The 72089-nt window shown below is 40.5% G+C and overlaps 2 protein-coding genes across 10 annotated transcripts; one reads left to right on the forward strand and one right to left on the reverse strand.

Moving 5' to 3' along the window:
- Positions 1-11093: 11093 nt before the first annotated feature.
- Positions 11094-27324, reverse strand: atat1 (alpha tubulin acetyltransferase 1). Of its 9 annotated transcripts, none has more exons than XR_013803103.1 (12): positions 26291-27324; positions 24879-24939; positions 24190-24281; positions 23890-23947; positions 20975-21088; positions 19913-20014; positions 18928-18973; positions 18542-18587; positions 17068-17142; positions 15781-15994; positions 12929-13016; positions 11094-11229 (listed from the first exon to the last, which is right to left on the reverse strand). XR_013803103.1 is itself a non-coding variant. In XM_079653109.1 (12 exons), coding segments are annotated over exons 2-12 (822 nt in total). In that variant the 5' UTR covers positions 26293-26341; positions 27138-27324; the 3' UTR covers positions 13363-14399. The 9 variants fall into 9 exon arrangements, 8 of the variants coding, with proteins under 8 accessions (XP_079509231.1, XP_079509232.1, XP_079509229.1 ...); XM_079653109.1 differs by lacking the exons at positions 11094-11229; positions 12929-13016 and adding an exon at positions 13363-14411 and having other exon boundaries at positions 26291-26341; positions 27138-27324; XM_079653105.1 differs by lacking the exon at positions 18542-18587.
- Positions 27325-51826: 24502 nt separating this feature from the next.
- On the forward strand, positions 51827-54404 carry tnfa (tumor necrosis factor a (TNF superfamily, member 2)). Its single transcript, XM_079653752.1, has 4 exons — positions 51827-52116; positions 52235-52262; positions 52665-52721; positions 53302-54404. Exons 1-4 carry the CDS (start codon positions 51955-51957, stop codon positions 53772-53774), a joined length of 720 nt encoding a protein of 239 aa, XP_079509878.1. The 5' UTR covers positions 51827-51954; the 3' UTR covers positions 53775-54404.
- The last annotated feature ends 17685 nt before the right edge of the window (positions 54405-72089 follow it).

The following is a 72089-nucleotide window of genomic DNA, read 5'->3' on the forward strand; positions in this document are numbered from 1 at the left end:
CCTCTGTCTCAGACACTGACTTTAGAACAGCTGCTGGTTCGCTAGTGTTGACAGTCCGGAGTGCATTAACTTCCTGAGCTATGAAGCTACTGGCTATGGTAGCCACTGACTCAACAAAATAATAATTGAGTGTAGTTGCCACATCAGCTGGGCATTGCAGAGTTGTGCCCTCAACCCTCAATTCAATTGGCTTGGCTGTCATAGTGTTTTGATCAGTTAATTATTTTATTTGGCTCCATATAGCTTTTGAGTTGCCCTGAGCATTTTCAATAATTGTGATAAAGAAGTCCGCTTTTGCTTTTCTCAGTTCCCTTGTTGCCTTGTTTCTTAGCCCTGCAAATATATGTCTGTCATGGGACATCATTGATTTTATGGCAGTTTTTAAGGCACTGTCCCGCTGCTTCATTACATTTCTGACATGTCCGTTCATCCAGGGGAGAGTCTGTTTCTTATTTTTATGTTTTATCCTGATTGAAAATTCATTGATTGTGGCCTGTAATTTTCCCGTAAAGTTTTGACTGGTTACTTCTAAATCATTTTCAAGTACTAGATCTTCCCAATCTAAGTTTTGTATAGTATATCTGAAGTCTTCTTGCTTGTTTTTTGGGATGCCAAAGGATTCTTTATTACCTGCATATACGCAGTGAACCGTTTGCCAGTTCGTTTTCTAGATACCAGCACCATATTGTGATCTGACAGCCCTGTTACCATATTGTATGATTTTGTAATCCTTTCAGGTCTATTTGTTAAAATTAGGTCAAGTCAAACATGTATTTAGATAATCCTTAGTTTGTGAATGTTTAATTGTGTATTTAAAGGTCACATGTCATGCTTTTCCGGTTATTACCCGTCCCCTTGTGTGTTATGAAGGTTTTTCTGCATGTAAACAGAGTCAAAACCCTCCAAGTACACCCTGTAGCGAGTAAAACTCTAAAACAGAAAATACCTCCCCAAAACGCCTCGTTGGTGAAACGTCATCATGACGTCATCATCCATTTGATTCTTCCGGGTACGTGCTTACGAAAGCACGTACCCGGAACTAAATGGGCCAATCCGTGGAGCCGTTACGTTACGTCCGCGGAGCCGTTACGTTAAGCCCCCGCTGATTGGTCCAAATTGACCAATCCACACACACATACTCAGAGCATGCAGCCCTGCGGATTTCTGCTCCCTGGCTGCAGGCTGATAACAAGACAGTTTGGATCGCGCGAAATTCTCTCTGCAGACCCATTCTCACAGCGTTTATCAACCTATAAACCTTTTTCTTACTCAATATCAAGCCACACTTATTGTTTTTATTTCGGCTGTGACTTTGTGTGTGTTCAGGTTGAGTTTGGCTGTGTATCGCCAAACAAGGAATTCACGGGGGAGGGGGGGGGGGGGGTAGGAGCTGCAGCGAGCCGTTTAGTGGAGAAAGTGAATACTGCTGAATACACATACTTTACAGAGATGCTGTATGCGAAACCAATGTGAGTTTGGAAAATTGCACAGTATTTTTCTATTTTAGTATACCTCAACAATGGAATTATGATCAGTGGAAATGGCCATGACATGTGACCTTTAAGGTTACGTTTTTTCTTCTAGTTCAGTGAGTTTTGAGTGATGAGACATATACTTTAAGGCAGTGGTTCTCAACTGGTGGGTCGCGACCCAAAAGTGGGTCGCGGACCCGTTTCTAGCTGGTCGCAGATGTGTGAGTAAAAAAAAAAATGTGTAAAAGAAAATTACTTTTTTGTTTTTTTTGGGAGAAAAAGTCAAACTTTTATTTTGAAGGCTCGATTTCCTAACGCTGTGCATGCAGTAGGCCTTGGACTGAAAGTACCAGAGATCATAAGTGGTTTTGAAAACTTCTGTCACGTAGTGATCATCTTCTCAATAAAACATCTTTGCTGATGTTTTTTCGAGTCTTCTGGCCAATCAGAATCAAGATGGTTGCCGGAAGTCCCCACGGAGAATAACTTTGCGGTAGAACTATTCTTTATACACCCATGGGTACAGCTTCAGATAAAAATGAACACATAATGAAATATGACCCCCAGTTTGATGATTGACAGGTCACAGAACAATGGGGTCTATCTACCCTTACCCACAATTTAAAGTATTTCACACAGACTATGTCCTCTTTGCTCTTTTCTCTGTGTGGAGCAGCAAGTTCAGCTGTCAGAACAAAGTGAAAAACAAACAATGGCATAAAATATTATTAATATGTCGTAATCTATCTATTTTCTTCTCAGAGTGAATGGGTAGTTTATATGTTAGTATTTCAAAAAATCTCCTGGGGAGAATCCCCCCACACCCCCCTTCTGGGGTTAGGTTTTCAGCACGTGTGCCTTTTTATGTTATACAGTTCAGCTTTGATTCCATCATCTCATTAAACCTTATTTAAAAGCATTCTTTTGTTCTGTGAAGGGATATATGCACTGTACTTCACTTTCATTAATATTGTATGCTGCAAAGCGTATATATTATTGCAGGATTTTTTGTTGAATAGATTTGAATGGTTCAAAATGTTGGGTCGCGATCTATTGACTAAGGAAAAAGTGGGTCCCGAGGCCTGACCAGTTGAGAACCACTGCTTTAAGGGAATCTGTGGAATCTCAGCTTTCATATGATACGTTTGTGCAGATAGCATGAAGTAAAAAAGATGGCTTTTGCCAGTTATGTGCTAAAGTAGCGTTAGCCCCGTTAGCTGTTAGACTTGTGTTTTGTTTAGTTAAAAATTGTTAATATCGTCAGTTAGCTGAGTTTTTTCCCGTTAAGTGGGTAAGCATCATTAATAGGTTGTTACATTTTAAGAAGTCCTGAGATGCTGTTTCTTGCTAGATGTCCCACCGGCGGGACAATCGGGTTATACAGGTTAACAAGGTGGCTGCTAACGTTAGCTTACAGCTTATTGCAGTGCTGCCGCCATCCTCTCGACTCCAACGCGGGACGATTAAACATAAACGTGCAGCAGGGTTGTCACAGTGTTGTCGCCAATCTTATTGTAAAGTTGCACAGCTTTTTTACTGCGGAATCCAGTTTGTTAATGTTCAGTAGCCAACAGCTATCATAGACTAAACTGCTAACCACTAACGTTTGGCTAACTTGCTAGTTAGCTCTGCTCTATATATTACAAGCTAATATGACTAGCTAATGTCACACTGTGTGAACTAAAATAGTTGTTGTATTACTACACCATACATGCTTGGTCCAAATCTCTGCTAAAATTATTATTTTTAACAAAATTATCATTAAAGTATCTTTTTTTTTTGTATTTGTATCACACTTGGCATAAACTATTTTAGTTCATCTATTAGAACGGGAGAATTAAAATAATGAATTGTGGTAATCAAAAACAATGTATTTAAAGAAAAACTCAGCCATGCATGAAATAACATAGGAAAATAATACCGGTAATTTTTTACCCATGTTGTGCCTTAGAAGTGTAGTGATACAAAGATGATTTTTATTTAAAAAAGTAAGAAAATTAGAATTGGTGTTGATCAAAAACAGGTTAATTGAGTAATTCCTGGAAGTAATTTATTGCAAAGATATTTACAATTTAAATTAATTTGGGTCACTTTTGACACATGTTGGTTGTATGTTGTGTAACAAAGGGTTACCATGACAGCTGTGATGTTCACTCTTTTGACAGAGCACCAGTGGACAGTGAAGACTATGGAACAGAAGATGTGATGGCTTTGTGTGGAAAGCTGGTGAAGCCAGCCAGTGACTCCTCATCAGTCTCTCCAGGCAGCACCCAGCTATTCTTCCATCTTGCAGATGAGAAGACTTTGATCTGTGAGTAATAACTAACTTGTGTCTAACATAATATTGAATGTCAGTGTTTCCCCCTAGGTTTACTGCTGATATATTCTTTAAATCCTCTGGAGCAGAGAGAGGAGCTGTGGATTATTGTTATTGATTAATGCATCAGTGTTTCTTAGGGGCAAAAACGCTAAACTCAACTTAAAATGAAAGCGTTTAGTTTTTTTTTTAAACACCTTGAATTTCAGGGAGGGGGCTCCGTTGGCGGGGCGCAACTCCCCTCCAAGACTATGGTAGGGGAAGCACTGAATGTGGTTTAGTAAAGTATTTAAAAATACCCCACATTGTACATGTACAGGACAATCAGACCTTGTTCAACAAAGATCATCAGACAATTGTTTTGTCTTTGAGGTACAGCCGCAGCAGAGTCTGAGTTTGAAGAAAACCCTAAAATGTTATTTAGTGTTGTTTAATCAATCAATCAATATTTACTGGTCTTGAATTTCCTCACTGGAATACAAAATGCTCAAATCTTATTGTACAGGGACATTATGCAGATCTAATCACCTGAAGATGAAAATATAGATTCAGCAATATGTACCATTTTAAGGAAATAGACTGTTAGCGGTATTGACCGAAGCTCCGCAGCTGTAGCTAAGGGCTGCTAATGAAAACTCAAGTGCTCAATTGGTTGGTTTTTCTTTTTTATTAAGAATTGACCAAGCATATCTTCTAAACTTATGAAATAATGAGAAAAATATGAACGGCTCTTCATAGAGCCACGTCCACACAGCTTTAAAGTTGTAGGAAGCTGAAGCATTGCATTCGTGCCAACGGCTAGTTGTCGTTTCTAAGGTATTAGAAAGTTGGTGTTCTGGAAGTTTTAGCATAGGATCAATGCCCTTGGGATGCTCTCAATAACTGTTTTACAATTTTGTGTGTGTGTGTTTTGTGTAACCCTGCTTCAAAGGTCCATCATACAAGATGTAGGGGATCTATTGGCAGGTGCTGATAATAACATCCATCATTATGGTTTACTAATAGTCATCACTTCACTTCCTCCTCCAGCACCAGGACACAGCAGGAACCTACGCCAGGATCCTGTTTGTGGTATTCAGCTCCGCCTTCAATACCATCATACCGGCTCTGCTGCAGGACAAGTTCTCCCAGCTGCACGTGCCCGACTCCACCTGCAGGTGGATAACAGACTTCCTGTCTGACAGGAAGCAGCACGTGAGGCTGGGGAAACACGTCTCTGACCCCCGGACCATCAGCACCGGTTCCCCTCAAGACTGCGTTCTTTCCCCTCTGCTCTTCTCCCTCTACACCAACAGCTGCACCTCCAGTCACCAGTCTGTCAAGCTCCTGAAGTTCGCAGACGACACCACCCTCATCGGACTCATCTCTGGTGGGGACGAGTCTGCCTACAGGTGGGAGATGGACCATCTGGTGACCTGGTGTAGGGACAAGCACCTGGAGCTCAACGCTCTCAAGATAGTGGAGATGGTTGTGGACTTTAGGAAGAACGCAGCACCACCCATCCCCATCACTCTGTGTGACTCCCCAGTAACTGCTGTGGAGTCTTTCCGCTTCCTGGGCACCATCATCGCCCAGGACCTCAAACGGGAGCAGAACATCTGCTCCCTCACCAAAAAAGCACAGCCGAGGATACTCCATCACCATCTGACACGCTGCAGCCACAGCCAAGGATAAGGGCAGGCTGTAGCGTGTCATCCGTTCTGCAGAGAAGGTGATCGGCTGTAATCTGCCATCCCTCCACGACCTGCACGCCTCCAGAACCCTGAGGCGGGAAGATAGTGGCCGACCCTTCCCACCCTGGACACAAACTGTTCACCCCCCTCCCCTCCGCGCTCCATCAGGACCAAAACATCTCTCCATCAGGACCAACACCTCTCTCCATCAGGACCAAAACCTCTCTCCATCAGGACCAAAACCTCTCTCCATCAGGACCAAAACCTCTCTTCATCAGGACCAGAACCCCTCTCCATCAGGACCAAAACCTCTCTCCATCAGGACCAACACCTCTCTCCATCAGGACCAAAACCTCTCTCCATCAGGACCAAAACCTCTCTCCATCAGGACCAAAACCTCTCTTCATCAGGACCAGAACCCCTCTCCATCAGGACCAAAACCTCTCTTCATCAGGACCAGAACCTCTCTCCATCAGGACCAACACCTCTCTCCATCAGGACCAGAACCTCTCTCCATCAGGACCAAAACCTATCTCCATCAGGACCAAAACCTCTCTCCATCAGGACCAGAACCTCTCGCCACCTCAACAAGGCTCGCCCCCCCCCCCCCTACTGACACTTTACCTCAGCCACAACGCATTCCATTCCATCCATTATGCATTACATAATGGAGATCACAGGATGGTAAATAATGCAATGTTTAAAAATGGCTTACTGCACATATTTTATATTCTATAATTTATTGCATTATATTTCGATGTAAATTACTGCTTTATTTTATTGCTATCTTACTATATTTTTTATTAGTGTTCTTAATATAGTTCACTATCTGTGTACTTTTTTATTTTTTAATTTGTATTTATGCACCATGACACCTAGTCAAATTCCTCGTACGTGTGAACCTACCTGGCAATAAACCCGTTTCTGATTCTGATCTTTTTGTCCTCTAGGTTGCACTGCCACATCTACAGTATGGACAGAGGAAACATGATTGGGCCTCAAGTTTTTTGCAGCCAATATAAATTATCCTACAAACTTGGGATAGGAGGGTGAGTGAACAAGTTATCCATTGGTTGGAACCTACATTGTTAGACGTACTAAATCCTGCACACTGCTCCTTCAAATTGACAATGTGAACATATGTCGCCATTTTGTAATTCCTGTTATTTTCAGTTGAGAATGTTTCAAAGTACTCTTAAAAAATTCAACTAACTTTTTTTTTTTTACTGTTTATAAGTATGATGTTTAAATATGTATTTATTAGTTGCACTATAATTCTACAAATATTTTTATATTTTAAGTTTTCAGAGTAATCGTTTCCTACAAAACATTTTGTGATGTCATTTTATTGAACCTGTTTGATTGGAAAATGTTAGAAAAAAGCTGTAACATAACAGTATTCTAGCTGTAGAACTTTAAAATCTGTATTTATTTTAGTGTTTGATCATACAAATCTAATAAAAAAAATGTAAAAAACTGTTTTTCTCATCAGAACTTTATTTAAGGTATTTGAATGTAACATTTTAAGACAATGGATTTTGAAAAGAGAGGAAAGTGTTTTCCTGTAAAATCTTTAAGGACAATTCCTGTATATTAATTGCTTTTGCACTTTATTTCAGTTAAAGTATTTTTACTTTAATTTTATGTTTTTTGTTTGGCAGCCTGCTGCTGCCAGTTATTTGACCGTTTTTTTTTACGGGTTTTTTGCCCGTAGAAGTTTTAGTGCTGTACTTTTAATAAAGGTTATTGACTGTAAAAAGAGCAGATAAACCTGTAAAATAACAGTGTTTCACTGCTGAACTTTAAGTTATGTCACTTTATTGAAGGTGTTTGACCGTAATAATTTATGATAAAACTGTAAAATAACAGTATTTCAATGCTGAACTTTAAGTTCTGTCACTTTATCGAAGGTGTTTGACCGTAATAATTTAGGATAAAACTGTAAAATAACAGTATTTACATGCTTAACTCTAAAATATGTCCGTAATAAACAAGGGAAGATACCTGTAAAATAACAGTGTTTCTCTGTAAAGGAAATTAATTATATTTACTGTGAATTTAAAGATTTTTCCTATTATTGTAATTAGGATATTTCACTGTAGTTTGAAGGTACATTTTTGGAAGCACCAGCTGCCAGATTTTTACAGTTTTTTTTACAGTGTAGATTGTGTACATTACTTTTCACTTTACTGCTTGTTGCACTCCTGGTTGGAAGCTAAACTGCATTTCGTTGTCTCAGTACCTGTAATATGTACAATAACAATAAAGTTGAATCTAATCTTGAGCAGGAACAAAAGTATTTACTTAGTACATATCTGACATTAACGATTAAACCATGGATTAAACACATTTGTGCATTCTTTATAAAATGCAAACCGAGTCAAGCCGACTCCGGAGGTGGCGGTATGCACCTTAAAGTTGTTTGCAATCCGCCAAAAAAACGAGAGAAGAAGAAGAAGCCGACTCCGAGCTGTCCGACTTCAGGCGAGCTTTTTGAGACCTCCCCAGGCTGCGATCGGCTATTCTCGTCTACTTTCGAGGCAAGCCGCAGCTCGTCTCAAACAAACCTATTGATTAGAGTGCACAAAATAAATAAAATAATTCAGAGAAGAAAAAGAGATATGTTATATATCAAAACCCAGTTAGATTAATATTCATTTGATTGCACACTTCGTTTGTTTGTTTGGATACGTAGCAAATTAACATTTTAAATAGCACTTAATGACTGACTGAATGGAAATGACAATAAATGAAAATGTAAAACGAAAAAAGCGATAATGAAAATGTTTCCAAAAAATGAATAAAATGATTTTTGACCACTTTGTTGTTCAGATATATCACATATTTGCAACTAAATGATACATGAATTGAAACAAAAGACGGTATAAACTGAGGAGTGACTCCCGTGAGGTTCATGTATTTTCTTCACTCCGTTGGGAAACTGCTCTCATGTCAAGAAGCATCAGATCAGTGCATGCGCTGCATCGTCCAATCAGTGAGCGATACACAGTAAGGGGCTGGGCGAGTGTCTTAGGATTTCATCGGAGGATGGTCTGATGGTTCCTCGGTTATCGCTCCTCCATTATCGCTCCTTGCTCCTCCGGCAAAAATAAGGCCATTGGGACGCTATTCAAGATGGCGCAGACAAATCAACTTCGGGTGAGACCAAGACCGAGGAGCGAGGAAATGAAAAATAAGAGAAGTGAGAAGGGCCCATAGCCAGCCATTGGAAATGAATGGTGAAAAAAAAACGTAGGGTTCCTACAATTTCAGAGGCGTTATGTAGAAATACTACGTCCCAAGTTGTGGACCAACGTAGTTATTACACGTTTTTTTATGAGACTGGGTTGGATCTCCTCCTCCTTCCTATTGAGAAGGACATTCCTGTTATCCACAGTGAAGTAATAGACTAGTACAGGGACATGGCCCCCAGAAGGTTGCTGCTGTAATGGAGGAAGGAGAGACAACAAGTGAAGACACGAAAACATATTTAACAACTTCCAAGTGCAAAGAAAGATACAAGATATAAAGAAACTTAGTGACAAAAGAAGTTAATAAAATATTTGATTTCAGATTTCAAGACATTTTAAAAATAAATTCAGTAAATTTGCAGTATTTTTGCATGTTCTTAATACATATTTTTGCACCGTTTTTTCAGCATTTTTGATGTGTTTTGTCCAATTAAATTAAGTAAATGAGTAGGAGAGGAGAGCAGAATGCACTAAGTGTAATTGTTGTAACTAAACTTAGCCCTACTTGTAGTTTGGAGTGTAGGTTGGTTTGCGTATTTATGTAGACAACAGCCTTTTTCAGTTTTGTGTGAAGAGTTTTGTTGATTTTGAAGTGTTATTTATTTTAATACCACAAAAATCATTCAAAGGACTTAATGTTGTGCTAAAATAAACAAATTATTATAGCAATTTTAACTAGTAGCATAGAAAACGTGCACATTGTGGCATAGTTTCCTTTGTTGTTGTCTGCTCTTGTGCGTAGTGAATACTAAAGAAGAACATTGTAACTGATTATTTTGTAGAATTATGTTGAGTATAAACAATTGCGTGAGTGTGAGGGTATTACAATTAATTGGTCGGTAAGGCAGAGATGTGCAACTATATTTAACTTTTAGTTTTTATTTTTTTTTTATAAATTATTATGGGATGTGCCCTTTTTCTCACTTGAGCCCCTGCCCCCCAAAATGTCTTTGCACGTCCCTGCAGGTAACTTGAAAACATAAAGGCCCTCTCTGGAGTTCGGTTTGTCCATTCTGAGCTACTGTAGGAACAAGGTGGATCCTAGACAAATAATCACCGGACTATTAGTGTCAGGTGAAGCCTATGGTTGCACCGGCTAAAATAGTTCCAACATAATCATAGGATACAACTTAGAGCCTATAGTAGAGTATGTAAAAGTCCTCCATCAAAAAGTTTGTATGGCAAATGGTTTGGAAGGATGAAGAAAAGCAAGCACAGGAGATTCCTGAGACCATTTGAACAGGAATCATGCCTGCACTGCTACAGAAAGCAGGTAACAAGAGTAACAAGGCTAAACCCAACATCCACAAAGCTATCAGACCAACATGCCAAGTATATGGCGTAGTGGACTTTGCCCCTGACAGCCCATGCAGCACAGTCTGTGTATAAATGTCCCTTATAGGCTCATGTGTGACTTTAAGCATGTTTCTGTCTTTGTGCGTACACACAGATTTAGAGATTAACCCACATATTATTCACATGGCCCCTGGAGAGTACAAGTGAGTGTGGTACTGCTAAGAATGCTGGGAATGTGATTTGTTAAAAGGTCCCATATCATGGCCATTTCGACCATTTTACCGGCATATTTTTCATTATGATTCTACTTGTGATAGTCGGACATGAACACCTGTGCAGCCCATGTATTGATTCCATCCGATAGCTGCTATAATACAAAACAAAACTTCTGCCTGCTCCCCACAATGATCAATAACAGGGAACGGATAGTCAAAGTAAGGTACAAATAAACAGAATCACACGAAGCCTGGTTAGTGTTGCCTGACTTTATAAAGTTTGTTTTTTTAATAAGTGTGTGGTTGCGTTCTAGTCACTTTGCTCAGCACTACTGCTTGTTACAACTTTTATTTGCCGTACTCGCCATAAACTGTTGCTCAGGTTGAACATGGAAAAAGAGAAATGTCCAACGAGGCGTTCTGGGGCAGCATAGACAGGTCTTCTCTGTGTTAGAGTTTTACTCGCTACAGGGTGTACTTTGAGGCTTTGTGACTCTGCAGACCGTTTACATGCAGAAAAACCTTCACAACACATGATTCCCCTTCAACATGCTGCTCTGTTATGGCTTTATATCAACACTTCCAATTCATTTGGATGGTTCTGTCTCATGGCTGTTGTAGTAACACCTCCATATTTGGCCCATAGCATGTTTAGTAAACTACTACAGGGCAACATTTTTTGCAACATCTTTCAGATATAATAACCCCTCTTATGGGAGCGTGTCCCCGTGTTCACCAGGGCCAGGTGCTCCGGTGCCCCTGCTTCACCCACTGCGCGCTGTGGCAGCTCTCTCCTGCAGTGCACCACCAACCCCCCCTACCCCCCCCCGGCTCTCCCTCTCCAACAGGCATCTCTGGTTGAACAGCATCCCTCATGGTGCACGCTGCAGACTGTCCAACCCCCGGAGCTCCTCTTCAGTTCCACCCAGCTGGGTCCCTCTGTACACGGAGGAGGTGAGGGGCTTCTTGGATGCAAACAGAGGTGGGAGTGAGAGAGGCTTGGACCTGGGTGGGGGGGCAGGAGAGGACAAGATCAGTAGAAGGGAGGGTTAGGATGAAGGTGTAACTCTATGTGCAGCTGAAGAAAACCCAACAAGACTTCCTAGCTTAGCATAGTATAGCATAGCAGAGCATCATAGCATAATAGATTAGCATAGTGTAGCTTAGCATAGCTGGTTGGTTGGTCTGCCCCTCCCATAGGGAGTGTGAAGCTGACAATTGAGCGGCCCAGACCAAGCAAGGAGGCAGAGGCAGAACGTCCAAAAATATAACCCGGTGTGGGCATTTATTACCTCATAAACATATGACACAACGATTCACAGCCTCAATCCTGCCGAACATGTGCACACCGTTACCAACCACAGGGATCTCACACCACACTACCAGCCTCCCAACAGACAGGGAAACAGAGCCTAAATACACACTCACACTAATCAGCAATTAGACAGGTGGGGGGGGGGGCACCAAGTGCACACAATCAACAGCCACATACATGGGGAAACTCTTTTTAACATAAAACCAGCAAACAGAGACAGACAAACTAAACACAGACAGATGCACAAACTACATACATTTCTCCACCAACAAAGCTACACAATCCGTAACGGAGGCCGAGATCTATGGCCCCAGAGATCACCTCCGTTACAGGGAGTGTATAACCACAAGAAATGATTCATATCCGTTTTCTCTCATTAAAGTCTTGGCTACTTAAACTGTTTGGGTTAAGTCGGATGAACTCACATTATAAATGGCCTTTGGGGAAATATCAGGAACACTTCCACATCTGCTGGGCGGGCCCTTACTGAGCTCACAGTCTGATCCTGGCTCCAGAGGTTTCTAATAGTCATACTACTATTTACTTGTATTTATTTCCTCAGTTGCTTGACCACATATTTATGTCAGTTGAAGGTTGGAGCTTTCTTATCCCGGCTGCACATAAGAGGAAGATGCACATGTATCATCCTGAGATGATCATGAGGCTGATACATTAATAGCTTTGCCAAACCTGTCTGTTTGAAAAATGTAAAGTTAAATTAGAGCTATTTCACAATCTATGGGACAAAGACAACAAGAACCGAGACATTGACCCAAAGTTATTTCTCTTCAGGTTGCCCAAAAGTAAAGCTGATTTGGTTCAACATGAGGATTTGTTTTTCAAAATAAAAGTAGTCAAAGTAAAGTCTGTCATCTCCCTTGATTCTTCTTTGTTGGGTGAAGACGCCATGTGATGAACACAATCATGCAACAATGATCATAATCACCTCAATAGATATACTGTATGATTCTGAAATGGGCCTTTAGGTCAAGCAAGTACTTTTACTTTTGGTACTTTAAATATATTTTGATCCCAACACTTTTGTACTTTAACCCAAGTAAGATTTAAATGCAGGACTTTAAGTTGTCACAGAGTACTTTTACAGTTCAATATTGCTACTTTTACTTCCACGCATATGACAGTAAAATCTTGAATTTGAACCTTTGAAGAGTGGGCAGAAACATTGATCATAAACAGGTGATCTACATTTTGCTTAAAATCCATGGAGAAAAATCTCTAATTCGGATCTATTCAATAACATTGTTTTACATGATAAGTACTAGTGGGTTCTTTCAGAAAGTTTTTTACATTGTTACCATCTAAAATGTAAATCATATTTAATGTGGCCGGTATAACGTGAGTGTAAAAAGGTTCCTCACTGAAGCTCACCTGGGGAAGGTCTGTGCAGCCGTCCAGCTGCTCTGCTGTTCAGGGGCCCCCTGTATGGGCTGCAGTTGGCCCCCCCCTACCCTGCTCGCTGCAGGAGACATCCCAAACATACGGAGCAAGTCGACGGGAGGAAGGAGGACAAGAAGGGATGGCAGTGCAAGTCAAAGAAAAGTTAGGGAGACAACAGAAAGAAAAAAAGGAGGAGAATAAATGAAAAAATGACATAATAAAATAAATAAAAAGTAATGACAAATGATGGCAAACATAAATCAAACTCAAAGAAGCCACATAAGGGGAAACAAATAAGTGTGTGTGTGTGTGTGTGTGTGTGTGTGTGTGTGTGTGTGTGTGTGTGTGTGTGTGTGTGTGTGTGTGTGTGTGTGTGTGTGTGTGTGTGTGTGTGTGTGTGATAAAACACAGTCTGACATTACGAGATTGGTTGACAGTTTTATGGGTTCATATAAAAGGCGGGCAGATAAGACAGAGCCATGGTGTTCCTCTGCTGGGAACATGAGGACTATATTCTTAAAAGTCAAATGTCCTCCTTACAACAGATATCCCCCCCCCCTCACTCTCCAGGAGTGCCTTCACACACACATCCTGGTTCTGTGATGAGAGAAATGTGGAGGTAAAGTAACCGTGGGAACCTGCTGCATAGAACACATCCACGGCAGTCGGATGGAACCTGAACACTGTTTGGATCATGTATACGGGGACATCAACCACCAGTTTTTTTATGTTCTATGCAAATCTGATTTCGCAAATAGAGCGGTGCAGGAATGAGTCCTAAAACCTGGAAATTAGTCAGCCTTTTACCACTTTTTCATTGTAGTAGTTCGAAGGCTGAAATTAAGTCTGTGGTTAACACAAACTGAAGAGACTTTCACGTTTAGTTCTACAAAATAAAATATGTCAGTAAATTCTCCACTCATGAATGCTCGAAGCCTCTGTGTGTCATAAAAACAGTGAAGCGTCTAAATAGGTCTACCAAACATCAACACGCCGACGATTAGCCGCCTTTAGCTTAGCGACGGTGATGCACAGCCATGTGACGGTGATGTAGTTAGGTTTTAGCCTACAGTTAGCTTACTTCTGGTGATTGCATTTACGACTAAAACATTACAAAGTGGTGTTAAAATGTGAAGATTATCCTGCTAAACAAAACATGTAAGTTTCATGAACGTTTTTGCCATTTTCTGCAATGTACTGAAATCCAATGGAAAGATCCCAGAGCTTTTGGTTGAGGGAGCTCTTGTGATGCTACTCTTCCGGGTCAGGCTACAAATCTGTCATCACTGCACCACTCTATTTGACCATATTGTAAGACTGAAAAACAAGAGACTGGTGCCCGTGTAAAGGCACTCCGCGTCTCACACACTGTCTATCAGAAATTGAGCTAAAAGAAGCCAAACGTTTAAAGGGAAGAGGCACAGTGCCAGGCCGAGGAGGTCAATGCAAGCCCTGATGAGGTCTATTGAGTGAACTAAGGAGCAGAAGAGGACGATGACAGTGAAAAAAATGTATGTCAAATGAGTAAAAGAAGATACATGTGTTGAAATGGGAGAATGAAAAAGTGAAGGGAACGAGAAAGAGAGAGGAAGAGACAGAGTTTAGAACACTAGGCTGAACAGATAAAGGAGAGAGGACACAATCAGTAGCGTCGCTCTGACAGACAGGACCCTCTTCATTCTACTTCTGCTTTGTTAATTAAACAAGCTCATTTACATGAAGTGTGCTAAATACTTTATATAGGATTTCAACATTAAGTCATAAGCAGCAATGCAGCAAGGTATATAGGGAAGAGGATTAGGGCCACTTGAATTGTTTTTTAGATCCAAACAAAAGTGAGTTTTTATTAGCTCTGAGATTAAAGCCAGAATTCTGAGAAAAAGTCAGAATTCTGAGCTTAAAGTCAGTATTCTGAAATTAAATTCAAAATTCAGGGAAAAAAGTCAAATAAAAGTCAACATTTTTCCGAATTTTACTCCAACCAGAATGAAAAAAACGAAAGGAAAATTGTCAGACCTCAAAAAGTGGCCCAACCCCTCTTCTGCAGGTTTATCAGTCATCAATCACACCCCTCCTCAGAAACTAGAGCACACTAACAAGAGTGGAACAAGAGTGGAACTTCTGTTAGTTGCATTTGTCACTCATTTATCATCAAAAGCACCTTGATGAGTTTCCCTGCACACTAGTGCCCTAGTTTCTCAGGGGCACTAATGTTCAACCACTAATGTTCTGGTTAATATTAGTGGTTGAGCTTAAAGGAGGACTCACCTGGTAACCTTCAAACATACAATTATGTTTTTCTGAAATGAACAGGTATTCCAAAACTATGAATATTGAGTAATCTTCTTTTAGTTCATTAATGTAAATGGGATCATTTTGGCTAAACCCGTAGTATTTAATACATTCCACGCGAGTCGGAAGTTCATCTATAGTGGGGCTCCAGTGAAAATGTGTGTTTGTGAAGTAGTGAAAATACGACTTTACTGCACAAGCTTTGTGTGAGACTTTGTAAACAGATGTTTACATATAGTACAATAACTTCAATCAATTACAACACTTGTCAGGTTTAGTATTCTTTGGATGCTGCAGGGACCTCACACAGCTTTAATCTCACAAACTGCAGGTTCCTGATGCTGCTTTCAGTAACTGTTCTATCTGTGTCAACTCATCTGCCTGCATCAGTGTTCCTGTGCATGGGGAAACACACTTTAGTGATTGCATTTCCATTCACAGAGCCAAGCAGACTCTCATGTGTAAAATGTGCATGTACATGCTCCAGGTCCAGACTAGGGTAGTGTGTGTGTAACTGTGTCAGTGTCAGAGGGATGGTGTGTGTGTCCTACCTGCTGCGTCTTTCCCTGCAGCGCTCGAGGAGGGGGGACTGGGGGCTCTGCTCCCTGCTGCGCCCAAGGGCAGGAACTGGTGCGGCCTGGGAGCGGGGCCTGCTGGGGGAGGATCCCCCGCTCAGGGAGGAGGAGCACTGGGAGGATACCGACCGCTGCGGGGAGTGAGGCGGAGCAAACGGCCAGGGGCGAGCCCGCTGCTCCTGATGGACCACTGCAGGGGAGAGGAAGTACTGATGAGCAAACTGTAAAGACTGAATTGTGTGGTGTTTCACATTTCACAAGTGTCCCTTTATTTAATTTCAATCAAGGTTAATCATCTAAAAACACCTCTCATTGTCAATGTGTTTTTAATGTCATTTCTGCTTGTTCCACTTCCCTGATATTTTACTTGTACACAGAAAAAAAATATTTTTAGATTGACTGTTTAGGAGAGCTGTCAAATCTTGCAAGAGCTTTTGTTATGCAGATATAGTGAACTAGTTTATCTCTATTTGGCATAATAGGAGCAGAGGCAGAGCCTAAATATAAAACAGCACTATTCCTGTCTCATGGTAGAAGGCTAATTAATTATACATAACCTCACCAAATACTATGTAGTGTTTTGATGTTTCTATTTTAAGTATCAATTACAAATTCCGACCACTATATATATTAAAGGGTTATGTCTCGGCAGGATTTGGAAAAACTTGATGTCCAGGCATTTACCTTAAGTAGACTGGACGAAAGTGTCTTTAGGGGTCTTTGACTTGAATGCTTTACTCTCATCTGCTACATTATGAACCATCCTGAACTCTCAGGTCTTCTGGAACGGTTCTTTGTCCTGTCAGAACTAAACGTGGAGAAGCAGTTATTTTGCTCCATGTATCTGGAACAAACCAGAAAGCTGCAGGTCTGCTGCTACGCTCACTGATGACATCCAGGCTGAAGACTTTTCTTTTTGCTGCTGCTTTTAATTAAATCAAATAACTGTTCTTACACTGCACTGTAAATTTAACTTTTCTATTTTATAGCTGAATTATTCTATTTAGCTTTTTTTTAATGTTATTTTCTTAGCTTTTAATGATTGTTTTTAAAAGTCATTTGATAATTTGTTTCTGTTGAACGATATCTTAATGCTTTTTGCTCTTTTTTATTTGTTGTAAAGCACTTTAAATTGCATCGTGTTGTGCTTAATAAATTATCTTGCTTGCCTAGCTAACACATCATTATGATTTGTTCTCAGCTGTTAGTCTGGCTCAGAACAGTTTTCATACTCCTGACAGAGTCACATGTCTGTCTGTTTACCTTCTCTCTCCATTAAAGAGTAGGGCTTGATCTCTCCGTCCGGCTTTCTTAGGGGAACCTTTCTCAGCTGGGCCACTGTGGAGGAGAACACATTTAGAGTGGGGACAAACACAGAACATGACTGCTCACACTACATACTGTCCTTCACAAGCTTCATTTGAACAGTATTTCCTCTGCCAGTACTGTACAACTACTTCTCAGTGAAGGCTGGAACACACTTCACATATTGGTCTTGAGAGCATTTCAAACTCAGAGCAGACATGTGAGCATGTGCAACATTTCTAGCAGAACTTGAAACAGGACAGACCGTCCCTGACAGTATCCTTCAAAACTTCCACAAATTGTAATACCTTATCTAGTCATGTGAAACAGTTGTTCTTGTGCCATGTTATCATATCAGTCTAGGATAACCTGAACATATATTTTGAAATGTAGTTAGTAAAAGTGTAGGAGTGTTTGACACCATTAATGATAAGCTGACACTCAGGTTCAACCCTCACCCAATAACTAGAATAATCCACAATCTAAGAGCACACATCAATTAGCATAATCATCATGGTTTATTTGGATAAGAGTAAATACACCATCATGTCAAGCGATGAAGCAAGTAAGTCTTGCCAACACGTGTGTTGATGTATTCATGGTCAGTGCACAGCTACATGCAGACAGTATTTCTGGTGAAAAAAAGGACACTAACTCTCCTCTCTTTCAGGAGTGTTGTAACTGTGGCCTCCTTTAGAGGGGCCCTGTTATGCTAATGTTCAGGGTCATATTAGAATGTTGTGTCTCTACTGGGACATGTCTCTCTATTCGCCCTTTATTTTTCTCATACTGCTGCAGCACCTCTTTTCACCCTCTGTCTGAAACCAGAGCCCAGTCTGCTCTGATTGGTTAGCTGATTGGCTCTGTTATGAAAGGTCAACCTCTTGTAGGGTCCCAGCCCTATCACGTACAATGTGTTTGAGCGTTAGGCAATAGAAACACGAGTGTAACAGTGATGGCATTATGTTACAGAAGTAAACAAGGGCACTCTTCTCCCCCCCCCCCCATGGAGGCAGGGGGGGGGGGGAGAAACTCCCTCTGGAGGGAACACAGGGATTGTAGCCTTTGCAGACCATTCACATGCACAGAAACCTATACAACACACTACAGGAAAATAGGGCCTCTTTAACAATATGACAGACATGAAGAGGCATTGCAGGGTCAGGAAACAGGCAGGTCCTCCTGTCAGTGAGAGATATGTGAGGGAGGGGGGGTGAGGTGGATCTACAGGTTGAGGCATCAAATGTAACATATACTATACCTGTAAGTGTAGAAAAATAAGAGTGACGGGAATAAGGGAGTGAAAACCGGCTGAGAAATTATGAGGAAAACAAGAAGACCCAGACAAAATCAAACATATCATATGGGACAAAGAAGGAGGACAAGATGCTGGGGACACATGAGAAAAGAAAAGAGATTTAGAAGTCCTTACAAAAAGCTGAACATCCCCTGATCCGGCAGAGGAGAGGAGGGTGAGCCTGAGAGAGTTTGATGAAACAAAAGATGTTGGAGCTCTGCTCTTTTTTACTCTTACACACTCTATGATGAGGAGAATTGTACATAGAAATGTGCAACAAAAAAGAAAAAAGTGATGTCAAAAGCAAGAATTCACTTTACACTGTAGCATGCAAAATATGTGATGTAACTGAACTTGAAAATATGTTTTCACAAAAGCATTTGGGTGTTACGGCTTTACGCAGATTTGCTGAGAAATGAGGAGGCATATTCAGGGTTGAGAAATACATTCCCAGAATCATCAGAGGTTAAATCACATAACCCATTTCCGCAACTAAAAGCAAAACATTGGGAAAAACGTACCTGCTATGTTGACGAAGAAGCCCTCAAACACCACAAAGTTATTGGCCTGGACAGAATAAAGTGATAAACAACATAACTGTTAAAGTAAGAAAGAATCCAATCAATGGGGTTAGCTTTTTCACAATGAAACAAACGGTGATACAAACGTTGAAGGGCGTGTACAATTGACTGAGCAGCATTATCAAGGCAAGCTACTGAATCAGGAAAGCCATTAGAAAAGGGGGTTCAGTCTTGACCTTTGGGAACAGCTAACGCATTTAAGAATAATCTCTGCTTCCTAGCTTATGGATTTTTGAACTGCATGTCGCTGTATGCATTCATCCTGCTGAGGTGTCATGAAGTAGAACAGGTGGTTGGCACTCTGGGCCAACATGTAAACAGTGTGATCCACACTCACATAAGCTAGTACAAACACTGACAGAACTAACAGAAGCATTTAGGTGTGAAACATCTGGTCCGACAGCTTGACCCTTGTCCTTTAATATGAATGATATCCAGGATTGTCCTTACATCTTCTTACATGTTGATTATGTGTGTATCTGACGCATTGGAATAAAAGCTGTAGCTATTCAATCTGACTCCCTATTTTTCACAATCTACTTGATTCAAAAAGTACTGATCACCTTAAAGAATGTATATGATAAGATTAGACTAGAATAGAATAGATTTAACTTTATGGTCCTTAAATAAGTCATACCTAATGTGGTGAATGTTTAACTGGTAGATGTGACTTCTAACACTACAGCAGTGGTTCTCAAACTTTTTCTGTCAGGCCTCTGCGCCCTCCACTTTGAGAGACACTGCACTACAGTAAGGTGATAATGATTGTACTATAGAGAAGTCTAGAGTTGAGCTTTTTCACTGTCAAATTATCCTTTACAAGTACAGAGACACTAGCGGTTTCTACTGGAATAAGCCTGATGAGTGACATCTGATAAAGCCTCACACATACATATATAGCGACAGTGTGAAGGACAGACTGTACCTGAGGGACACTGGGCGTCAGGTAGTAATGCTTTGCCAGGAAGGACAGGAACTTGGGCGACGGCCTGTCGTAAGCCATCAGGACGGGCTCTAACTTCTTGTGCTGCGGTACAGAAACAGAAAGAGACTAATAAACATCACACAGCTATGAACTGTGATCATCATCTCTACTGGCAGATATATTAATACATATTTTCCGGTTCTCTCAAAAAAGAGAGTTCCAAGTTCCATTCAGTGTTGTTTGTGAAAATGCACGCATTTCTCATCGCTCTCTGTTCTCCTAGTTTTACTGAAGATCCCACATGTGGCTACAGGTTAAAGAATTACTACTGGCAGAACATTTTGCCTTTCTGTGTGGTTACTTGTGCTTTTAGATGTGTTACGTCAACAAGGCAACGCACTAGTTTGTTTGAGGCATACTAGGATTGAAGGTATGGTAGTGTTAAAGCCAGTTTTAGTTTTTTGTGAAAAGGTCCTAATATTGTCACAGTGGTGACCTCTGTAGTCAAGGGACTATAAAAGACTACAATTCCCACAGTGCCAGTCTTTAATAGTCACAGATATGGGAAGAGGCCGTGAAGACACCGTTTTTAACTGTTCATTTATATGACGTATATCATGATAGAAAGAAAGATGAGTTGTGCCTCTTTTGTATTAGTTTGACCTCTGTAAAGGCCTATTTGGTTTGTTAAATGGCTGTGGAAAGAATTTGATTTGATTTTGATTTACCAAGAGTTGCATAGCCTCTCGAGTATTTTAGTCACACATCATCAGAAGCCAAAAGTCATCAAAAGTGTAAGTAAAACAACAAAATTGAGAGATAAAATGTTAGAAATGTCTGTTTAAAAGCTTTAAAAGGCATCTAAGTGGTTTAAGGAAACAAAGGAAGGAAGCCACAACAGGCAGTACTTCCACCATGAAGGAATAATGGAACCTGTATTTCATAACATTTCTCTTAGTAAGCCCACAGACTACTCATGTTTTGATCTCAAGAACCTAGAGAGGTGAATGTCATAACGTCTTCCACTAAATCTGCTTTCAAGTCATTTGGAAGGAGTTTCACCTGCAGCATGAAATCAAAGAGCTCCCTCCCGTAGCCATATCGCTGCAAGTTCTCTGCTATGTAGAAATCCAGAATACACAGTGGCTCCGCCTCCACGTGTGAACCCTGTCGGTCCTGTGGAGGAAACACAACCAGCACAGCTCAGAAAGCAAGTTTAAAGGACCCATGTCATGGCCATTTCCACTGATCATAATTCCATTGTTGAGGTATACTAAAATAGAAAAATACTGTGCAATTTTCCAAACTCACATTGGTTTCGCATACAGCATCTCTGTAAAGTATGTGTATTCACTAAGGGTGGGCGGATCGATCCCAAAATATCGATACTTCCGATATTACGTTACGTTTCAAAATATCGATACTAGAGCCAATAGGATTGATACTTTTTTCCCCGTCTCCTCTACTCGTCAATTTCTTCAAAAAAACTATGTGCAGACGAACACTAGTATATGCTCTTTTCTTCTCTCTCCACTGCTGTCCTCCGCTCCTCGAGGCTAGCGCACGCGCTCCCTGCCTGAACGCCGATTATCAAACTGACTGACAGCAGCCGGCAGGACAGCAGCAGCCGGCAGGACAGCAGCAGCCGGCAGGACAGCAGCAGCCGGCAGGACAGCAGCAGCCGGCAGGACAGCAGCAGCCGGCAGGACAGCAGCAGCCATGATGGCTGAGAGAAAGAGCAGCGTTGTGTGGAGCAACTTCACAACTGGCAATTAAAACTTAGCGAACTGTGATGTGTGCAAGAAGACAGCTCGCTACTCTGGCCACTTTGTATTGTTATTTTTCATGTTTGCACTTTAAATTTGCAAAAGTAAAACGTTTATTTGTCTATAAAAACTGTCCGGTCTGTATTCATGAAAATGAATTCAGATTTAGTCTATTTATGATGATTTCAGCTCAAAAATCATGTCATTTTGGGGAGGTATTTTCTGTGTTAGAGTTTTACTCGCTACAGGGTGTACTTTAAGGGTTTTGACTCTGCACACCGTTTACATGCAGAAAAACCTCCATAACACACAAGGGGATGGGTAATAACCGGAAAAGCATGATATGGGACCTTTAAATAGATATCAAATCAGGGAAGCATGTGAAACTAGAGAATGCAATTCCTGAAGAAATTGCTAGTGGGAATGCTTTATGCTGAAAAGCTGATGCTAAACTGCTACGCTGAAATGTAATGTTTAAGGAGAAAGTGAAGAATTTAGATTGAAATGATACATGAACACTGGGGGCTTGAATGTGTGATGAGAGAAGAAAAGAAAGTAAAAAGGCTTGGAAAAGCAGCAGAATATTTGAACTGCAAACTTCTGAACTAACTTGATGGCGAATGATCTGTCGCCATGGCAACGGCATTTGACGACACCCCATAATACGCTTAGATGCGTTGATGGCTGCATCGTTATCAAAGCTGTGAAGTTTTGGTGCTGTTTGGAGTATTTTCACTGAAGTTATTTGAAAACCGTGTTTCAAGGTGAGCATTGTGTTGCCACGGCAACAGCATTTGAAGAAATCTCAAAACTGTCCCGTAGATGTCTTCACGGCTGGACTGTTAGCACACATGTGAAGTTTGAGCACTTTTTGAACATTTTCATAGGAGTTATAGCAACATCATGTTTTATGGCGAGGGATGCGTTTCCATGGAAACGGCTTATGGTGAGATCTCAGATTTGGCGTAGAGCTGTTGAGGCATGGACCGGTGATATACAAGTGAAAATTGGGGTACGATTGGAGCGTGTCGATTGGATTTACAGCGAAATCCTGTTTCATGGCGAATTGCATTTGAAGAAATCTCAAAACTGTCCCGTAGATGTCTTCACGGCTGGACTGTTAGCACACTGCTATCTGAAGTCTGCTGCTCTGAGCATGTCAGTTGGAGTGATGACATCATCGTGTTCCATTACACAGGTGTTTATATTTGAGCTAACGAGGCGTCCAGAGATCAAAGGTTTCCATTGTTCTGAATGAGAGATAAACCTCTTACATGTGAACGTTTTGTGGAAGAACAGTAACAGATATCTGTGAAATTTCAAAACGTGAAGCATGTCAAGGAAGTTGAGTATCTGAAGTGTAATTTTTGTGTAGTTTCCGGTTAATAATGTGGCCTTTTTGGCAGTTTAACTAAAGGTCTGCCCGGCTGCTACCATGAGGAAATATCTGTCTGAAATTACAATGGGGTTTAATGGAGGAATGTTGAATGTTTTTGTCACTTCATGCCTTCAAGAGGCATTTTGTTTAATTATTTTTGCTTAATTATTTGTCATTTTTCAAGCTACGAGATGTTTTCCTACATTTGTCATTAAACATTATGTCTCAGGAATGTAGGGTTTGGGAATTATGGCAGTTTAAAAAAGATATATGAAGGCAAATTTCAAGATTTTCTACCCTCTAGCTGTGACATCACGCACTCTACTTAATGTTAAAATCTGAAGAAAACCTCTAAAACAAGGTCTGAACAATGTTTAATATCTCTAAAAGTAAGAATCAGATTTAAAAGTTGTTTTACAAGAATAATCTCAGAAAGATGTGTAACATTTTAAAGTTAGAATGAGGTTTCTGAGTGAAAGTATGAATGAACAGTTAGCAGTTGAAGTCGCATGAAGATTTGTTGAACTGGAAGAATTTCTCCATTGACTTCAATGGTTAAAAATGTGATGTATTATGGGATGTATCTCTGGAATTATGAAAGTTATGAATGAGTAATAGCCATCGATTCCCGACCGAGCTGAACGTTTTGATGTTTGAACGGAGTTTCTGCGATGTTCAATGCGGAAGGAGAAGCGCGGCAAAATAAGTCGGCGGAATAATAAACTTTTCGTCCGTAGAATAACAGTTAGTTGGAATGCTGTTAACAGCATTCCCACTAAATGATTGCCCAACTGAGGAGCCAGAAGATAATTCAAGACAAAAAAGGTACTCACAAGAAGAAATAACTTTTTGTAGCCAACCTTGAGAAACCCCACGACAACACCACGGCCTCTGTGTGTGGGGAAGGAGGGTTAGGGGGGGAATGGGATACAAGAGGGTGTAGTGAGTAAGACTCTGTGCTCTAATTAACTTTTTACTGCTGCAATAAACATAAACACAGTACGCTCACATCTAAACACAACAGTACATGCACTGTGACCACAGTATGACTCAGTACTGAAGCTATTAAAGGTCCAGCTGATGAATACAGCTCAGTCAGTGTGTGTGTAATGAGAGGAGAGTGTGACATGTACCCGTTGCTCTCTCCGTCCTTCAGCAGGTACAGCTGGTGCTTCTGGGACTGCAGCTTGGAGGCACTGGTTATAGAGGCCGGGAGCTGCTGGGCCTGAGGAGAGAAAGGACACTGTTACGTTTATCATCAGTACTATCACAAAGGATGTGGAAACTAGTACTAACATGAGGTTTGAGTTTTGCAAAGGATAATATTCCAGCCCTCTGTCTGTACAAGACATGTCTAAATGATATGTCAGTACACTAGTGGGTGTACATACGCGCAATAGGCCTGTGTATTGTGTGTTTGAACCGACTTCATTCAAATGATAGAGTGTGTTGTTGTTGTGATGATGATAGATGTTGGATCACAGAGTATTGGGTTAACCAGATCAGTGATGCTGTTGCCCTACTCATTAGCAAACTGCATTGAGAACCATTAGGCCCTAATGGTTCTCTAGCAGTTAGCCTCTGGGTCTTTTACGTGGAGTAAGCATTTAAAAAAAAAAAAAATGTTAAGGGGTAATTTGTCTTTTGATGTCAAAAGACAAATAGTGATAAATGTTAGGAAAAGTACGATATAAATATTTAAAGAAAGTTAAAAGTGCTTATAAGTATTAAAAGTGTACTACAACTATTTTCAAAATTCTAAATAAGTCAGTTTTATTTAGATTCTAACCCCAACAAACAAATCATACAAACAGAGACTCACCTTTGCTGAGGCTCTCCCAAGCTCATCGATAACTGTTTCTATGTTTGCCTGAAGATGTGGCCTGCAACATGAATAATAAGCATAATAATAATCAGTGGTGGAAGAAGTATTCAAATTATTATATTGTCAAAATACTTTGTTACGAGTAAAAGTCCTGCATTCAAATCTTACTTGCATAAAAGTACATCATCATAAAAGTATTATCTCCAAAATGTAATTAAAATATAAAACGTAAAAGTAATCATTGTGCAGAAAAGAGCGTGTGTATATAATGATATCTATATATGTGACATTTCTAGAAAATATTGTTGCATCAAGTAGCATTTCACTGTTTAAGTTCTGATTGACTTTTAGTCAAACATTTAAATAATTAGACTCTTTTGTGACTTAAAGGTCCCATGTCAGGGCCATTTCTACTGATGATTCCATTGTTGAGGTCTACTAGAATAGATTTATATTGTTCAATTTTCCAAACTCACATTGGTTTCTCATAAAGCATCTAGTCTGTATAGTATGTGTATTCACTCTCTGTCCTACACGCCTTGTTGGAGCTCCTGCCGCCCCCTCCCTGTGAGCCCAGTGTGCTCTGATGTGTGTTTATGTGTTACAATGGCATTTATTAGCAACCAGCAAGGACAACTTTGAGGCTTGAGGAGCGGACAGTGTGAGCTGGATTACTGGTGTCGTTTCCTGGTTGCTGCGTTGGGTCTGCGAGACAGCGAGACACCTCGGAACTCAGCCTGAACTCAGCCTGAACTCAGCCAGAGCACACAAACAGAGTGTGTGTGTGTGTGTGTGAGGAGCTCCACGGATTGGTCCATTTGGACCTGGGTATCGTTACGCCACTATAACCAGGAAGAAACAAATGGAAAAAGAGAAATGTCCAACGAGACGTTCTGGGGCAGCATAGACAGGTCTTTTCTGTGTTAGAGTTTTACTCGCTACAGGGTGTACTTTGAGGGTTTGTGACTCTGGAGGCCGTTTACATGCAGAAACACCTTCATAACACACAAGGGGATGGGTAATAACCGGAAAAGCATGACATGGGACCTTTAATGAGTTTATCCACTATTTTAATTTTTAGAGTTGCATTTTGTTAAAAGTGTTAACAATAAAGGTAGGGAAATAATTTCCTTTCAAATGTAGTAGAGTAGTAGTACAAAGTAGCATGCAATGGAAATACTCAAGTACCTCAAAGTTACTTATTACTTCCCATCTCTGCTGATACTTCACCCCCAACAACATCCTGAATACCAAGTGACACACACTCTGAAATGAAGTAGCTTCATCCATATTATCCAGTTGTTCTTCTACAGCTGCACAGGCACATGTAGTACTGTGTTGGTGACTGCACTAGCATTAATACAATGTGACAGTTCCCAGCCTGAAGAGAAAAGGATGTTCCGACTTACATTCCTGCTGTTTTACGTCCTGCAACAAGGGTCTGGTCCAAGATGGAGAACCTCTCGGGAAATAAGTGGTTGATATCAAAAGGAAACTCCATTATATCTCACAGATACCTGGACCGTTATATCCAGGTTAGCAGAGGAAACAATAGCAGCAGGAGGGCAGCAGGTGCTTTGCTAGCTAGCGAGCTAACCAACTAAACGGGCTGTATGCTATCTCACAAAGATAATTCGTTAATGCAAAAACAACAGTAAGCTAGCTGCTAGCATTCCGAAGAGAATAGCATTACAACTCAGCATTGTCTGAATGTGAGGGGCTGTAAATGATGAGAGTAGTGAGAACAGGCACCGGCTATTCACAGTCACTGCAGCTCCATTGTGTCTGTGGTCGAGTCCCTCCCTGGCAACATCAACCGTAATGTGTGGAAAAGACAGTGGAGAAAGTCTGCATTGACTACTGCGTCAATAAACGTTTTGAAAAATATCCCAAAAACAATTTAAGGCAAAAATGAGTACACATGTTGGGAAAAAATGATATAGTTACTTAGTCAACCTCTATCCCAATAGTATTTTTACCATAATGTTTAGCAAACCTGTTTTTCCAGTTTTACGGTAAAATTCATGAACAGAGAAACTGCTCGGAGATATCAGGGGAGGACTGTCTTCAATTCAATTCAATTCAAATAGCTTTATTACTTAGCATGACCATCATGACATTACGTTCCGTGGAACATTACGGGACATAATTCACTGTGTTATAGACAGAGTGTGTTGCGCCACGGACCTGTTAGGTAGCGCACCTGTGTTTTGTTACCCTTCCAGCTTGAGTAGCATGTTATGAAGTTGTTCCTACCTTTCTGTGTAAACTAATGGAACATAAAGTGTGGAGTTCCATACTCAACACGCCGCCTCCGACTCCCATTCATCGGCTCTACAACATACAGAATTACGAAAGCTTTGTACAATTGTGACATATATTTAAGCAATAGCTCACGACAGGCCGTGGTATATGCTCATTATATCACAGCTAAGGGGCGTGGTTCGGCCCGACGCGAAGCGGAGGGTCGACAACCCCCTTAGCTGTGTTATAATGAGCATATATCACGGCCTGAAGTGAGCTATTGCTTTTATAAAACGGTTACCAAGTGTGGCAATATGAAAGAAAAATACACACTCTAATTAAATAGTTTTTATTAGTAAATAATGATGTTCAAAATAAAATAGTCCCTCCGTTGCCTTCTGCACAAAACATAGTGCAAGGTGGTTGCTATGCAACAACACTTACAGCAAGCGAACATATTAGACAGAGAGCGTTGATCCATTATTTGGCTGTTTATTTACATGAATGTGTATGTTGCTGTTTATTGTGCAGCCACTGAAATACTGTCCAGCATCAGTAGCATGGCTTACGTGGTCACTTGTATAGGTTGAGGTTGTTCGAGGCTGTTGCTTGGCGTGGCGAGAATATTGCTCCACTTTCTCCTGTCCCCGAGATTGGGCTTCCAGTAGCTCTGGAGAGAGCTTTCGCACCTGTGGCCACTAACGGTCATAATTTCTCTGCTTTGTTTCAAGACCCGCATCAGAAAGCTTTTGAATGGTGCTACTTTTCCAGTTGGTCTACCTGCTCTTCACGGAGCTCTGCATGTCGTAGTTTAGGTGCTTTTTTTTCTGGAGATAGGAACTGCTCAATCCACTCCTACATACTATAGTAAGACCCCCCCGGAGGTCGAAGTTAATCTTAAATGTTTCCATTTTATGCTTTGTAAGTTTGTTTCGTAACGGAAGAAATTTAAATATATTTATAAAACTGACAAGTCAAATCAAGCAATCTGATTGGTCGATAGCGTTTTTGCGGACCTCTTTGATTACAGATTTGAAAACATCGTTGCTTGCTTTAAAAGTAGCACAATTCATTATGTTAAACCTTCAAAAGTATCTAGATATCCCTGCCCTAATGCCAAAGGAACTGCACACTGAATATGTTTTGCCGTTTGATGTCTATGTCTGGACCGCTGCGTCAAAAAGGAGGGCTTCTGCCCAGCTTCTGCCCCGTTACTTCTCCGCTGCTTTCTTGTTCCAGTATGAAAACAGTTTGCTTTTCAGCCCAACGGTATACTGTTTTTCTCAGACGCGGAGGGATACTGACTTGTTGTGAAAAGTAACTTACAATTCTACCCGTGGTATACGCTCAGTATATCACGGCTAAGAACCAATCAGATTGCTTGATTTGACTTGTCCGTTTTATAAATATATATATACAGTGGGGGGAAAAAGTATTTAGTCAGCCACCAATTTTGCAACTTCTCCCACTTAAAAAGATGAGAGAGGCCTGTAATTTTCATCCTAGGTATACTTCAACTATGAGAGACAGAATGGGGGGAAAGAATCCAGGAAGTCACATTATAGGATTTTTAATGAATTAATTGGTAAATTCCTCGGTAAAATAAGTATTTGATCACCTACAAACAAACAAGATTTCTGGCTCTCACAGACCTGTAACTTCTTCTTTAAGAGCCTCCTCTGTCCTCCACTTGTTAACTGTATTAATGGCACCTGTTTGAACTCGTTATCAGTATAAAAGACACCTGTCCACAACCTCAAACAGTCACACTCCAAACTCCACTATGGCCAAGACCAAAGAGCTGTCAAAGGACACCAGAAACAAAATTGTAGACCTGCACCAGGCTGGGAAGACTGAATCTGCCATAGGTAAGCAGCTTGGTGTGAAGAAATCAACTGTGGGAGCAATTATTAGAAAATGGAAGACACACAAGACCACTGATAATCTCCCTCGATCTGGGGCTCCACGCAAGATCTCACCCCTTGGGGTCAAAATGATCACAAGAACGGTGAGCAAAAATCTCAGAACCACACGGGGGGACCTAGTCAATGACCTGCAGAGAGCTGGGACCAAAGTAACAAAGGCTTCCATCAGTAACACACTACGCTGCCAGGGACTCAAATCCAGCAGTGCCAGACGTGTCCCCCTGCTTAAGCCAGTACATGTCCAGGCCCGTCTGAAGTTTGCTAGAGAGCATTTAGATGATCCAGAAGAGGATTGGGAGAATGTCATATGGTCAGATGAAACCAAAATAGAACTTTTTGGTAAAAACTCAACTTGACGTGTTTGGAGGAGAAAGAATGCTGAGTTGCATCCAAAGAACACCTTTTTGGTGGGGCTGTTTTTCTGCAAAGGGACCAGGACGACTGATCCATGTAAAGGAAAGAATGAATGGGGCCATGTATCGTGAGATTTTGAGTGACAACCTCCTTCCATCAGCAAGGGCATTGAAGATGAAACGTGGCTGGGTCTTTCAGCATGACAATGATCCCAAACACACCGCCCAGGAAACGAAGGAGTGGCTTCGTAAGAAGCATTTCAAGGTCCTGGAGTGGCCTAGCCAGTCTCCAGATCTCAACCCCATAGAAAATCTTTGGAGGGAGTTGAAAGTCTGTGTTGCCCAGCAACAGCCCCAAAACATCACTGCTCTAGAGGAGATCTGCATGGAGGAATGGGCCAAAATACCAGCAACAGTGTTTGAAAACCTTGTGAAGACTTACAGAAAACGTTTGACCTCTGTCATTGCCAACAAAGGGTATATAACAAAGTATTGAGATTAACTTTTGTTATTGACCAAATACTTATTTTCCACCATAATTTGCAAATAAATTCTTTAAAAATCAGAAAATGTGATTTTCTTGATTTTTTTTCTCATTTTGTCTCTCATAGTTGAGGTATACCTAGGATGAAAATTAGAGGCCTCTCTCATCTTTTTAAGTGGGAGAACTTGCACAATTGGTGGCTGACTAAATACTTGTTTGCCCCACTGTATATATATATATATATATATATATATATATATATAATTCATAAACATTTTTGAACAAATGCAAGACAACATGTTTTCTTTACAAGGAATATAAGGGAAAATGTATTAAAGAAAATAATAACAATGCTGATAATCAATTCATAATACATTAATAATAAAAAGCCGTGAGAGAGTTTGATTCTCTCAGGCACTTGTGCAAATAAGCAGCCCCATTGTTGACAGAGTCACATGTATAGCAATAAACTGGTCATGACGACGAGGTCTTCTTTAGCCTTAACTGGCGTGGTTTATTTTCATCTTTGCATTGCACCACTTGACCTGCTCTCCATGAAAGCTAGAGAGAGAGAGAGAGATAGAAGGGGAGGGAACAATCCCTTATATCTGATACCTGACGTCAGCTACAATAGCTGCGCCTCCTTACGCCTATAGCGCCCTCTTACTGTGGAACAGTTATAGTGCAGTTACATGCAGACATATTAATACTTACACTTAACACCCATCACAGTGACTAGGCTACTACTACTACTACTACTACTACTACTACTACTACTACTACTACTACTACTACTACTACTACTACTAGTGTACTACTACTACTACTACTGTACTACTACTACTACTACTACTACTACTACTACTACTACTACTACTACTACTACTACTACTACTACTACTACTAGTCTACTACTACTACTACTACTGCTACTACTAGCCTACTACTACTACTTCTACTACTACTACTACTACTACTACTACTACTACTAGCCTACTACTACTACTACTACTACTACTACTACTACTAGTCTACTACTACTACTACTACTACTACTACTACTACTACTACTACTAACCTACTACTACTACTTCTACTACTACTACTACTACTACTACTACTACTACTACTACTAGCCTACTACTACTACTACTACTACTACTACTACTACTACTACTAGTCTACTACTACTACTACTACTACTACTACTACTACTACTACTACTAACCTACTACTACTACTTCTACTACTACTACTACTACTACTACTACTACTAGCCTACTATTACTACTACTACTACTACTACTACTACTACTACTACTAGTACTACTACTACTACTACTGCTACTACTAGCCTACTACTACTACTTCTACTACTACTACTACTACTACTACTACTACTACTACTAGCATACTACTACTACTACTACTACTACTACTACTACTACTACTACTACTACTAGTCTACTACTACTACTACTACTACTACTACTACTGCTAGCCTACTACTACTACTACTACTACTACTACTACTACTACTACTACTACTACTACTACTACTACTACTACTAGTCTACTACTACTACTACTACTACTACTACTACTACTGCTAGCCTACTACTACTACTACTACTATTACTACTACTACTATTTCTTCAGGAAGTTTAACAGATGGCATAGATGGCTCATCATGTACAGTTACTGTAATGTGTGCAATGTCCAGCAGATGGCACTCTCTGTTTGTCTAACAGTTTTTCTTTTGTTGGACATTTATTCCATTAACAATGTTTTACTTTTATGATTATCTTTGAATGTTTCAGATATATTGTTGTTCATAACACATGTATTATGTATACATATTATATTATACATTGATAGATATGATTTTAATAGGAGAAGAAAAGGACACAAGTGGTAATTCCTTTAGTTGATAATTACAACAAATAAAATTCACGGAGTCAGATTTTGAAATATTAAAGGACCCTTAATAAATACTGAAATAGAGGAACTGTATTTATTGTGTTTCTTCACGTGTTTACTAAGATTCTTACTGTACCACCTCCTCTTCGACTGTTTTAGAAGGTTTGCTTGCAGCACCAAATTAAGAGAAATATAGTATGTATATACTGTAACATATGAACAAGAATAACAGTGATGCAATAATGCAGAGTGGCAATATGTTGAGTAAATATTGAATATAGAATGTAACAGCTTTTACAGTATATTACACTGTTCTTGATGGGTCAGTTTGGACATTCTATGGTTGATTATTTCTGTAAAGCAGAAATAGGGACAGAAAGCAGCCCTGTTACAATGTCAGCTTTGGCCAAAAAACACATTTGTTTTACGGTAACTCCATCGGAAAACACTATGGAACATTCTGCTTTTACCATGTATGTATATATTTTTCTGTCAATTTATTGAACATGTCAGAAACAAAACATACAACAATAATAATAATATATATATATTCTTTTTTTCCCTTCTTTTTCTCACTCATAATAATTATAATAAGTACAACAAAATTATGATAAAAAAAATAATAATAATAATAATTCTCAAATAGTCTCTGTCATGTTCAACAGGGGCAAGAAGCTTTTCTGGTCCTACCCCCTCTAGAATACATTTTCCTTATAAATAACATATTAGGTCATCGTCATCAGCGACATGTTTGTCTTGATAATTTCTTTGTTTGTTTTTTACTAAACAATCAGAAATAAATTACTTTTAAAATTAGAAGAAATAACAAATGGGATTTTACAGGTCCTGTTCATAACCATTCATGATTTGGCTCCTAAACAATACTTTCAGTTTAGATAGACTTGTACAATATTTCAGTGCATCGTTATTCCACAGACTAACACCTTTTGATGAGATGCAATGGAGTTTGGCATTTGTTCGTACGGGTGGTTTTATGAAAATGCAGTTTCCTCTCAACATGTGCATGCTTTCTCTCCGTGTGAAAAGTCCATGGATATTATGAGGTAAGTGTTGATTTGCGGCTTTGAACATCATTTGAATAGTTTTATAGTCAACCAGGTCTTGTAGTTTTAGTGTTTTTAGTTTGATTTATTTGTTGGTTATGTGTACGTAGTTTTATGTATAATTCGTATGGCTCTTTTTTGCAGGATGAAGATACAGTAGGATGTGTATTTGTTTTATATGTGTTTCCCCAAACTTCCAAACAATACATCATGTATGGAAGTATGAAGTATATCACATTTGATTACCATGTCTATAATTTGATAATTTGTGCATTTCCTTTCGCATTGGTGACTTAAATTTGAAGTGGGACTAAATGATGCTCTATGTGAGTTGCGAGGAACAGGAATCGGCTTTTTATATTGTCACTGCATCTCAAACATATACATATAAACCGTCATGTGTTCCAACAGGCTCAGCCTTTGTTCTTTTTCTTGATGTAGCTTTAGTTTTCAGGGATCTAAAGTCAAAGCTGTTGTCGAGAGTAATAATGGGTCAAATATATGTGTAATGTATGTCAAACTCAGAGGTATTAACAATCCACACACTCCTATACTTCACAGGGATTTTACGCTTCTGTTAGAACGTAGTTTTGTTTTTGTGACCCACATATTCTGGTCTCATGACCTCATTTTAAGCAACCGTGAGCTGTTCATTTAAAAACTCATTAAATAACTTAAGTTTATTTAATAAATAACAAATTGTGTTGAGGGGGTTTGACCTCATAAATTCCTAAAAGTGTGGTTTTGATCCTGTTGTCTGAGAGCGTATTGGAGCATCAACTGGCTTAACAAATATTGACTATTCAATTAATATTCATCCAGTGTTAAAAAATAATGAAACTTATAAAGGTCTAGGACAATGAGTTTAGTTTTTAGTATAAGTATAGTAACTGGAGTAACTGTAGGTTTTAGAGGAAAGTAATTTTGATACTTTAAAAGTGTGGAAGGTAATTTTGGAGAAACCAGCTCGAGTGCGCTAGAATTTGAAAATACAGAACCGTAAAAGATCTGCCACTTCCTTAGAGAGTCCCTCCTCCAACACACACGAACGTGCACATGACCAATGAGGGCACGAGATAAGTTTGTGCACAGATGGAAGGCTGACAGGCAGGTAGGCCATCCAGTTACTTTAGCCGGGCCGGCTAAAATGATTGGTCGTGCTTTTTACAGTTCCACGGCTTCCACAGATGACATTTCTTTATGGATTTTTTGTCAAAGCACTTAAGATATTCATTGCTATCGGGATGTTAAGAGCATTCCATGGAATATAACAAAAAGTGTATCTCGAGCAAGTTTCTCAAACATACCTACCCCCAGTGGCGTTTTTATATGTAGCCTACAAAAGTGGTGGGGCACAAAAAACGTATTTGTCTATATATAAGCTTCTGCAGTGAGGTTCATGGCTGGTGAGGCACTGGCACTGACTCTTCAGGTCTACAAATATTAGATTTTGACCTAAATCAAAATATAATATTATTTTCAAAAGCTTTTTTTGTCTGATGCTTCGATTAATTTTAAACAGGCAGTTCAACCAAAGGATACCCAAATGTAATTTTATCATTTAAATATTGAATTGTTCTCTCTGAGTAAGATCCCATTTTCAATAAAATGGCGGTCTTACCTTGACTTGAAGATGAAGTCCATTTGCCTATCCTTCTGGACAAAAATCTCTATTACTTTTTTGTAAAAGTCCTCCTTATCTTATTGTAGTTTCAAAAGTCTATCATAAATCTAATCGATAGATTTTTTTATTCGAAAATTATAAAAGTAGGGTAGACATGTGGATATTATCTGGCTGGACAAAACGTGCATTTATCTAACAGGTACGTTTCCCACAGATCTTATTTTGAGCTATTTTCTAAAATCCTATGGAGAAATCTCATTGCTTTTTTGTGGAGGGAACCCATGCGCAGCTTACTTCCGGGTTTTAGGACGCGCCTCTCGTCTCCTCTTCACACACCAAACTTTTCGCAGCACACATACTTACAGCCAATCAGCTCTGAATGATGTGAGATGACGTATGGTGGGGATGGCAGCTCAGTGCCCCTATGGTCATTATTTTTTTGCCACACACATTAAATAGGAAAATACTCTGAGCATGCGCAGTGTAGTTTTTACAGTCACCGTTCACAGTGAGAGGGAGGGGCATGATCGGGTTTTGTCCTTTTGTCCCTCATGGTTCTAAACAGCTCAATAGGCACACACTGTAGACACTAATTAGAAGAACATAGACTAAAACAGCAATGTACAGACGAATCAGAAGATTAAACATGATCTTAAAATATATTTTTATATATTTAGCATTTTTTTGTAATCATTATTTTTAATATGTTCTGCTGACACTAGGTGGGGCTGTGCCCCATCTGCCCTAATGACCAGTCGCCACTGCCTACCCCACCTTTAAGTACTTTTTATATAGTAAATATATATACAGTATATATATATATATATATATATATTGATTCTGTGGGATGATGAGAAACAGAATTTCGATTACACAACGAGAGGAATTGACAATAAAGTTGACTTTGACTTTGAGTTAGCATTCCATCTTAATCTTCTTAATACAATAATCTAGTGAGTTTATGAATATGGGTCAAACTGTTATTTAATGAACCCCTCCTCTGTGAAGGTGGAAAATGCTTGTGTGTTGCAACTTACAAATAGGAACACATATTCTGCATACGCACAGCTCGTTGGTTTACTTTAGAATTGAGTCAGGAAACCACAACACCACAGGTTTCACGTAGGTTCTTTACCTGGTTGCAACCTCGTCTACAAAGCTCTACTTCCTCCCCCCCCTCCATCCCTCCATCCGGAGCCTCCACCAGCCTCGCCCGGGCAGGTAGAAAGTTGCGAGGGAATCCTGCGTTGCCTCATTCTCCAACCACTGTTGCATAACTCTGGTGTTTCCTTCACATCACATTATCTCACATGCTAACTGGTCCACCATGTGACTGACAGAGTCTTCTCTAATGGTTTGTATTCTTACTTCCTTTTTAAAAAAAGGTCAGCAGGTTTACTGCTTCATTTTGGATCAGTTGACTTTCCTCATTACAGAAAAATAAAAAGACATGTAGACATTAGAGGTGGAAGAGGTACTCAAATCCTTAACTTAAATATTTACAAGTAAAAGTTCTGAATTCAAAATGTCACCTAAATCAAAGTACAGAAGTATTATCAGCTAAATGTATTCAATGTATCAAAAGTAAAAGTACCCATTATGCACAATGGCTCTTTTGAAAGTATTATATTGTTTTAGAATATTTTATGATTGTGTTTTTATGGCTAACATATACATGTAAGAGCTTTTTAAATGATGACAATGTTAAGCCAATTTCAGTTTTTAAATAATAATATTTTTATTTTTTAAATTAATAATCCGAATGTGCGAAGTAATACAAAACATACAATATATCCATACAAAATGTAGTGGAGTAAAAGTATAAGGTAGTATTTTGAGTACCTGAATTGACAGTACTTATGGAAATGTGCTTATTTACATTCCACCACTGGTCGACACACTGTTGATCAGGGCCAGCTCAGGTCATAGTTTTGGCTAATCTTCTTAGCTAAATTGAAATTAAATGTTATTGCTACAGCATTAAATGATATTCTTGACAATGGTATTTTTTTAAAGTTGTGTCAAGATTAAGTGTTGTTTTACCCATCCTGTTTCAACATGACAGTGCCTTGTGCACAAAGCCAGGTAAATACACAATTCAGAATAAAATAGGATAAGAATTGGACTGCACTGAGCCATGAGCCCATATAAACAGGGCCGGCCCTTGGAATAGACAGGCCGTTTCTCAATCTCGAGGAAACTGGCTTCCGAGCCAATATTTCAAGGATGCTACGTCATCGAGTGGCGCCGAAGGACTGTTCCAATCTCCAGCATACTTGGAATTCCACAGAGGCCGCGTCCTTGGTTTGGGGGTAATTTCGAGGCTGCACATGGGTAGACTTTGCGTCCTTAAAATCCCCACAATGCTTTGCGCACGGACCAATTTCCCCAAATCTGTGGCGGAAAATGTAAGGCGGGGCCTCTCATATGACGCACACCTGCACACTTGCTAGCCTGTTCCGCTCTTCGTTTTCCGAATGCCAGGAGGGATTCTTGCCTTGCTTCTGAAGCAAGTAACTCGGAAGACATGTGCTACCAAGCAAGCATCCTCGCGATTGAGAAACGGCCACAGTATAGGTGATTGGTAAGGGCGCATCAATCTATGGGGATCGCCGGGAAAAAAAAAGAAGTTAGAAATGAAAAAAAAAAAAAAGATTTTCATTTCTAACTTTTTTTTTTTTTTCGGTACCCCCCATTGCGTTGCTTTTTTTCATAACAACGCAATTTCCCGATTTTGGATCAACAAAGTAAATCTTATTCTCTTACACTAACAGAACAACGCCTATATTGCGTACAGCGCCCATAAACTATGGCGCCCCCCCCCCCCCCCAAAATCAAGTTGAACCGCCCCAGCCCCAGTAAAAACCAGAGGTTTATGTGAAATAGTTCTTTTTTTTAAATAATGGTTTTAGTGTGCAATTATAGGTTTTAATTTTGTATTTCTGTTCAAATAAATCAAACTCCCAAAAAACGTATACAGCTTTTATTAACATTGGAATTTACTGTGTAAGCGGCCGCGTGGGGGAGAGCTTTAGAGAGCTCTCTCCTGACAGACTGAGAGGCTCTGATAACCTCAGCTCAGTGAGGTAAAGGCACACCTTTATATGATCATTATAGTTATAAAATAATAAGAGAATAGATTTTCATCTATTCTCTTATAGTATAAAATACTATATGACAGTAAAAAGAAGTTGTTATTAATAAACAAGAATACAGTTTGAAAGGGGAGTGATTAGTAAAATATCCATAAAGACAAAGTAAATCTGTTTACAGTTCTGTTTCATATGGGTGTTGAGAGATGTATCCATAGATCTCCTAATGTTGCTCTCAAAGTCCACCAGATTGATGCTTTCAACTTTAATATTTAAAAAGAATCTTCCCGGAACCCCCTAGAGGAGGTTAGGTCCATCCCACACTTAAATCATGTTCACATGGATAGGAAACTAAATGCATTTGCACACATCTTGTGTCCATATCTTTCTGTTTTGGTGGTCATGCCACACCGTGCACGTGCATGCATGGACGAGTCATAGTGAGTGTCTGCATTTGGGGGGGCGCCAGCTAAAATCTTGCCTAGGGCAGCAAATTGGTCAGGGCCGGCCCTGCATATAAATATACAGTATACCATAATTCTAAGAATAACCCTTAAGGAGTGTAAAGAACAACACACACTGAGTAACACACTTACAGAGAAGTGTGTGAGTAACATTTAATCGAACAAAATATTAACCAACATTAATCACATCAGATGATGATTCACCCTTCATCTGGCCAATTCCATATTTGTTATTTATCTGATATCATCAAAATATGAAATATAAGCAGGGCCGTCCCTGGCCAACATGAGGCCCCACGCAAAGTTATGGGATGAGGCCCTCTGTTTCGCGAGCGTCGAGGGAGGGGGGGGGGGGGGTGCTAGTGGAGCGCCACACTAATTGCGCTGCATAAGTGCATAAGTGCATAGATGCGCCTCTTGAGGCCCCCTCCGCAAGGTGAGGCCCCATGCAGCCTGCATGATTGGCATGTAGGGAGGGACGACCCTGAATATAAGGTAAAAACATATTGTATTTGCTTTTTAATTACCAAGTAACATACCAACAGATACTAAAGGACAATAAAAGAAAGGTTTACAGGCTTGTGGAGTAATGGATTACATGTTTACATATACGCAAACAGGATTTAAAACAAATTAACGGTATTCCCTTACAGTTATAGAAGAAGAATTGTGTCAGATTACTGTGACATTTCTACAAATGAAGATTACTAGCAGGATTACAATGTTAGTAAAACTAAACAGGTCATATAGTGTTTGTTTTAAAGGAGGATGTTATCTCTATACGCCTACTGCCTGAATCTGCTTCATGGTTTTCACTTTCTTTGCTTCATTTGTTCTGTGTTTAATTCAGCAGGTGAACCTGTATGTTCATAGAATAGTGTGTGTGAGCTTAACTGTGTGTGTTAAACTAAAACAGAGCATTTACATTCACTAAAACCTAACACTCCACAGGGAAGAAAAAAAACCCAAAAAGCAGAATAGGATTTATAATGGTTTCTTCTTTGTAAGGTCACATTGTTCTGTTCTGTCTTACATAATACACAGAAGTAAAAAACATCTTATTGATATTTATTGTCTCTTTTATAAATGTATATTGCATTTGATATTGAAGTAATCTTAAAGTAACATAAAGTGATCAAGTTACATTAGGTGTATTCTGATAGTCAGATTAGGTAGCTTTCTGATTAGCCTTTTTACGAGTAACTAATTGTAACGGAATACATTTTTAAAGTAGCCCTCTAGCCCAGCCTCTACACACCTTTTCCGTTCTCCATTGAAGATGTATAGATATTAAATAGAGAAAATGTAAAAGGTAATTGTCTGAAATGAAAACCAAATAAGAGAGAGAATTTTCTGCCACTGATAGAAGTGGTTCCTCCGAGATACAAACTAAAAAGGCAAACTGCAAAAAAAGTGATAAACACAATCAATGCAGGATTTATTGTGGTTGTTTGCAATAAATACACAAAAACACTAAAGATAAAGTAATGGTGAACTATATATATTGCTTTGGCTAACTAATCAGTTGTCATGACCAAATATAATTTGTATAAATACTCCAAAACATTCGCGGCAGTCATCTAGGATCTTCTTGAACTGACTTCAGACTTCTGGAGCTATTTTAAATTAAGAACATTTTGAGTATTGAGAAATGTAGATGTTTTCCTGAGAGTATGAGTAAGTGTGAATGTGGAGGGTTTTTTACATGCATCTTTCTCGTGTGAAGTTCAAAACGGTCGCCACCCATAGCGACACAATCACACGTTCAACTCGCAGACTTTACTCACACATATGACACTTACACACAGTACGACTGGTCCTGAAGTGTACAGACATTATCTATTTGTATTACTGATAACAGTCATTTTAGTGATATTTAGTGAAATTGTTCTCACTATTCAGGGGGTAAAAACTGAAAAACCAAGAAGGAATCAAATAAGATGGGGGTTTCCCTCTGCTGTCCTCAAACAACCTCTGATATCTTCACACAATCATCCTCCTACATCCTTCCTCCACACATGCACCCTTCTTGTGGTTGACATTGTTGTATTGTATTTCCCCCTATTCTAGTTATTGTAATCCTACTAGTATTCCCCAATTTCTTTTAAATGTATCAGTAATCTGTTTACGTCTTTTTTTTAATGTAATGTACAGGTACCTTTTTTTTGTATTCTGATAAAGTAATCCCATTCCATGTAATCAGTTTCTCCCCAAGCATAGTAATTCACTGCTTGTTTACTATAGAATGTAAGAAAAGCTGCAGGTGTTTGAGGCATTATGGCCATATCTGACACATTGTGAGACTGACCATAGGCTGGATTTGAGTTATTACCTTTAAGAAGGTAAGCTAAAGGGAAAGCCATGAGTGAAAACAGGGCCTTTTTTCCTATAGGCGTACTATGCAGATGCATGGGGCCCCCGCGGCCACTAAGGGGCCTCCAAAATGAAAGCTCAGGTTCAGCCTCAATATATTTGGGGAGAATTAAAATTAGCCGTCTTTATTTGTTAGTGATAGGAATTATGTCTTCTTGAAGGGAGCCGGATCTTATGGCTCCGTTCCTTTGCGAGAGCCGTTCAAAAGAGCCGTTCAAAAGAGCCGTTTTATTATCAAGGGGGTGGGGTTAATAGGTTTGTCTGCAAAATATACCTTTTATAATTCAATCGAATGTAGCCCTGTTTTGACTAATGATTTATATGTGTACACATATATCACTTAAATTATTCAATACATCCTTTGTACTGAAGTATTCAAAAGTAAAAATTATAAAGTTTTCATTGCATTTGACACTTGTAACTCTCTGATTGTAGAACACGCAAAAAAAAAAAAAGCAGATAGCAGCACCTAACTGACAATAAATCTTTGTTGAGCCTAAAAATAATCATAAATAAATAACATAATGAAAATAAATATATTGCAATGCTCAAAACAGCAGCATCCAACAGTCTCTAATCCTTGGATATTACATGTCACTGCATGCATGCATGCACGGAGCACCCGTAGCGCGGAGATCATCATATCATTCTGTCTTGTATTAGGCTATTTAACAACAACAAAACGGCTCGTTCACGGGCGCGAGCCGGCTCCCGTCGTTCACTTAAAAGAGCTGGCTCTTTGAGCCGACTCGTTCGCGACCGACATATCACTATTATTTGTAGACAACCAAGCCCCCTCCTGTGTTCTGTGAAGCATTATATGCTTTAAAATCAAATGTAGGATATAAACACAACTAAACTGCAATGATAGCAAAGCTGAGGCTTGTGTTTTGGGGTAATAAAGTCAAAATCATCGTTAGGCTGTCACTCAATGAGTGACTTCTGAGGAAGATGAAAAATGTAAATTAAACATTGTTGAGAAAATGCTGCATCTCTTGCATTTATTGACGAAGAGGAGCCTTATCGTTAACCTTTTTAATATCATTTTTTGTAAGTTTTAATTGCTTGGTTTTCGTGAAATTAGCCTGTTTTTCTCCTAAAGTGTAACAGATTGATGCTTCTCCACGGATCATCTTAAAGGCTTCGGAATCCCTCCATTGTAGTTTGAAAAAATAGGGCCCCAAAAAAGCTAGAGAAGATAGAGAACTGGATACAGTATTGGAGGTTGGACCCCTTTTAATCCTAAAGTTGCTCTTGGCGCATAAAGCCAAAATGGCCTGACTCGAGAGCAAAGGTACTCGTATCTGGGCAAAGAGAGCATGGCTACTTTCCTTTTCCATAAGCCCAACCTCCAATCCGACATGTACTCTCTCAGCTCAGTCAAATAATTGGAGGCGAAATAACTCTGGATTCAGCTTTATGCACATTTTAAAACGTTTAAGCCCTATTAATTTAAATAAGGGCTATTCAAGTGTTCGTACTGGGTAGTTGACTTGATTACAAAACATGTATCTGCTGATTTACAGATGTCTCTTTCACAATGTAAGTCAATGGGAAAAAGTCCTTTTGGGCCCAAAGACGTCACGGACTGACACAGAAGTTGTACCACCATTTGGCCATTATCAACATTTGCTTCTTCCCGAGGGCTTGGAAAAAAGCCCCCAGAAAAATGTCACACAGACAAACCAAAAACCAAGACTATCTCCAGGTTATGACCTCGTTTATGTGTGAGGTAAAAGCCAAACTGAAAGTAGTTTACATTTGAAATGCAGTGTTGGAGCAACTTGTATTTCATTAGAGAAAAGAGAAAGTAAAAATACGTTTTTGTTTAACTGCAGTGATCTTCCAACTCAGTCTCTCTGCATTTCGTGTTATATTCACAAAATCTATTGATTCGTGTTCACCAACACGATATCCCCATTTTTTTCGTGTCACACAGAACGATTTCAAAAGCAATGTAAATAATAACAAATTAGAAGGAAAAAGAGATTAAAAAATACAGATTTCAGTATTCTGACACAGAACGATTTTAGAAGCAATTTATTTATATTGCTAGTATGTTTCGTGCCTGCACCAAATAATAACAAATTAGAACGAAAAAGATATTTTAAAAAATACAGATGTCAGTATTCTGAGGATCTGAGCCCCATTTATTGTCCTCGTGGACGGCAAAAAAACTCTGACATTATACTATTTAAAATAAAAGGGTTAGGGTTAAGCTTAGGGTAAGATATTGAGTAAGAAAATGTTTTTATGAACCACACAGCTTCCAGTCTTCCAAGACCCGACCGGAGAAAAAGACGTGGTGCAGGCACGAAAAATACTACCAATAGAAATACATTGCTTTTAAAATCGTTCTGTGTGACACGAAAAAAAGGGGGAAATCGTGTTGGTGAACACGAATCAATAGATTAAATTAATTTCGTGACTATAACACTAAATGCCGAGAGACTGGGTTGGATCTTCATATGAGGACACAAAGCAGGTCCCCATTCTGATGTCCAATGTAATCACTTTTTTGTTATCGACAATAGGAAAATCATGCCGAGTCAATGCAGCGTTTGTTGTGATAGCAGCCAAGTTTTGACATTTTCTCTGAAGCTCTCTCTTTCTTCACACAACTACTGTCTCCTTTTGTGTTTTCAACAGAGTGCAACACACATGCCTTCAAGGAAATACTGTCTGGAAGAGGGAACACAAGGCCCAGGCCAGATAAGATACAATAATCCTCCAGGCTGTTCTCAGCCAGCAGCGAGGTGTCGTTCCAGTTGGTGCTGCCTGAAAATCCTTATTTCTTCAGTTTAATAACTTATTAAATATTTGTATGACTTATTAAACTGTCAACCATTTAGAATCCTACATCGCACACATATATCACCTGCTTTCAAAAACAAAACGAATATGTATGCTGCTCCGCTCGGAAGTAAATGAAACTCTGACACTGGCGGTCTTATTCACTGTTTCTGGTCATTTATGAAGCTAAAGTGCAGCAACTGGTCTGATATTGTGAAAGAACTAGAGGCTAGGCTATTTAATGTGGTGACCTTTGCCACTACGAAAAATGTTCTGATGTTTTGGACCAAATAAATTGTGGAATAATCCTGTAATGGAGTGTATCCCTAACAAATACATCTCATGGACTTACTTGGACTACATTGGACCCAAACTTTCATCTTCCAGACTGCGAGGGTTTCATCCTTCAGCCTATTGCTTCTATCTACTTATTTTTTCCTGTCAACTTGTTACCTTTTTAAACATTCATCTGTATTTGTTATTAATTTTGAATAATTATTGTCATTTCAATTTCTTTATGCCGTTGCCTTTCTCCCACAGGTACAGAATGGAAGAGGTTGGGGATCGTAGTAGGATTTATTTCTTACTCCTACCTATGGAACTTACTTGTCATGTCATGTCTGAGCTGTTGCGTTCTGTGTTGTATTTGAATAAAAGAATAAAGATATTCAACCAAAGGTTTCTTGGTTAAACACTGACAGACTTTCTGGCCTCAACTCTGCTGGCACCTGCCTCTACAACAGAGGCTCTGAACATCCCAATCTACCCCATGCAGGAAAGATCGTCTGTCAGGGTATGCAATGTTTAAGAGTACATATTCTGCTCATTTTCAGGATATGTAGTGTCTCTACTGGGACATGTCTCCATGGAGACATGTCCAGTCTGTGAAAAATAAAGAGCTTTTTGAACATTAAAGCATGTTTTAATGTTCAAAAAGCTCTTTATTTTTCTCATACTGCCTGTGCTGCAGCACCTCTTTTCACCTTCTGTCTGAAACCAGAGCCCAGTCTGCTCTGATTGGTTAGCTGGCTGGCTCTGTTGTGATTGTTCAACCGCTTAGAGATGTCCCGCCCCTTGGCCTATCACGTAGAATGTGTACATGCACACAAACCTATGGAACCCACTACAGGAAAGAGAACAACCAAAAAGCTTAACAGGGCCGCGTTAAAGGTTGGGTAGGTCATTTTGGAGAAACCAGCTCGAGTGCGCTAGAATTTGAAAATACACAGCCGGAAGAAATCTGCCACTTCCTTACAGAGCCCCTCCTCCAACACACACGAACGCGCACATGACCAATGAGGGCACGAGATAAGTTTGTGCACAGATGGAAGGCTGACAGGCAGGTAGGTCATCCAGTTATTTTAGCCGGGCCGGTTCAGATGATTGGTCGTGCTTTTTACAGTACTACGGCTTCCACAGATGACATTTCTTTATGAATTTTTTGTCAAAGCACTTAAGATATTCATTTCTATAGGGATGTTAAGAGCATTCCATGGAATATAACAAAAAGTGTATCTCGAGTCGGTTTCTCAAACTTACCTACCCCACCTTTAATGTTTTAAACTAATAAACATATACATTCAGTATCAAATGGTGCTATTCCTTTTCTTTCCAGATTCCTTTTTTTGATGAAATTACTGAAGTGGAGCTCTTCAGTGGTCAGAGAAGCAGACCATAGTTTTAGCCCACATCCTTTATATGTGAATGTTCTCAGAGGAACATATATTTTTTAAATATAGATTAATCAAATTCAGTTTTTAGTGACACATATTTGCCCATACAGCTGCTTCCTGATCATGGAACCCCTCAGACGTGGCCACTCTCCGTAATGAAAATATCTCTCGTTTGTACATTTGAGGCGCCCTCCCTTCATTTTGCCCTGACTCTACAGATTTAAGAGGAAATACTGATAAAAAAAAACAAAATAAATTTGACTTTAAGATAAAACTGACCAAATGAGGTTGTTATGCGTGAGAGCAGATGGTGTTGGCACCAAATCTTTGCGGGTAGCTGAAGATATGCGAGAGATATAGAGATCTGTGCTCTCATCTAGTAAAGAGGAAACTGAGTGATGGGCCAACCTACAAAAGGACTCTGTGTTTTCCTTTGTGGCTTTGGGGAGAGTATCAAGTTTTTTTATAGATAAAGGGAATTTGTCTCCTGTGATAGATTTAGAAACAGAAACAGAATCAAGAGTGATGTTCTGCCACAGTGGGGATTCTTTTAAATACAAAAATGCAAAACTTAAGTTTATGAAAATGAAAGTGGGCTGTAGACCAAATAAAGAGGAGGGAAAATTCTCTTTCTCACTTCCTTCCCTCGTTGGAAAAGTAATTCTCTCTTTGTTAGAGTGAAAGTCAACGTTAGTGTACAGATGTCTGTGGTCAGCTATAAGTTTCCCTTTCTTTATTTTAAACATTTATTTTTAAAACCATCAGTAAATGTGAAAAAATACTCTAGCTAGTGTGTATGAGTGGATTTCTTTGTTCGATTAGATGTGAAGCTGCTTTGCACTCAGGTTGGGTGAGAATACAGTTATTGGAGTAAAGAAAAATATAAGATTACAGTTAAACAGACTAATATATCTTCTCGCTGAAACTCAAGTTAGAAATGACAGGAGGAGAAGAGAAAAGTTTACAGTAAAGGTTTCATTTCCCAAAAAAGCCTGTGGCTGCAACTCGAAAAGTCAAACAAAAATAGAACACAACACAAGCCCCCAGCTTCGGGGGTCGTTCCATGGCCAAACACGTCCTGCTGAGGACCCAGCCCACTGAGACCAGAACCAGGTTAACATCACGCCTTTATTATCTGACATATGCCTTGATTCTGTTTAGCTGTCTGGTCTCCCCTCTCTCTCTCATTTCCACAAGCCGCTGGGGGGCCCACGGGATCTCATGGGATCTCACGGGATCACACGGGATCTCATGGGCCCCAAGCTGACACCCCTCAGATACCAATGAGTGATCAGGGTATGGGCATCCTTTATGCAGGGGGGAGGGGGGGGAATGAAGCAGGGCGTGGTTCCGGTAAAAGGCCACCGCAGGAGGTAGTAACCCAGGGCGCTGATCCCCAAAATATGACTAGTGACTCTTTCATGCCCCACTAGTAGTTCAACTTTTCACTGAGCCAGCTTACTGATCATTTACAGTAGAGGGTGGCGGACTACCTTGAATTCCAGGGAAAACACAGAGCCTGTTCAAGGCGTTGGTATGCAAAACAAAAGAGAGAGAAACGTTAAGGGTGAAGAGTAGTGGCTCCCCAGAGTTGTTTAACCTTCTAAAGTTTACCTTTTATGCAAAATGCACTTTTTTATGTCCTTTATAATATGTGTCCCCGGAGTGACAGGAGACTCACAAAGTGTCAGAAAATAAAACCCTCTCTTTTTCCTCCATATACCCACATCTCTAAAAACGGGGGAGGTCAACGGAGCTGATCCAGATTTGCTGCGGTCCTGACGACATTACTGAGATGTGGGCTGGCTTTACACCCACAGCCCTATCAGAAACGTTGCTGTATCAGATACAATATCCGACGTGTTTTAGCCATAATATGTTCTTTGTTTACATTAGCAAGCATCGCTAACACTCAGAGCTAACCTGTACTGGAGAGAGTATGTGTTAAGAAGCCAGATATAAAAGGCACTCACCTTGTAGTAAACCCGCAAGAGAAAAAGCGTTTGAGTTCCATACTGTTTCAGAAATAATCCTTGAAGTGGTTTGGAACATAATATGGCATTTAATCAGGTCAGCATTTTGCTGAGAATCTGTGTAGAATTATCTTGCTCTTTTTAAATGTGTACTTTGTAAGCTACGGACCCAGAATCAGCAGTTCTCTAACAGGGCTGAAATAGAGGGATATGAGGCATGCTACAATGGGTGATCTGTTTGGTATTTTGAGCAAAACACTTCATAGCAGTGGTTGCGTTAGACTTTTTTGTTGTCCGGCGTAACATCTCCGTCATAATCCATTATTACCTGTCATTTTATTTGTCATATTTTAATGATGAGATGAGACATATTTATTATTTATGTTTGGGTACTGAGCAGCAAATGTTCATTCATGAACAGAGACACTGACCGTGTGGTCACTTTTCATGTCAACACGAACATGAATGATTTATTTGTTCCTGCACTGACAGCACAGCAGAGGGGGGCAGAGGCCGCTAAAAACACGGCGACCATTGTGCCTAAACAGGCAAATATGAACAAGACCATCGTTTTAAATGAGACAATTACAATCAAAATATGAACAAAACATTTACAAGAACAACTCAATTGACCTGCTGTATCCTAGCCTGAACGCTGATTTCTGCATCGTCGTGCACCCTCGGACAAATCCGTTACTCATCTTAGCTTTTCTACAGATGTCGCAGAACATTTTGCCATCTTCCCTCCTCAGCCACTTAAACTCTTGCTCCCACTGAACCCGGTACTCCCGCTTCATCTCCTTGCCACTTGCTTGCCCCTCTGCCGCTGGCTGAACGTTGTCAGTTTTAGTCTTACTGGCTTGTCCTTCATCCTCCACCGCATCAACCCCTCTTTATTCACCTCGTTTATCCACACCATCACAATTACTGGGCTTATTAAAAAAGGTTTGGACGATCAGCTGCCGTGACATTTTGCGATTGCTAAAGCCGGTTCAACATCGAGGTAATCAACGAGGTCAAAAACAAGACTAGACAATAGCTACTTAATAATATACACACACTCACCACCAACTGGACAGGGGTGTGAATGACTAAATAATAGTTACACACTACAGTAGAGTACAGTAGATCGCCCTCAGTCTACCTGGCCACTAAGGATGTATTATAATGTGGGCCGCTGGTGGACATTTTGGCGCTGTTCCGAGTTGTGTTATAATCTGTCAAAATGACGGACTGCTTTCAGATCTTTCCGTCATTGTTAGAAAAAATCCGTCATTGACGGAAAATATTTGGTTAACACGACCTCTGCTTCATAGATATTGTTGAGATTTGATGGGATATATGTCCTCACTTGTATGTGCTACTGTACTGTTCCATGTGATGTGCAATGTTGTGCTTGTGCCACAGTGAGGCGCAAGGACAAGGGGTATAGGATGCATGCCTGCCTCCTATAGGCTAATCACAGCTCTTGATTGCCACGTGTGTGTGGAACCAGTTCATTCCAGTGGAAGCTGTCCCCGTGAGAGTGATGCGTGAAGCCCTTATAATAAAATATGCCAGGCTTGGCTAAATGGATTACATCTCCGTGTTTTTCTCCGAATGCAACGTTAAGCTGCAGAACTAAGCGTAACTTAACAGATATGTTTTTTATACAGTATATCTGAGGCCTATAATATATGCCTGAAGTTATTAGTTAGTATAATAGGAAACCTTTAAAGCTGACATTGCTCCATCCCGTGGACTGGTTCTGAACCTTCGTGTCAGATCGGTCAACAGACTGGTCAGCTGAGAAACTGATGTAATAAACCGTATGTTGTAGCCACACAGCCCCATAAACTCTTGGGCACCAGGTAGGCGGAAATAGCAGTGGTCTACTTTACCTGGAGCCCCACTTGCTCTTTTCCCAAGTGGTACCCCAGATACTGTACCTCCCTCTGCCCAATTGCACACTTCTTCAAGTTGGCTGTGAGTCCCACCCTCCTCAGGGACTCGAGCACGGCCCCCACCTTGTCCCCATGTCTCACTGTGGATAATGATGCCATCAAAGTAGGCAGCAGTATTGGGACGCACTGTGAGTTGCTGCAAGATGGATTGGGTTCGAAACGGGTTTAGCTTTTTGCACGTAAAGTATGGGAGTGAAAAAGTACAACGTTTGTTTCTAAAATGTGGTGGAGTAAAATGATATAGTAACAGAAATGTATTGAAATAACCAGTAGCGCTACTGCATTTAAAATGATGGAACGAACACATTTATGCATGTAGTACATTAAGAATGCCCTCATTGATAGTTGATTATAAGAATGTTTCATGATACATTTTACCTACGTTACGACACAACATAAATCGACTAATCTGTCAGGTGTCTTTCTATCACGCGGTGAATTTATCTTTCCATAATCTGAAAAGATATCCCAATTGGGTGCCGTGGGCCAATAATTAAGCTGTGGCCCCCCCATACCCTTGTTGTTGGGTTATTCCTGTCAGTACTAATAACATTGACAGTAATTGAGACTTTGCAAGAAATACAAGTCACATGATCAAAGAGGTTTTAAACAAACTGCAAAGTCTAGCTTATTTTTAGAAACAAAGGCTAACATTGAAATATAAAATAAACATGTACAATTGTGCCCTATTGATCTTGCTGTAGTTATCAGTTTCCCTATGCAATGTGGTATTATGAGACATTAGTTCTGTCTGTCTGTAGTCAGTTTCAGATATTATTAGAATGACGCAGCTTCGTCTTATCTGGTCTACCATCAGTGCTCTCAATCAGTCTCATACCGTGGTCATGGTCGATATGAAGCTTGTGATACAAGCACATACACTCACGAAATACACAAATACTGCGATCATGCGCAACTTTATCTTCATACACTGTTACGATTTAAATTGAAACACATTTTCTTCTGGCATTATCTTTCCCATGAGTGTTCCTGGCTTGGAAAAAACAGCTTTCAATGAAACATGTGGACAGATAGAACCAGGGCCAGGGATCTACTTTCTGCCAACAGATTACCATTTTTGATCCATTTGAAACCAAAAAGAGATACACACTTGATTCGATACCTTTTGGGGGTGTATTTGCATGGTTTAAGAAGTCAATCCAACTTCACACTGAGGGGATATTGTGGATGTCTGGGTTTAATAGTTTTGCTCAAGCTAATCCTAACCCTAACTCTCTACAGACCCTAACCCTACACTTCCACAATTTCTAACCTGCAGTTATTATCTCAATCTGACCAATCCAGCTGACGTTAGATGGATCTGAGAGTGTTTCTGAGTAACCCCCCCCCCCCCCCCCCTCCCACACACACATACTGCTAATGGACATCGAACAACCACACTCACACTTACTCATCTGCACCATTGCTGCTAGTTGTGGTAAACCTCATGACTTACCCCTATCTCTGTGGGAAAGATGGATGTGTTAGAAATTAATTTTCCTCCTTGGATTGGCCTTTATCATATCATATCCTAAGTCGTCTATGTCGAGGAGTGAGGGGGGATTGAGTGTTACTGACTGATCCTTTCAGGTGATCTTAAGTCCTCTGTTAACTTCAAAATAAATGTGCCTATAGCTTTATAAAAGGTATTTTTTTATATAAATATATTCCTTTAATATTAGGGTTAGGACCAGGGATATAATTGTTGACAGTGTGCTGTATTTCTTTTTTTTCACAAGGACCTTACCTCTATCTCTGCGGGGAAAGGGTTAAATTGTTGAAAAAGCAATATTGGTTTAAAGAAATACACACTATATTCTCTCCATTTATATGGAAGGAGAAAGGCTACTAATATTAACCACAAAAAGTTGACTAATGCCAAAGAGTAAGAGGGGATTTAGGTTAACCTGACCAAATGTATACAATGCCAGATTCCTCATAGTATGGATTCTAGGAGCGAAGACTCAAAAAGCAAACTGTGATTGGCTGGATGATAATTACAGATAATAACAAATCTATTTTTCCACCATCATCATACTATTGTCCCACAAGGACCTTGATGCCAGTCGGTTCCCTGAATACATGGTACTATAAATACTATCATCTCTTGTTATGGCATAATGGGAAAGTCGTTTTTAAAGTGCTCAGAAAGAATCTGACATTTTAAAGATCTACAACTCCAGTATAGCTACAATGTGAGCATTTAGGGGGGAAAAGATTCTGCAATCACAGTTTTTGTCAGCTATATATAGTTCTTTAATATCAATAAAATGTAACAATGTATCCAAAAGTTGATATGGGAAGGGCAGAGTAATACATGTTCCTTCTTTAACATTGCACTGTATTTGTTTTTTGACGAACCCATGACTATTAAAAGTTGTATTACAACCATGTCTATATTTAAACAAAAGGGAAGTGACACAATGCAACTTAGATATTCACAATGATACTTCTGTTAAAGTTGTGTACATCCTGCTATAGTGCAATATCCTTTATTAATATTCCGACCCATTTTTGGCAATTCTGGCACAAACCGCAGATATCTTGATGAATAACAGAATGATGTGTCTTTGGCTCTTTTACCCTGCACCTCAACACCGTTTCCATATATCTGACCCACATAGAGATGACCAGCACACCACAACATGCGTAAACACTCTGCATCCGATGTGGTATGATCGGCGTAAATGTACATTTTAAATGTAACATAGTAATCTTTGTAGGTGATTTTCATGTTTTTCTGTAGTTTTTGTAATTGTCTGGCATAACAAGTGTTCTGCCAGACAATTAGTGTACTTGAGAGCATGGCTTAATATGTGTGTATCCCTGTCTGTGTGTGAGTATCTGTAGACACGTGGGTGTGTGTGCACTGAGATGTGAAAGAGGTATCTACAGGTATTAGTGTTTATGTGCTAATGGGATAAAGCAGTCATATTGATGCTTTGTGTGTAGGAGTGTGTTACATCTTCCCTAGCTCTGGGTCTCTCTTCCTCATTCAGAAATCTCCACTCAGTCACAAACTGTGACATCACTGGAGTTTCCCTGTAGCCTTTTAAAAGGAGCCAACGGACCAGAGCAACAGTAGAAAGCAAGAACACTCTCGATAAGGTTTCTAAGAGCTCAGTTTGACTTGAAAAGCTTTACAACAATGGAAGGTGAATGCAAAGTAATGCTGGAAGCAACAGTGGAACCAGGATCCAGGAGCCAATCGGTGAAGCCGTGGTCGAAGCTCACCACGGCACTGATGGTGTTCACACTCTGCCTCGCTTCTACTGCCGCCGCCGTGCTGCTCTTCAACAGGCAGTCCAAGGTGGGTGCACATGGATTCTATTAAATTCTGATTTAATGAAGTGCTGGATGTCTCTGACAGAAACTCACCATCACCCAACAGTTCCCTAACAGTCTCTCTATCCTTCCTCTTGAAACAGGGCCCAGGACAAGATGAAAACACTTTTGGTGAGTTCCCTTAATTCTCTCAAAAGTTCAATACTAGAAGATGTCATAGATAGCAGCATAATAGATAGCAAATATATGTTTCTGTTTTTCTAGTAGATTGGTCTGTTATACTATCTAGTACTCACATTTATTCAGCATTTTTTTAATTGTATATTTGATAGATACTATTGATATATATATTTGTTCATGTTGTTATGCATATATTTAATGTTTATCTTTTAATCTATTCTATATATATTTTATTCCATTATTAACCTCAAAATTGTTAACATAACAACTGAAATAAGCTGCTCTCATAGTTTTTCTTTAGCTGCTGGTTAAACTAAAGGACATTTGAATCTTGTTGAGACCCTTATTCTGAAAGTAAAACGTTTCTAAACCTCTGTGTTTTCCTTTTTCCAGATCTCCGCCATGCATTGAGGCAACTTCCAAACGAGAAAGCGGCCATTCATTTAGTCGGTAAATGTTTTTGAATTTATATGAATCCTTTTCAAAATAATCATCTTTGTGTAGAATGTTTACTTTTGGTTTTCTTAGTCAAGTTGTATCACCATTGGCCTTTGATGCACAAGGGTTAGAATTTGTGGTTCTAAAGAAAGTTCTAGGGCATCTGGATCAAACTCTAGAACTTATTCAGAAGGTTCTTGAGAACTTTGAGAAGCTTCTGGGGGATATGGGAAAGTTATTGGGTTTCTTGAAGTTGAATGGTCTTTTTCAGGAAGTTTCTTTAAAGGTCTCATGTCATGCTTTTCCGGTTATTACCAGTCCCCTTGTATGTTATGAAGGTTTTTATGCATGTAAACGGCCTGCAGAGTCAAAACCCCTCAAAGTCTTGTTTTTTTCGGACTGTATGTAGTCGGACTCACGAGCAAAACAAGGTTTTCATGTGAATTAATAAAATTAATCAAAATAAGGCTTATTAAGTATTCTGAGTTTTCTCAAAGACACATTTCCTGTTCCTATTTTTGATCCTGTGTCCTTGTTATAAGATATTTCAAACCTTTGACGTATCCATCACAATCTCTTCATACTTCATTAGGACATCACAACTCTTCCAGGAAGAACTCCATTGAATGGAAGGACGATGGTGACCAGACCCACACTCAAGGAGGGCTGAAACTCAAAAGAAATGAAATTTTGATTCCTCGACATGGCCTCTACTTCGTATACAGCCAAGCGTCTTTCCACGTCAACTGCCTCAGCAGCGATGCTGAAGAAGGCCTCCCGCAGCCCCTGGTCCACCTGAGTCACATCGTGCAGCGCTGGTCAGACACTTTTGGGAAAGACGACGAGGATTCCTACCAGACCATCCTGCACTCTCTCCGCACCGCCTGCCAAATGAAACCAAGCAGTGATCCAGATGAGGAGGGGCGGTGGTACTCCACTGTGAACGTGGGGGCTGTGTTCAACCTCAGGAAAGGGGACCGACTTAGGACGTTGACGGAAGAGAAGACTTTGCCCGATCTGGAAGATGGAAACGGGGACACTTTCTTCGGAATGTTTCAATTGTGAGGTGTGGCCTGAGGGCAGCTAGGGAGCATATGAATGTATGCTGGAGACTCTGGTCTTGATGGGGCCTCCACTGTGAGGCTGAGCCCACTGCCTCACCCCAATCCAAGTCCACTGTTCAATGTGCAAAGGTCTACACTGCACTAAACAGACTTTTAGAAAATACTTTACTTCCAAACCGTTAGCAAGTCCTTTGTCAGAAAACCGAGCTGTGTTACTGTAGCAGTAAACACAATAGCTGTAATGTTGAACCATAGATATCTATGGGGCTGTCATGTTATGTACTATGTACCTGTCTTAATGCCAGTACCTTTTGCTGTACTGCAATGCTCTGTTGCGTATTTATTGTGTCACTACAAGCTGACAGAAGAAGATTTTAACTGTATTTATTTAACATAACAATATTTATTTATTTATTATTATTATCTTTATTACTCTATTTATGTATTTATTTATTTGTTTATGTGTTCATTTACAACAGTATTCGTGCTGTATGTTATACATTATTTATTGCATTATTTATTGAAACCGATTGGATCCGCTGTTTGTCAATAACATTTATTGGCATTGCATACAGTGCATAGTGCCCGTGGTGCTGTACAAATGTTTTAATAAAAAGTATTTTTGAAATGACACATCTGTCTATGAGTGTTGGGTTTTGCTGTTTAAGAATGTGGAACTGAAAAAAACTGAACCAAAGTGAGCTGCTAAGTGCACAGTCAGGAGGAAGTAGCAGCAGCAGGGTTGACGGGGTTAAAGAACCACAATGCACTTTGATCTGTCCAGGCTGTAACTTGTTTCCCTAAAAACAAACATCAGTTTGATTATGAACATTTGAAACAAGTCTACAGGGGGTAAGTGTTTAAAGCCATAGGGTTATGTCTACAGGGGGTACGTGTTTGAAGCCACTGTTATCATATCATGAAACTGAAAGTTCAAACAAATATAAACTTCATGGAGTACCCAGCCTCCCACTTCCCTACCTTGCACAGATTTAACAGGTCACAAGCTTCCTCATTTCCTGGGGTTGTTTGATTTACAACATTCTTGAACTTATCGGAAAACATCATGATTGAAGGTCAGGCGGAGGTGGGTTTCTCCCACTCAGGGGTAGATTAATTACTTGCATTCATGAAAGCTATGGAATAAAGCAGGGGTGTCAAACTCATTTTAGTTCAGGGGCCACATGCAGCCGAATTTGATCTCAAGTGGGCCGGATCAGTACAATCACAGCATAAGAACCTATAGATAACCACAACTCCAAATGGTTCCCTTTGTTTTAGAGCAAAAAGGTGCTTTCTGAAAATGTTCACATTTTTAACAAACTATCTGTTTACAAAACATTATGAAAAATCTGAAATTTGTTTAGAAAAATAAGTGCAATTTCAACAGTATTATGCCTCAGTCTATTATTTCCACATGTGCATTACAACGTACAGATCACATGTGTGTCTACAAACATATCTAGACACAGGTATCTGGAACTGAACAATATAGTGTTTACTTGTGATCAAAACAACTTGTCCAGATCTAGAAATTATTTTACATGAATTTCCACATCTGTGTAGTAATCCTGAAAGTTAACTTATAACTTGTACATGTATAAAATGTATGCGGAGATATTACAGAGATATTACATAAAAGTTGGGAAAATTGCAGTTATTGTCTTCTCTGTCATTTTTACACTTGACCAAATCCTTAGGTTGATTCCTGTGTGCATTGACACCCCTGGAATAAAATGACCTTATCCCAATCATGAGGCAGCTCTACCACCTCAAGCACAAAGCTAAAGATGGCTGCTGTCATGTCACCACCAGTGACTGTGGTCAATTATAACTTGGTATCACAGAAAATACCATGAGTCGCCGTGCAGTGGGAACGTTTCCATCGGAGTAACAGTTCCTCAACAGCTTCACTGAGTGGGAGGGAGGAGGGGAAGTCCCTGTAGTCTGGTATCCACCCCCCCCCCCCCCCCCCGCTTCCTGCTGCACCAGCCTACAGAGCAGCACGCACGCACGCACGTACGCACGCACGCACGCACGCACGCACACACACACACACACACACACACACACACACACACACACACACACACACACACACAGCGTAAAGCAGGGGGGGATCTCCAAATCATTATTTTGTTTCCCTTTTTTAGTATTCCAAATATGTATTTAATATTTGTAGTTTTGCTATATATTTTTAGGCCTTTTGTTGGTGTGTGTGTGTGTGTGTGTGTGTGTGTGTGTGTGTGTGTGTGTGTGTGTGTGTGTGTGTATGTGTGTGTGTGTGTGTGTGTGTGTGTGTGTGTGTGTGTGTGTGTGTGTGTGTTTGTGTGTGTGTGTGTGTGTGTGTGTGTGTGTGTGTGTGTGGGTCTCAAATGCTAAGACATTACAACAAAGATGACAATGGAGACTGTTGAAAAGAGATACAAAAATATGAACATGAATAACCACCCCCAAACCCCACTTCCATAGAAAGACTGGCTGAAAGAGACACTAATCCACTACCACTCTTGTGTAGTTGTTGTTAGTGATGACTCTTTATTATCATTGTCTTTGTGTTTGTTCTGCACTATCTATGTAAGTGGCGCAGAAAGGAGTCCTCGAACCCAGAAAGGAGTTAGCATTTTACAACTTGAACTTTCAGTTTCTTTTAACTGAGGCTCCGGCTCAAGGCCCCCTGGAGCCCGGGGCCATTGTTCCCGTGAGGCCCGATCAGTAATCCTCTATGATTTGGCAGAGGTTGCTTTTTAAAGATGGACGTGATAAGGGATTGGATGTTGAATTAAAGGCTGCTGGGACATGGCACTCTAGCTTTATAAACCTTTACAGACTCAAACAGCTCTATGTGAAGCCCACTGATGAATATTCAATATTTACTGTGTTGAAGTGTGAACATGACAATTCAATGTTTTAATTAGTGTTGTGAGATTAGTTATTTCTTAAATTAGTAGTTTGGCTTATGATACTAAATGTCCTTATCTGCCCCGATCCACATTTTCCCTTTGTGTTTGTTAATCCTTTCATTCAGGAATCAGGTAATGTCACTTCCCTCCAGGCTTGTTTCATCTCAGATGATATACAGGTTTCTTTTATCCCCTCCTTCCTGCCATCGCACAGACTTGTTTCAGCCAAATGACTGTGGTCTGTTAATCAAGGCAATTAAAGATAGATAAGATCTTCTCTTGTCATCTCGTTGTTATTAATAACTTGTATACAGACTTTATTTGACTATTGAAGTAGATGTTTATTACTTAATGTATAATGTATAGGTGTGAGAGTTCCTTTCTGCCAACAGGAGCGATGTATGGTGACAGGCAATACCAACAATAATAGATTTGACAGGTCATAGATAAGCACAGTTCATAGTATATTTGTGGAGGTATATAGAGCCTATATTGAACATTGCCTTTTTGTGAGAGATATTGTGAATGAGGGTAACAATAATGATATAATGGGTCATTAAAAATCTAAACATGTTTGCTCCTGTGTGGTTGTTCCTCCTGTCCTTATTGAGTCTGTTTTCCAACCAACCTTGACCCACCTTTAATCAGGACCTGTTGATTTAAAAGAGGGCGAAGTTCCTCCCTGCTTTTTCCCAGAATCCCCTTGCAGCTCCTGAGTCTGATCATGAGCCTTAAGCGCTTTGAGCATCAGGAAAAGCACTTTATAAATGTAATGTATTGTTATTATGTCAGCTAGGACCTATACCCCCCTCTGCAGGCAACTAGGAAGAATTGTGAAGCTAAACTTCAACCTCCTTAGGGATTGTGTAAGCAATTTCTGTCAATGCAAACAATGCAGCCAAACCACGAGCAGAAGAAAAAAAAACAGTGTTGTTGATACTAAAAATGAAACTTACTTTATTTCAATTCCTCAAAGTTCCCCCCAAAACTAACCCTCTAGTGGCTTTAGAATCCGTGTATCTACCGACCATTTGTTTTTCTTTATTCAACAAGTAAACGGAAGAGCGTCTGAAAGGCATTTTTGTCATCATTGTTAGGAGATTTAAACTATACAGCGATTCTGCACTGCGGTCAACTCAGCTGTCTCTTGCGTTTGTTTTTTCAGAAATCAGCAGCTCTACATTTTTTGTCCTGCTTTGAACATCGATACAAATATTTGTTACCATAAGTTTTTAATAAAACTGATACTGTTGGACTCCGTAGCCTACTAGTTTGACTGCTACCAGAAATAAAATGAAGTACTTTTACTGTGTACTTTGTGAGTAATCCTCTGTTAGAGTCCCCTCCATAGTATACATAATGCATGTTTTCTGCTATCTTTGATGAATGATAAAAATAAAATGTTACCATTAGTTCTTAATGATATTGATACTGTTTGACTTTGTATTAGTTAGCCTACTACTAACGATACATTGAAATACTTTTACTGTGTACTTTTTGAGTAATCCTCTGTCAATGTCCCGTCCTGAGTACAAGAATGTATGTTTCTCTGCTATTTTGAATCAGCACTAAAAAAAACTTTCTTCCTGAGACTGATATTGTTGGACAGAGGATATGTTGGACATGATATCAGCAATACTTCCAGTCAGTACTCCAGCAGCAGCATTTTACACCGTGGAAAGTTTTTAGAGACTTTGGCCTTCAGCAAAATGACAAACCTTTGTGACTCTTGTTGGCCTCGCCCTCTTTTGGCAATGCTGTCTTTTAAATATGATTATTTCTCTGCTCCTATAGTTCATTCCTCGCAGATTCTTCCATTAGTCCCATTCAACAAATTCAAACAATTCAACAAAATGTGTTTTTGTGAGTGAAGGCCAGAGCTAAACTATAGATTGTTTGATTGTGTAATAAGGGAAGCTGTGGCTCAGTGGGTTAGTGCGCTGATCTTCGAATCAGAGGATAGCAAGTTCAAATCCCACAGCAGTCAGCATGTCGTTGTGTCCCTGAGACACTTCACCCCGAAGTGCTCCTGTGGGGATTGCCCACAGTATTGAGTATTAAAGTTAACAGATATTGTTCTAAACTGTATTAAAGTAAACATGTATTATTTTAAACTGTATTGAAGTGAGCATGTACTATTTGGGACTGTTTTCAAGTAATCCTATATAACCTTGTCACTTACACAACATTTGCATGTTGAACTGCTGGATATCTTCCCCAGCCTCAAGGACACACAATAAAATAAATGGATTCATAATTAAAAAAAAAAAACTAAAATATATAAATTAATAATGTTGTGTGCATGTTTACTTTTGAAATGATTTCTCAAAAAAGAAATTCTAAATTATAGTAAATTGTAAAAAAGGTTTAGTCAATATAGGCTACGTTTCTCTTCCTAAAATTGAACGTAAACTATATCAAACACCACATGCATGGCAATTACAATTTTTGCCCGCTATTTAAATTGACTTTGGTTGAAGTTAACAATATTCATATTATATAGATATATAGATATATAGCATATCATTGATGCAGTCTTGCTGAACACTTTTAAAATAAAATACTGCAAATTAAGAATATTTGTAATGTTCTGCACAGTATTTAAGTTGAAAACATGTGGCAACTTTATTAATAGAGCAGGTGAAAATATTTGTTGAAGGATAAATTCTTCATGGGCTTCAATGGCTCTCTCGATAAAGGGCGTTTTATGGTTGCTTGTATTATCCTCAGATAGTGGTTTGTTTAAATAAATAGTGATATTTGAATAAATATTGCAAAAAAGGGCTCCAAAAAATGGCATATATACTGTATATATATCCTGGCCGGCTTAACCAGTCTGTATTTCTTCAAGCACCACAAGATTCATAGTTTATAAAGTACAATTCTGGGCCATTGATTGTGTCATTTCTCCGAACACATACAGTAAAAATGCCTGTTTTGAAGCCTTAAAACGGTGCAGGAAAAGGACTTTACATTGCATTATACTTAAAGACAGGACTATTGAGTTAAGAGAAGAGAAAAAAGGAAAGAACATGTTATAATGGGTGATGTAACATTAATGACAGACATAATATGAGGTCCTTGGCACTCAGACTTTAGAGGGTTAATTTTTTGATCATGGGGCATAACCCTTACAGCATCAGGACAATATCATATGGAGTCAGACACTGGAATTGTGCTGGAGGCGTTGACTGGGACTGATGGATGGATGAGGCTGATGAGACTGAAGAATCTGCGAGGTAGGAACTAGCAGCAGAGAAATAATCATATATTAAAAGACAGCAGCATCATAAGAGGGCAACCATGTGACAGACCAGCTATCCAGGCCAGACTCTAAAGACTTTCCAAGGTGTAAAATGATGCTGCCGGAGTACTGACTGGAAGTATTGCTGACATAATGTCTACCATATCCTCTTAAAATACTCTGCCCAATATTATCAGTCTCAGGAAGAAAGTTTTTTTTTAATGCTTATTAAAAGAAAAACATGCATTCTTGTACTCAGGAGGGGACATTGACAGAGTATTCCTCAAAAAATACACAGTAAAAGTACTTCAATGTATTATAGGCTAACTAATAAAAAGTCAAACAGTATCAATTTCATTAAGAACTAATGGTAACATTGTATTTTTATCACTCATCAAAGATAGCAGAAAAACATGCATTACGTATTATGGAGGGGACTTTGACAGAGGATTACTCACAAAGTACACAGTAAAATTACTTCATTTCATTTCTGGTTGGAGTCAAACTAGTACCGAGTCCAAGAGTGTCAGTTTTATTAAGAACTTGTGGTAAAGAATATTTGTATCACTCATTGAATATAGCAGGAAAAAAAATGAAGAGCAGCTGATTTGAAAAAACAAACTCGAGAGGCGGCTGAGTTGACCGCAGTGCAGAACCGCTGTATAGTTTAAATCTCCTAACAATGATGTCCATTTTAGACAAAGGCTTATTTTATTTACAGCCCTTAATAACATTAGTTTTCTGGGCTCAAAATGTGTCTTGGCCGTTTTCGTTGTGATCGCTAAATTCACCTTGTTTATAATATTGTAACGTTCCACAATAGGAGTCGGAAACAGGCCTCAAGTTATTGGGTGTAATAACTCCTTTGATAGCATACAGATATAGGTTCATAGGTCACAGGTTACAGGTCGCAGTTTCAACATCACTCAGTACTCCACTCCCTAGGCCCTGTCTCAGGTCGACTATTTTAATTTCCTCGGTCCTCGGTCCTTGGTCCTCGGTCTCACCAGAAGTTGATTTGTCTGCGCCATCTTGAGTACCGTCCCATGGCTCTTATTTCTGCCGGAGGACCGAGGATTGAGGAGCGAGGAGCGATAATGGAGGAGCAATAATCGAGGAACCACCAGTCCATCCTCCGATGAAATCCTCAGATACTCGCCCCGTCCCCTTACTGTGTATCGCTCACTGATTGGACGATGCAGTGCATGCACTGATCTCATGCTTCTTGTTCTTGACATGAGACCAGTACTCCAGCGCATGGGCGAAGTTTGAACTTTAAGGTTGGGGGTGCCAAAAAATAACTACAAATGTAATGTATAGCTATAGGCTGCAACACAAGGATTCATACATGAAAATTGATCAGGATAGCCTACAGGCTACTGCAGGTGTGTTTTCATAACTAATATGCCCAATAGATGAAATTACTATGGCAGCGGAACTCGCCGCAAAATAAAACGGCTGCTGCGGCACATACTGCTGCTATAATTAGGCTATAACACAGAGGTCTGTAGGATCAATGTTCCCCAATGCTCACACACTTTTTAATGAACTGTATAGGCATACTAACTAATAACTGTAGGATATAAGCACAGCAGTTGTATCACATGTTGACCTAATTTCAGCGATGAAAACCAAGCCAACCAACAAAGTAATGACTTTTGTTCACCGTCATCTAGTGATTATGATCTCCATGCATTCAGCGTCTCTGCCCCACAACTGTCAGCAGCGGTCGCTAGCAGGACCGAAGCATGTGAGCACAACGCAAACGGGAGGATTTGGAGGATTTTGGTTTGAGCGTGGAGCGGTGTCTGCTGCTTACTGCAGCTGGCTATCCCCGGATGCAGATGCTGCGCAATTACGCATTTAAGCTCAACAAAACGAAATAATTTGAATGAATGGCTTACCTAGTGCAGCATCAGGCGCCTCTTTTTCCGGCTTGCATAGATGTCCACTATCTCTTCAACTGACAGTTTTGCAGTCAAATCTCCCTCAATGTGCAGCAGGGCCTGATCAGAAAATCTCTCCTGGATCATTGTAGTTCTCAGCCAGTTTCTGATCCTCCTCATTGCTGAGAAACTTCTCTCTGATGTCGCTGATCCAATGGGCAGTGTCAGTGCAAGCTGGAGTAATGGGAAGAAGTTTGGATAGCTCTCCTTGCTCACTTCGTTTTGCAGGTCCTTCAGGTTAATGGGAGATTGGACAGCACATTTTATCAGGTCCATTTCTGCTGTCACCAGCTGTGGATGGACGATCTTGAGGCTTGCATATTTTCTCAGAAGTGGTTCAATGCCTTTCTTCTCACACTTTATCACAGCATCACATGCCGCTGCAAGCTCCATGGCTTCACCTGAAAACCGTCTGTCCAACTCGGCCATCATATTGTCCAGCACAGGGAGATATAAATGACAGTAGATGGCGTGAGCCTCAAATTGTCCGTCTATTTCCTCATTCCTTTCATCTCGTTGGCGCTGCCCAAGTGTGGCCCCCACTACATACTGGTAAAGCGACAAAGGGGGTCTTGAACTTCTTTTTCGCTTTGCCATGGAGGGGGGGTTACTTTCTGCAGTGGCAACTGGCATGCCGACGTCCTCGCCAAACTGCTTGATCTGGCTCCATATGTCTTGCCAACCTTCCTCCTCTCCTCTGCGTTCCCTCAAGTGTGCTCTCAGACTATTGATCGTGGAGGCAGCATCTGCAAGTGTTGTGGATTTGGACTGAAGTTTCTTGTGAACAACGTGCACAACCCGCAGTAGGTCCTCAAGGATAATGAGGCAGGCGATGAAGCCAGGTGTGGTCATGTGATTATACAACCCACTTGCTTCCACTGACCATTTCTCTCCTTCATCCACCATCTCCTTCAGACAGCGTGTGATAGGCACATAATGTGATTTAACCGCAAAGACGCATCGCCATTTGCTCGCCCAACGCGTGTCACTGGGTTGCCCAATTTCCTTTGCCTTCATCTCGAGTGTTTTCTGCATCGCCAGAAACCTGTGGTGGTTGCTTGGTTCTGAAAACACGGAGTACAGCTTATCAATAACATTTAACGTCATTTTGATGTCTCTGTTGACTGTGCATGATTCCACCAGGACCAGATTAAGTTTATGGGCCATGCAGTGTACGTAGATGGCAAAGGGGTAATCTTCCTTGATACGCTGCTGCACTCCAGTTAAATGCCCAGACATAACTGAGGCCCCATCATACGACTGTGCGACTATTGGGACGTCCTGCAGTCCACATGACTCCAACCCCTTCTTGATACCCTCAACAATCCCAGCAGCATCTCGGGAGGCAGAGCAGTCAATGAAGCAGATTAATCGCTCCTTAACCTGTAGCTTTTCTGCATATCTGATACACACAGACAGTTGTTCAGACTTTGATGATTTGGCCTCATCCGCGATAACCGTGAAAAAACCAGTCTCACGCACTGCATTTGCTATTTCCTCTCTGACTAGCTCTGCACACAAAGAGATGACCTCGTTTTGAAAATCTGGACTTGTACAATTAAAGTACTTCTCATCCTGCATTTTGCGGAAACTTGGGTCATACTTGCCGAGGAAGTCGCACAGACTCAAAAAGTTTCCCTTTGTTTCATCATCATCATCCGGCTTGCTTTTATCTGTTTCTGTATCGACTGTATTTGTGTGCTTTTTTTCATTTTTATTTTCTTGTATTTCCTTTTTTCTCCATTGTATTTCCCGATGTCCACGGAAAGGGAGGCCCAGTTGAGACAGCAGCTTAACGACATCCACGACCTTTGTCAAATACTCCCTGTTTTTATCCACTGTGTTCTGGTGACTGGTTGACAAGTGGACTCTGACAGATCCATGCTTTTCAGTTTCCTTGTAGCCCTCCCACAGTCTCATGCAGGCCTTGTGTTTTTCACAAGAGCTATGCTTTATCAGCCTCTCAGTTAGCTTACTCCAATATCGCCCGCCTTGTTTAGCTAGTGTGTCTTCCTCCTCTCCAATCTCCTTGGAAAAGTGGCGGCAACAAAAACAAAACACTGCGTCCCTTGAAACCGAGTACTCCAGCCACGGATGCTTGTTATAAAAGAATGCAGAAAAGCAACGATTTCTATCTCCAATTTTGTGTCTTGGGAAAACGGGAAGCACTGGCTGTTTGGGGCCCACACTTTTATCTCCTAGGTCACTGGGAAGTTGACCGCCATCAGAGGCTGTCTCACAGGGATTGCAAGCGGCGGGAGCTGCGGTGCCGACCGGCGCCAAGATGTAGTGGCTGGTCGACGGGCGAGGCGGGACTGGCGGGTCCGGAGCAGGTGCAGCTTGGGTGGCAGCAACGGTGGCGCTGGAACTTGAATCCGAAACTGGAGTTGTTTTGGTTGCGAAGAACCTGCGTATATCCATTTTTTTAGTCTTCTCCTGTCAGGTTTTGGCGGCTGGCAGACTCGACTTGTCTGAATTTGAGTGCTCAAAGTGTGCATGTGCGTGCAGCGTGTGAGGGCGCAGCAGCTGCACAGATCGTCTGTGTAGACTCATTTTTGAGTAATGTTCTGTCTCTGACAGCAGTACACACTGAGACAATATGTTTGTGGATTTAAATTTATTATGTTTATTGAGTTTGCATTTATTGATTTAGCGTTCCAGAGTTATATTTATCTAGGCCACCTACTATCTGTACATCATAACTAAAAAAAAAAAAAAAAGACTCCGGCCACCAGGGGGTGCCGGGCACCCCGGGAACCCCCCCAAACTTCGCCTATGCTCCAGCGGAGTGAAGAAAATAAATGAAACTCACGAGAGTCACTCCTCAGTTTAAACTGTGTTTTGTTTCAATTCATGTATCATTTAGTTACAAATATGTGATATATCTGAACAACAAAGTGGTCAAAAATCATTTTATTCATTTATTGGAAACATTTTCATGATCGATTTTTTCGTTTTATTTTCATTTACTGTCATTTCCATTCAGTCAATCATTAAGTACTATTAAAATGTTAATGTGCTACATATCCACACAAAAAAACAAAGTGTGCAATCCAATGAATGTTAATCTAACTGGGTTTTGATAGATAATATATCTCTTTTTCTTCTCTCAATTATTTTATTTCTATTGTGCACTCTAATCAATATTAATCAAACTATTGTTCGTTTATACATTTTAAGAATGGCGTTTATCTTTTTTGAGAATGAGTTTTTATTTGATTTTATTTATTGGAGTCTACAACAGATGATACAAATGTTTGTGTCAGTAAATGTGTGGCAGGGGTGTTTGTGAAAATAAAGGGGACAGAGCTGCTGTCAGACGAACAGCTGTGCGGCGTCATCACAAACGGACGTCGCTTCACGTGACGCTCCGGAGGAAAGGACGTCCCATTGCTCTTAAAACTCATTTCCCTGCTTCTCGTGGTTTTCTTGCGTCCCTCCATGCTTCCCTGAAGGGAGGGACTAAACACAGGGAAACGACGCAAGTGAGGGAAGCAAGGATTTAATTTAACCGACCTGAGACGGGGCCGAGGAGGGGTGAGGGAGGAGGGGTGCGGGAGCAGACGAAAGGGAGGATACACGCGAGCAGACTACGCGGAAGTGTTTTCACTACTCGCGTATAAAAGCCCCGCCCCCCCCTTCACAGCTGGTCGATTTGAAAAAAAACAACCGACAACTGGAAGATGAGTGGAAAAGCGTCACATAAATGTAAGTGCTCACAGCTCCATGGGAATTATTATGTGCAATTCATTTCTAAAAGGCTTTCTGTTAAGTGTAAGTATTAATATGTCTGCATGTAACTGCACTATAACTGTTCCACAGTAAGAGGGCGCTATAGGCGTAAGGAGGCGCAGCTATTGTAGCTGACGTCAGGTATCAGATGTAAGGGATTGTTCCCTCCCCTTCTATCTCTCTCTCTCTAGCTTTCATGGAGAGCAGGTCAAGTGGTGCAATGCAAAGATGAAAATAAACCACGCCAGTTAAGGCTAAAGAAGACCTCGTCGTCATGACCAGTTTATTGTGACTCTGTCAACAATGAGGCTGCTTATTTGCACAAGTGCCTGAGAGAATCAAACTATCTCACGGCTTTTTATTATTAATGCATTATGAATTGATTATCAGCATTGTTATTATTTTCTTTAATACATTTTCCCTTATATTCCTTGTAAAGAAAACATGTTGTCTTGCATTTGTTCAAAAATGTTTATGAATTATATATATATATATATATATATATATATATATATATATATATACAGGACTGTCTCAGAAAATTAGAATATTGTGATAAAGTTCTTTATTTTCTGTAATGCAATTAAAAAAACAAAAATGTCATACATTCTGGATTCATTACAAATCAACTGAAATATTGCAAGCCTTTTATTATTTTAATATTGCTGATTATGGCATACAGCTTAAGAAAACTCAAAAATCCTATCTCAAAAAATTAGAATAGTTCCTCAGACCAAGTAAAAAAAAAAGATTTATAACAGCAAAACACAATCAAACATTTGAAAATGTCCATTAATGCACTCAGTACTTGGTTGGGAATCCTTTTGCACGGATTACTGCATCAATGCGGCGTGGCATGGAGGCAATCAGCCTGTGGCATTGCTGAGGTGTTATGGATGCCCAGGATGCTTCAATAGCGGCCTTTAGCTCATTAGCATTGTTGGGTCTGGTGTCTTTCAGCTTCTTCTTCACAATACCCCACATATTCTCTATGGGGTTCAGGTCAGGGGAATTTGCAGGCCAATCGAGGACAGTAATGCCATGGTCAGTACACCAGTTACTGGTGGTTTTGGCACTGTGGGCAGGTGCCAGATCATGCTGGAAAATGAATTCCTCATCTCCATAGAGCTTTTCAGCAGACGGAAGCATGTAGTGCTCTAAAATCTCTTGGTACACAGCTGCATTTACTCTGGGCTTGATGAAACACAGTGGACCAACACCAGCAGCTGACATGGCTCCCCAAACCATCGCTGACTGTGGGAACTTCACACTGGATTTCAAGCAACTTGGATTTTGCTCCTCTCCAGCCTTTCTCCAGACTCTGGCGCCTTGACTTCCAAATGAAATACAAAACTTGCTTTCGTCTGAAAAGAGGACTTTGGACCACTGTGCAACTGTCCAGTGCTTCTTTTCCTTAGCCCAAGTCAGACGCCTCTTCCGTTGTCTTGAGTTCAGAAGTGGCTTGACCATGGGAATACGGCTATTGTAGCCCATTTCCCGGACACGTCTGTGAACAGTGACTTTTGATACCTGGACTCCAGCTTCAGTCCACTGTCTTTGAAGCTCCCCCAAATTCTGGAAGCGACTCTTCTTCACAATGCTGTTAAGGCTGCGGTCATCTCTCTTGGTTGTGCAGCGTTTCCTGCCACATTTCCCCCTTCCAACAGACTTTTTGTGGATGTGCTTTGAAACTGCACTCTGTGAACAGCTTGCTCTTTGAGAAATTTCTTTTTGTGTCTTACCCTCCTGATGGAGGGTGTCAATGACGGTCCTCTGGACAGCAGTCAGATCAGCAGTCTTCCCCATACTTGTGATTTAGTTTACTGAACCAAGCTGAGTGTTTTTCAAGGCTCAGGAAACCCTTGCAGGTGTTTCGAGTTAATTAGACGATTCAAGTGATTCGTTGAACACCCTACTAGTATACTTTTTCATTATATTCTAATATTTAGAGATAGGATATTTGAGTTTTCTTAAGCTGTATGCCATAATCAGCAATATTAAAATAATAAAAGGCTTGCAATATTTCAGTTGATTTGTAATGAATCCAGAATGTATGACATTTTTGTTTTTTTAATTGCATTACAGAAAATAAAGAACTTTATCACAATATTCTAATTTTCTGAGACAGTCCTGTATATATATATATATATATATATACAGTGGGGCAAACAAGTATTTAGTCAGCCACCAATTGTGCAAGTTCTCCCACTTAAAAAGATGAGAGAGGCCTCTAATTTTCATCCTAGGTATACCTCAACTATGAGAGACAAAATGAGAAAAAAAAATCAAGAAAATCACATTTTCTGATTTTTAAAGAATTTATTTGCAAATTATGGTGGAAAATAAGTATTTGGTCAATAACAAAAGTTCATCTCAATACTTTGTTATATATCCTTTGTTGGCAATGACAGAGGTCAAACGTTTTCTGTAAGTCTTCACAAGGTTTTCAAACACTGTTGCTGGTATTTTGGCCCATTCCTCCATGCAGATCTCCTCTAGAGCAGTGATGTGTTGGGGCTGTCGCTGGGCAACACAGACTTTCAACTCCCTCCAAAGATTTTCTATGGGGTTGAGATCTGGAGACTGGCTAGGCCACTCCAGGACCTTGAAATGCTTCTTACGAAGCCACTCCTTCGTTTCCTGGGCGGTGTGTTTGGGATCATTGTCATGCTGAAAGAGTGGTGCAATGCACATATGAAAATAAACCACGCCAGTTAAGGCTAAAGAAGACCTCGTCCTCATGACCAGTTTATTGCTATACATGTGACTCTGTCAACAGGTTATGGGCCCAGATCACGGAAGAGCGAAATAACGATAGCTAGTTAGCTGAAAAGTTTAGGCTAGTTTAACGGCGGGAAAACCGCAGGACGCTAAAGCTAAGCTAACGGGCAGCTAAGCTAAGCTACAATCAAAAAATGGCGACCAGAGGCAGAAGCAAGTGGCCCATGTTTGACGGAAGGGCAGAAGAATACGAGCTCTGGGAAGAGCGGATGTTGTGCTGTATGCACGGAGTGGGGCTGAAAAAGACAATTTTGACAGGCCTCACGGGAGAAATAACGGAGGCCGCGCGAGCCCTGGATAATAAGCTGAACGCCGACGCATACTGCGAGCTAGCACCACTCCTAGACAACGCGAGCTTGGGGCTGATATTCCGGGACACAAAGGAAAAAGACAGAGAGAGTCTAAAAGTGTTAAGAGAACACTACATCGGCAGAGGTAGGCCCCGGATTGTATCCCTATATATAACATCGACCGCGCTGAAGAAAGCTAACACAGAGACGGTGACTGAATACGTCATCAGGGCGGAGCAGATCATCACGGCGCTCAAAAGTGCAGGAGAAGCACCGGGCGATGGATTAATGATGGCGATGGTTATGAGGGGACTACCGGAGATGTATAAACCGTTCACACTGTTGGTGACGCACGGTTCAGCGGACATGTCGCTGGGGGAGTTCAAGGCCAAGTTGCGGAACTACGAGGCCTCAGAAGACTCAGACCCGGTCGCCGAGGAGGCGGGAGAAAGGGTAATGAAGGCCCGGGCAGCGCCAAAGAAAAAGACCGGACCCCCGACGGAGATGGCGTGTTGGCGATGTGGAGAAAAGGGTCACCGAAAAGATAATTGCACAAAAACTGTTTGGTGTAGTTTCTGTAAAACTTCGGGACACACAGACAGAGTGTGTAGAAAGAAGCGCGAACAGAGCGCACGGTACGCGCGCGTGCAAGATGGCGGCTGTGGACAAGATGGCGGCAGCGGTGGACATGAGGCAAGTCGAGACGACGCCCGGAGAGCAGCGGGAAGAGAGGACTTCACCCTCGGGGCGCAGACAGCATACGCCAGCTGGTCAGCGCAGCAGCAGCAGGCCAAAAGGAAGGGACTGATCGTGGACACAGGTGCGTCGTCCCACATTATCAACGACAGGAACCGATTCAAGAACTTTGACCGCACCTTCGAGCCGGAGAGACACAGCATGAAGCTGGCAGACGGGAAGCGCACTTTCCGGTTGGCGCACGGGAGAGGAGACGCACAGGTATGCCTCATAGACAGTGAGGGGCGCCGGTGTACAGTGACGTTGAAGAACGCCCTCTACATACCCTCGTTCCCCCAATAACTATTTTCTGTCAAATCTGCTACTGCAAATGGTGCCAAGGTGTTCTTCAATGAGGGTAACAATGTTCTTGTGGAGCCTGACGGTACGAGATTTAACATTGAGGTGTACAAGAGAATGTATTATCTACAAACAGAATGTAATGAAAATGATGTGTGTAATGTCAGTCATGTGTATAAAGGGAAAGTTCACTCAAACAAGGAACAGAGGTCCCACAGAAAAAGTAAAGACACCACTTGAGCTAGTTAACACAGATCTAGCCGGTCCAGTAACTAATGAGTCCATAGGTGGCTTTAAATATATGCAGTCTTTCACAGATGTGTGTACAGGGGCAGTGTTTGTTTACTTTCTCAAAGCAAAGAGTGACGCGCTTCAGGCCACAGAGAAATTCCTTGCAGATGTAGCTCCGTATGGCAGCGTAAAATGCCTGAGGTCCGACAACGGAACAGAGTTTACAAATAGAGAGTTTCAGTCACTGCTGAGAAGGAACAAGATCAGACACGAAACGTCCTGTCCTTACTCCCTGCACCAGAACGGGATAGCTGAGAGGGAAGGGCGCACTCTTTTCGAAATGGCTAGGTGTAAGCTAATAGACGGTAACTTACCTAAGAGTCTATGGCATTATGCGGTCCAAGAAGCAGCTTACACCAGAAATCGGTGTTTTAACAAGCACACGGGCACCACCCCATATACAGCACTGACAGGAAAAAGGTGTGATCTAGCCAGGATGCACAAGTTTGGGTCAGTGTGTTATGCTTACCAACAGGACAGAGGAAAACTCGAGTCCAGGTGTGAGAAAGGACTTTTTTTAGGGCATGACAAGGGCAGCCCCGCTTTTCTAGTCTATTATCCCGGTAAGGGGAAAGTGCAAAAGCGCAGGTTAGTAAAGTTTGTCACAAAGACAACATGTGAGAACGAGAGACAGACACAGGAGCCAGAGCTGCACTCCAGAGTGGGGTGTGAGAAAAGAGAGACGACACAGCCTAGTGTACTGATCACAGACATGCAGACAGACGGTCAACAGCCACCGGAGGATGATGGCAAGAAGCACCCTAGGGTGACGTCACGTGCCTCATGCAGTGGGAGATATCCCCCCCGGGAACATAAACCCCCAAAGTATCTGAAAGACTATGCCCAGAGAGAAAGTGACGAGGATGACAGTACACTTACCAGCATAGATTACTGCTACAGAGTAGTGAGTGGTGTACCTCAGACCTTTAAAGAGGCCATGATATCCCCTGAATCAGGAAAATGGGAGAGAGCGATGGATGAGGAGATGAGGTCCCTGGAGGACAATCGTACTTTTACTCTAACAAAATTACCCGAGGGTAGACAGACAGTGGGAGGCAAGTGGGTGTACTCAATCAAGGAGGGTATTGAAGGGCACGACAGGTACAAGGCCAGGTTTGTAGCTAAAGGCTACAGTCAGAGGGAAGGAATAGACTACGGTGAGACATTCTCCCCTACAGCTAATCTGACCAGTGTACGAGTAGTTATGCAGAAGGCAGCCGAAGACGACTTGATTTTACACCAGATGGATGTGAAGACAGCCTACCTGCACGCACCCATTGATAGGGACATATATATGGAACAACCTGAAGGTTACGAGAAGAAAGGAGAGAAGTTAGTGTGCAAGCTAGAAAAATCTATTTACGGCCTGAAACAGTCTGGGCGAAATTGGAACGAGATGCTTCATACATGTCTAATTGAAGACCACTTCATACAGAACCCAGTAGACCCCTGTGTTTACACAAAGGAGTCAAAAGAGTCAGGGAAAGTGATAATTGTGATTTGGGTGGATGATTTGATCATCGCAGCAGACAACACTAGAAACCTAGAGCAGGTGAAAGATATTCTCTCCACCAGATTCAAGATGAGGGACCTGGGCAGGTTAAAACATTTTCTAGGCATGGACTTCGAACAGTCTGCCAGTTGTGTAAACATATCCCAGAAGAGATATGTGGAAAAGATCCTGAATCGTTTTGACATGCAGGAGTGTAGAACTAGGGAAACACTATGTGATCAAAACCTAGACTACAATGAGGATGCACAAAAATTGACGGATGTAAAGATTTATAGAGAAGCTGTAGGCAGCCTCATTTATTTGACAACATGTACTCGCCCTGACCTATGTTAGTGAGTAAGTTATCACAGCATTTTGCTGATCCCACAGAAGAGCACTGGATTACAGCAAAACATGTTTTCCGTTATCTTAAAGGTACAGCAGATAAACAGCTTTGTTACAGAAAGAGCAGCGAGGGCTTAGGGCTTCAAGCCTATAGTGACGCAGATTGGGCGGTAGACGCCACAGACAGGAGAAGTACCACAGGGTATTGTGTGAGTATGGGTACAGACAGCTCACTGGTTTCATGGAAAACAAAGAAA

Source organism: Notothenia rossii (genome assembly GCF_949606895.1).
Source record: "Notothenia rossii genome assembly, chromosome: 10".
NCBI lineage: Eukaryota > Metazoa > Chordata > Actinopteri > Perciformes > Nototheniidae > Notothenia > Notothenia rossii.

Excerpts from the sequence above, each read along its gene's own strand:
- atat1 (XM_079653103.1), bottom strand. The coding sequence starts at position 26,382 with ATGGAGTTTCCTTTTGATATCAACCACTTATTTCCCGAGAGGTTCTCC. Across the intron at positions 24,940-26,290 it reads GGACGTAAAACAGCAGGAAT|GCCACATCTTCAGGCAAACA; the intron begins GTAAGTCGGAAC and ends TTCATGTTGCAG. Across the intron at positions 20,015-20,974 it reads TCTTTGATTTCATGCTGCAG|CACAAGAAGTTAGAGCCCGT; the intron begins GTGAAACTCCTT and ends TCTGTACCGCAG.
- tnfa (XM_079653752.1), top strand. The coding sequence starts at position 51,955 with ATGGAAGGTGAATGCAAAGTAATGCTGGAAGCAACAGTGGAACCAGGA. Across the intron at positions 52,117-52,234 it reads TCTTCAACAGGCAGTCCAAG|GGCCCAGGACAAGATGAAAA; the intron begins GTGGGTGCACAT and ends CTCTTGAAACAG. Across the intron at positions 52,722-53,301 it reads AGCGGCCATTCATTTAGTCG|GACATCACAACTCTTCCAGG; the intron begins GTAAATGTTTTT and ends ATACTTCATTAG.